Source organism: Tachyglossus aculeatus, chromosome 1 (assembly GCF_015852505.1).
Source record: "Tachyglossus aculeatus isolate mTacAcu1 chromosome 1, mTacAcu1.pri, whole genome shotgun sequence".
In the NCBI taxonomy this organism is placed as follows: Eukaryota; Metazoa; Chordata; class Mammalia; order Monotremata; family Tachyglossidae; genus Tachyglossus; species Tachyglossus aculeatus.
In genome coordinates, this window is record NC_052066.1 from 171,402,205 (window position 1) to 171,473,852 (window position 71,648).

General features: G+C 47.4%; 2 protein-coding genes across 2 annotated transcripts in view; both read left to right on the top strand.

The window, feature by feature from the left end:
- The first annotated feature begins 7,224 nt into the window (after positions 1-7,224).
- Positions 7,225-58,199, top strand: TMED10 (transmembrane p24 trafficking protein 10). The gene is made up of 5 exons (XM_038768945.1): positions 7,225-7,442; positions 32,008-32,119; positions 38,743-38,816; positions 53,804-53,930; positions 56,101-58,199. Exons 1-5 carry the CDS (start codon positions 7,236-7,238, stop codon positions 56,220-56,222), a joined length of 642 nt encoding a protein of 213 aa, XP_038624873.1. The 5' UTR covers positions 7,225-7,235; the 3' UTR covers positions 56,223-58,199.
- A 7,933-nt stretch (positions 58,200-66,132) lies between these two features.
- NEK9 (NIMA related kinase 9) overlaps positions 66,133-71,648 on the top strand; it is a gene marked incomplete at its 3' end in the record, with an annotated part of 10,258 nt that continues 4,742 nt past the window's right edge. Inside the window, exon 1 of the mRNA XM_038746062.1 lies at positions 66,133-66,384. Coding sequence (XP_038601990.1) covers positions 66,193-66,384 — 192 coding nt within the window. The remainder of the gene's footprint in view (positions 66,385-71,648) is intronic.

Sequence of the window (71,648 nt, forward strand, 5' to 3'; positions counted from 1 at the left end):
AAAGCTAATGGTGAGGAGCTTTTGTTTGATGTGGAGGTGGAGGGGCAACCACTGGAGAAGCAGCATGGCTTAGTGGATAAAGCACGGACCTGGAAGTGAGAAGGTCTTGGGTTCTAATCCCGGCTCCGCCACTTTTCTGCTGTGTGGACTCGGTCAATTCAGTTCACTTCTTTGAGCCTCAGTTACCTCATCTGGAAAATGGAGATTGAGACTATGAGCCCCACGTTGAACACGGACTGTGTCCAACCCCATTTGCTTGTATCAACCCCGGTGTTTAGAACAGTGCCTGGCACATAGGAAGCGCTTAACAAGTACCATCATCATTATTATCATTATTATTAGGTCCTGAACGTTTTGATAGAATAATGTTCTGGGCAGCAGAATGAAATATGGCCTGGAGTGGGGAGAAGCAGGAGGCTGGGAGGTCAGCAAGGAGGCTGATGCAGTAATCCAAGAGGGATAGGATGTGCCCATAAAGGAGATGGAGAATGAACGGCCAGAGTGATAAGAGGAGAACCAGGAGACGACAGAGTCAGCGAAGCCAAGGTTGGATAATGTTTTCAGGAGAAGGGGGCGGTCCGCTGTGTTGAAGGCAGCTGAGCGATTGAGGAGGATTAGGATGGAGTAGAGGCTGTTGGATTTGGTGAGGAAGAGATCCTACTAAAACCTTTGAGAGGGGGAGGTTTCTGTGGCGTGAAGGGAATGGAAGCCAGATTGGAGGGGGTCAAGGAGAGAACTGGAGGAGAGGAACTTGAGACAGTGGGTGTAGACATCCCCCTCAAGGAGTTTGGAGAGGAATGGTAGGAGCGAGGTGGGGCGATAGGTGGAAAGGAGCCCCCCTCCCAGCTCCACAGCACTTATGTACCTATCTGTAATTTCATCACGGGCCTGAGAGTCAGAAGGCCATGGGTTCTAATCCCAGCTCCACCACTTATCTGCTGTGTGACCTTGGGTAAGTCATTTCACTTCTCTGTGCCTCAGCTACTTCATCTGGAAAATGGGGATTGAGACTGCGAGCCCCACATGGGACAGGGACTGATGGTGCCCAGCCCGCTTTGCTCGTATCCACCCCAGCGCTTAGTATAGTGCCTGGCACGTAGTATGCACTTAACAAATACCACAGTTATTATTATTACCATTATTTACATTAATGTCTGTCTCTCCCGCTAGATTGAAAACTTGTCGAGGACAGGGAATGTGTCTCATATTGTTGTACTGTACTCTCCCTAGTATGTAATACAGTGCCCCGCACATGGTAAGCACTCAATAAATATAACTGACTAAAATAAGAAGGGGGAGAAGAGTCAGGTGACAGGTATACAGAGTCAAAAAAAATCACTACGACAAAAGACAAAAATGAAAGCTCTGAAGGGTGTTGTGGCTAGAGGAGCAGAATATCAGGCTCCTTGCGACTCAGGGTCCACGGTGGCATCCGCTGCCACAGGGATTGCTCTGGCAGTGGCCGCCACAGTCTTCCCGAGGTTTTGTGGAGGCCATGCCAGGCTGTGCCCGCTCTCCTCCATCCTGCCGGGGTGGTATAAGAAGGGTCATTCACTCATTCAGTCTTATTTATTGAGCACTTACTGTGTGCGAAGCACTGTACTAAGCACTCGGGAAAGTAGAATATCATAATAAATGGACATATTTCCTGCCCACAGTGAGTTTATAGTCTAGAGGTCGGATGGGGATTCCTCAGTTATGTGGAGAAGAGCCTCAAACAAAAACTCCTCACCATTGGCTTTAAAACACTCCATCACTTTGCCCGCTCCTAATTCACCTCACTATTCCCCTACTAAAACCCAGCCCACCTACTTGGTTCCTCTAATGCTAAACTTCTCACTGTACCTCAATCTCATCCATCTCACCTCCGACCTCTCGCCCTCATCCTGTCTCTGGCGTGGAATGCCCTCCCTCCTTGTATCAGACAATTGCTCTCCCCTGTTCAAAGCCTTATTAAAGACACATCTCCTCCAAGAAGCCTTCCCTAAGCTGTCCTCTCCTCTTCTCCCACTCCCTTCTGCATCACCCTGACTTGCCCTCATCCTTCATCCCCCTGTCCCAGCCCCATGACACTTATGTATATACCTGTAATTTATTGATTGATTGATTTGATTTATATTCATGTCTGTCTCCCCCTCCAAACTGCGAGTTCATTTTGGGCAAGGAATGTGTCTATTAATTGTTTTATTGTAATAATAATCACAATAATGATGGCATTTATTAAGCGCTTACTATGTGCAAAGCACCGTTCTAAGCGCTGGGGAGGTTACAAGGTGATCAGGTTGTCCCACGGGGGGCTCACAGTCTTAGTCCCCATTTTATAGATGAGGTAACTGAGTCACAGAGAAGTTACGTGACTTACCCAAAGTCACACAGCTGACAATTCTTCCTCCCTTCAAAGCCCTACTGAGAGCTCACCTCCTCCAGGAGGTCTTCCCAGACTGAGCCCCCTCCTTCCTCTCCCCCTCCTCCCCCTCCCCATCCCTCCCGCCTTACCTCCTTCCCCTCCCCACAGCACCTGTATATATGTATATATGTTTGTACGTATTTATCACTCTATTTATTTTACTTGTACATATTTATTCTATTTATTTTATTTTGTTAATATGTTTTGTTTTGTTGTCTGTCTCCCCCTTCTAGACTGTGAACCCACTGTTGGGTAGGGACCGTCTCTATATGCTGCCAACTTGTACTTCCCAACCGCTTAGTACAGTGCTCTGCACACAGTAAGTGCTCAGTAAATACAATTGAATGAATGAATGAATGAATTGGTGGAGCTGGAATTTGAACCCATGACCTGTGACTCCAAAGCCCATGCTCTTTCCACTGAGCCACGCTGTACTCTCCCAAGCACTTAATTCAGTGCTTTGCACACAGCGAGGACATAATAAATACAATTGAGTGGAATGAATGGAATGACTCCAAACTGCATGTGAATATCTGGAATTTTATTTTTTGGTGATACTGTGAAAGTCTTGTGAATATGTAAATACACCCACATAGCAAGATGCTGATGGTTCAGATGCTTATTTTCTGAACTGAGGTTAATGTGAACATTGAAAGCAAAGTTTGGATACCTGAGCCAAATCACGTGTCCGAGATAGCCAACCTAAATTTTGTATGATCAACTGTGCTTTCGATGATCTGAACTAATTTCATGATTACTTTGTTTACAAACGAGTGCACATGATGCAGCCAACTCTCACAAAGCTATCAATTATTCAAATTTTCAGGTGTCTAAAATTTTTCTAAAAATGCCTGCTTTCTCACAGCTCCGAACTCTCTCAGTGGTGGGTGGGAAGGGGAAGGATTTTAATCCACCACAAACTAGAATCCAGGCCCTGTTTTTGCCTCTGGTGTTCACTAGCTCAAGAAAAGCCCCAGTGCCTCACGGCATCAGCCTTCCCACTGACCTCCCTGTCTCCTTTCTCTCCCCTCTCCGGTCTGTACTTTACTCGGCCGCCCAGGCCATTTTTCTGAAAAACCTTTCGGTCTCTACCTCCCCTCTCCTCAGAAACCTCCAACGGTTGCCCATTCACCTCCACATCTAACAAAAACTCCTTCAAGTTACTCGGTCAGCTCACTCCCTCCTACCTCACCTCGTTGATCTCCTATTATAGCCCAGCCCACTCTCTCAAAGCTGACAATTGGCGGAGTGGGATTTGAACCCATGATCTCTGACTCCAAAGCCCGTGCTCTTTCCATTGAGCCACGCTGCTTCCCAAGTTAGTAAATTAAGCACTTACTACATGCAAAGCACTGTTCTAAGCGCTGGGGGGGATACAAGGTCATCAGGTCGTCCCACAGGGGGCTCACAGTCTTCATCCCCATTTTGCAGATGAGGTAACTGAGGCACAGAGACGTTAAGTGACTTGCCCAAAGTCACACAGCTGACAATTGGCGGAGCTGGGATTTGAACCCATGATCTCTGACTCCAAAGCCCGGGCTCTTTCCATTGAGCCACGCTGCTTCCCAAGTTCCCATAGTAAGTTAAGCGCTTACTACATGCAAAGCACTGTTCTAAGTGCTGGTGGGGGGGGATACAAGGTCATCAGGTTGTCCCACAGGGGGCTCACAGTCTTCATCCCCATTTTGCAGATGAGGTAACTGAGGCACAGAGACGTTAAGTGACTTGCCCAAAGTCACACAGCTGACAATTGGCGGAGCTGGGATTTGAACCCATGATCTCTGACTCCAAAGCCCGGGCTCTTTCCATTGAGCCACGCTGCTTCCCAAGTTCCCATAGTAAGTTAAGCGCTTACTACATGCAAAGCACTGTTCTAAGCGCTGGGGGGGGGGGGGGTAGAAGGTGATCAGGCTGTCCCATGGCGGGGCTCACAGTCTTCATCCCCATTTTGCAGATGAGGTAACTGAGGCACAGAGACGTTAAGTGACTTTCCCAAAGTCACACAGCTGACAATTGGCGGAGCTGGGATTTGAACCCATGATCTCTGACGCCAAAGCCCACGCTCTTTCCATTGAGCCACACTGCTTCCCAAGTTCCCATAGTAAATTAAGCGCTTACTACATGCAAAGCACTGTTCTAAGCGCTGGGGGGGGGGGGGGTAGAAGGTGATCAGGCTGTCCCATGGCGGGGCTCACAGTCTTCATCCCCATTTTGCAGATGAGGTAACTGAGGCACAGAGACGTTAAGTGACTTGTCCAAAGTCACACAGCTGACAATTGGCGGAGCTGGGATTTGAACCCATGATCTCTGACTCCAAAGCCCAGGCTCTTTCCATTGAGCCACACTGCTTCCCAAGTTCCCATAGTAAGTTAAGCGCTTACTACGTGCAAAGCACTGTTCTAAGCGCTGGGGGGGGGGAATACAAGGTGATCAGGTTGTCCCATGTGGGGATCACAGTCTTTATCCCCATTTAACAGATGAGGGAACTGAGGCCCAGGGAAGTGAGTTGCCCAAGGTCACACAGCTGAGACGTGGAGGAGCGGGATTTGAACCCATGACCTCTGACTTCCAAGCCTGGGCTCTATTCCAATCAATCAATCGTATTTAGTGAGCGCTTACTATGTGCAGAGCACTGTACTAAGTGCTTGGGAAGTCCAAGTTGGCAACATACAGAAACGGTCCCTACCCAACAGTGGGCTCACAGTCTAGAAGGGGGAGCGGACAACAAAACATATTAACAAAATAAAATCAATAAATTCCACGGAGCCGGTAAGCGCTCACTAGAGCTCACCTCCTCCAGGAGGCCTTCCCAGACTGAGCCCCTTACTTCCTCTCCCCTTCGTCCCCCTCTCCACCCCCCTCATCTTACCTCTTTCCCTTCCCCACAGCACCTGTATATATGTATATATGTCTGTACATATTTATTACTCTATTTATTTTACTTGTACATATCTAACCTATTTATTTTATTTTGTTAGTATGTTTGGTTTTGTTCTGTGTCTCCCCCTTTTAGACTGTGAGCCCACTGTTGGGTAGGGACTGTCTCTATATGTTGCCAATTTGTACTTCCCAAGCGCTTGGTACAGTGCTCTGCAAATAGTAAGCGCTCAATAAATACAATTGATGGTGATTTACTCTATTTATGTACTCTATTATTTATGTTTGTACTCATGTTTGTACTCTATTTATTTATTTATTTTACTTGTACATATCTAATCTATTTATTTTATTTTGTTCGTATGTTTGGTTTTGTTCTCCGTCTCCCCTTTTTAGACTGTGAGCCCACTGTTGGGTAGGGACTGTATATGTGGCCAACTTGTAGTTCCCAAGCTCTTAGTCCAGTGCTCTGCACACAGTAAGCGCTCAATAAATACGATTGATTGATTGATTGATTGAGCGCGTGTTGTGTACAGCGCTTGGGAAGTCCAAGTTGGCAACATACAGAGACGGTCCCTACCCAACAGTGGGCTCACAGTCTAGAAGGGGGAGACAGAGAACCAAACATATTAACAAAATCAATCAGTCAGTCGTGTTTATTGGGCGCTTACTGTGTGCAGGGCACTGTACCGAGCGCTTGGGAAGTACAAGTTTAAAAACCAATAAATTCCACGGAGCCGGTAAGCGCTCACTAAATACGACTGTGAGCCCACTGTTGGGTAGGGACCGTCTCTATACGTTGCCGACTTGTACTTCCCAAGCGCTTAGTACAGTGCTCTGCACACGGTAAGCGCTCAATAAATACGATTGATGATGACTGAAGGAACGAATGGAGCGCTTAGAACAGTGCTCTGCACATAGTAAGCGCTTAATAAATGCCATTATTATGGAGCTCAAGGAGACTGAGGGAATCAATCGATCATATTTACTGAGCGCTTACTATGTGCAGAGCACTGTACTAAGCGCTTGGGAAGTAGAAATTGGCAACATATACAGTCCCTACCCAACGGTGGGCTCACAGTCTAAAAGGGGGAGACAGAGGACAAAACCAAACATACTAACAAAATAAAATAAATAGGATAGATATGTACAAGTAAAGTAAATAAATAAACAGAGTAATAAATATGTACAAACACATATACAGGTGCTGTGGGGAAACATACTAACAAAATAAAATAAATAGAATAGATATGTACAAGTAAAATAAATAGAGTAGGGGGAGGCAGAGAACAAAACCAAACATACTAACAAAAGAAAATAAATAGAATAGATATGTACAAGTAAAATAGAGTAATAAATATGTACAAACATATATATATCTATACAGGTGCTGTGGGGAAGGGAAGGAGGTAAGATGGGGGGAGGGGGAGAGGAAGGAGGGGGCTCAGTCTGGGAAGGCCTCCTGGAGGAGGTGAGCTCTCAGCAGGGCTTTGAGGAAAATGGCGGCTCCGACCCCCCTCCCCCCTCCTCCTTCACCACAGGCCCGCGCGAGCCGAGAGGGCGGCCTCCCCGAAGGGCCCTGTGGCCTTTCCCCATTGGGCCCCGGTTGCCTAGGCAACGGCGACCCGCCCGCGCCCTCCCCCCCTCCCGCTTCCGGAAGTGGAGGCGTCGCCCCTTCCGGGCCCTGCCAGTCCCCATCATGGCCGCCGCCGCCTCCCCGCCGCTCGCCGCCTTCAGCCCCGTCGACGACGCCCGGCCCGGATGGCGAGGGAGGGGCGGGGGAGGCGCGAGGGCCCGCCACCGCCGCCCGGCTTCGCCTCCGCTCCTTCCTCCGGCGCCCCCGTGCCAGCTTCCAAGATGGCGCCGCCCGCTTCGGAGGGCGGGGGGGCGGGTGACGTAGTTCCGCTTCCGGCGCGGCGGAGGCCTCGGCGCTGAGGGAGGCGGCCGCATCATGGCGCGGTGGTGGGGCCTCCCGGCCCTGCTGGTGGTGGTGCTGCTGCTGTTCGGCCCCGGCTCGGCCGTCGCCATCTCCTTCCAGCTGCCCGTCAACTCCCGCAAGTGCCTCCGTGAGGAGATCCACAAGGACCTGCTGGTGACGGGCGAGTACGAGATCACCGACACGTCGGGGGGCAGCGGGGGCCTGCGGACCCACCTGAAGGTAATAATGACAATTATTATCATAATTATAATTATAGCATTTACTAAGCGCTTACTATGTGCAGAGCACTGTTCTGAGCGCTGGGGGGACACAGGGTGATCAGGTTGCCCCATGGGGGGGCCTCACGGTCAATCCCCATTTTGCAGATGAGGGAACTGAGGCCCAGAGAAGTTAAGTGACTTGCCCAAAGTCACACAGCTGACAACGGGCGGGGCTGCTACTCATAAGGATGACCTTTGTTAAGGCGCTTATTACGTGCCCAGCGCTGTTCTGAGCGCCGGAGGGGATACCGGGCCATCAGGTTGTCCCACAGTCTTCATCCTCCTTCCCCTCCCCACAGCCCCTGTATATATGTATGTACATATTTATTACTCTATTTCACTTGTACATATCTATTCTATTTATTTTATTTTGTGAATATGTTTCCCCACAGCCCCTGTATATATGTATGTACATATTTATTACTCTATTTCACTTGTACATACCTATTCTATTTATTTTATTTTGTTAGTATGTTTCCCCACAGCACCTGTATATATGTTTGTACATATTTATTACTCTATTTATTTCACTTGTACATATCTATTCTATTTATTTTATTTTGTGAATATGTTTCCCCACAGCCCCTGTATATATGTATGTACATATTTATTACTCTATTTCACTTGTACATACCTATTCTATTTATTTTATTTTGTTAGTATGTTTCCCCACAACACCTGTATATATGTTTGTACATATTTATTACTCTATTTCACTTGTACATATCTATTCTATTTATTTTATTTGGTGAATATGTTTCCCCACAGCACCTGTACATATGTATATCGTCATCATCATCAGTCGTATTTATTGAGCGCTTACTGTGTGCAGAGCACTGGACTAAGCGCTTGGGAAGTACAAGTTGGCAACATATAGAGACAGTCCCTACCCAACGGTGGGCTCACAGTCTAAAAGGGGGAGACAGAGGACAAAACCAAACATACTAACAAAATAAAATAAATAGGATAGATATGTACAAGTAAAACAAATAAATAAATAGAGTAATAAATATGTACAAACACATATACAGGTGCTGTGGGGAAACATACTAACAAAATAAAATAAATAGAATAGATATGTACAAGTAAAATAGAGTAATAAATATGTACAAACATATATCATCATCAATCGTATTTATTGAGCACTTACTGTGTGCTGAGCATTGTACTAAGCGCTTGGGAAGTACAAGTTGGCAACATATAGAGACAGTCCCTACCCAACAGTGGGCTCACAGTCTAAAAGGGGGAGACAGAGAACAAAACCAAACATACTAACAAAATAAAATAAATAGGATAGATATGTACAAGTAAAATAAATAGAGTAATAAATATGTACAAACATATATACATATATACAGGTGCTGTGGGGAAGGGAAGGAGGTAAGATGGGATGGAGAGGGGGATGAGGGGGAGAGGAAGGAGGGGGCTCAGTCTGGGAAGGCCTCCTAGGCCTCCTACTTGTACATATCTATTCTATTTATTTTATTTTGTTAGTATGTTTTCCCACAGCACCTGTACATATGTATATATGTTTGTGCATCTTTATTATTCTGTTTATTTTACTTGTACATATCATCAATCGTATTTATTGAGCACATACTCTGTGCAGAGCACTGTACTAAGCGCTTGGGAAGTACAAGTTGGCAACATATCTATTCAGTTTATTTTATTTTGTTAGTATGTTTCCCCACAGCACCTGTACATATGTATATATGTTTGTGCATCTTTATTACTCTGTTTATTTTACTTGTACATATCATCAATCGTATTTATTGAGCGCTTACCGTGTGCAGAGCACTGTACTAAGCACTTGGGAAGTACAAGTTGGCAACATGGTACAAGTTGGCAACTTATGTATTCAATTTATTTTATTTTGTTAGTATGTTTCCCCACAGCACCTGTATATATGTATATATGTTTGTACATATTTATTACTCTATTTATTTTACTTGTACATATCTATTCTGTTTATTTTATTTTGTTAGTATGTTCCCCACAGCACCTGTATATATGTACATACGTTTGTACATATTTATTACTCTATTTATTTTACTTGTACTTATCTATTCTATTTTTTTTTCTTAGTATGTTTCCCCACAGCACCTGTATATATGTATATATGTTTGTACATATTTATTACTCTATTTATTTATTTATTTATTTATTTATTTTACTTGTACATAGCTATTCTATTTTATTTTGTTAGTATGTTTGGTTGTGTTCTGTGTCTCCCCCTTTTAGACTGTGAGCCCACTGTTGGGTAGGGACTGTCTCTATATGTTGCCAACTTGTACTTCCCAAGCGCTTAGTACAATGCTCAGCACACAGTAGGTGCTCAATAAATACGATTGATGATGATATATGTTTGTACATATTTATTACTCTATTTTACTTGTACATATCTATTCAATTTATTTTATTTTGTTAGTATGTTTCCCCACAGCACCTGTATATATGTTTGTACATATTTATTACTCTATTTATTTATTTATTTTACTTGTACATGTCTATTCTATTTATTTTATTTTGTTAGTGTGTTTCCCCACAGCACCTGTATATATGTATATATGTTTGTACATATTTATTACTCTATTTTACTTGTACATATCTACTCTATTTTATTTTGTTAGTATATTTCCCCACAGCACCTGTATATATGTATATATGTTTGTACATATTTATTACTCTATTTATTTTACTTGTACATATCTATTCTATTTATTTTATTTTGTTAGTATGTTTGGTTGTGTTCTGTGTCTCCCCCTTTTAGACTGTGAGCCCACTGTTGGGTAGGGACTGTCTCTATATGTTGCCAACTTGTACTTCCCAAGCGCTTAGTACAAAGCTCTGCACACAGTAAGTACTCAATTAGTACGATTGATGATGATGATATATATTTGTACATATTTATTACTCTATTTTACTTGTACATATCTATTCTATTTATTTTACTTTGTTAGTATGTTTCCCCATAGCACCTGTATATATGTATGTATGTTTGTACATATTTGTTATTCTATTTATTTTACTTGTACATATCTATTCTATTTATTTTATTTTGTTAGTATGTTTCCCCACAGCACCTGTATATATGTATATATGTTTGTACATATTTATTACTCTATTTTACTTGTACATATCTATTCTATTTATTTTATTTTGTTAGTATGTTTCCCCACAGCACCTGTATATATGTATATATGTTTGTACATATTTATTACTCTGTTTATTTTACTTGTACTTATCTATTCTATTTATTTTATTTTGTTAGCATGTTTGGTTTTGTTCTCTGTCTCCCCCTTTTAGATTGTGAGCCCGCTGTTGGGTAGGGACCGTCTCTATGTGTTACCAACTTGTACTTCCCAAGCGCTTAGTCCAGTGCTCTGCACACAGTAAGCGCTCAATAAATACGATTGATTGATTGATTCATCCCCATTTTACAGATCAATCAATCAATCGTATTTATTGAGCGCTTACTGAGTGCAGAGCACTATACTAAGCGCTTGGGAAGTCCAAGTTGGCAACACATAGAGACGGTCCCTAACCAACAGTGGGCTCACAGTCTAGAAGGGGGAGACAGAGAACAAAATGAAACATATGAACAAAATAAAATAAATAGAATAAATATGTACAAGTAGTTTCATTCATTCAATCAATCGTATTTATTGAGCGCTTACTGTGTGCAGAGCACTGTACTAAGCTCTTGGGAAGTACAAGTTGGCAACATATAGAGACGGTCAATCAATCGTATTTATTGAGCGCTTACTGTGTGCAGAGCACTGTACTAAGCGCTTGGGAAGTACAAGATGGTAACATATAGAGACAGTCCCTACCCAACAGTGGGCTCACAATCTAGAAGGGGGAGTCAGAGAACAAAACAAAACACATTAACAAAATAAAATAAATAGAATAGATATGTACAAGTAAAATAAATAGAGTAATAAATACGTACAAACATATATACATATATACAGGTGCTGTGGAGAAGGGAAGGAGTGAAGTGACTTGCCCAGAGTCACACAGCTGACAAGTGGCGGAGCTGGGATTTGAACTCATGACTCACTCCCTTCAAAGCCCTACTGAGAGCTCACCTCCCCCAGGAGGCCTTCCCAGACTGAGCCCCCTCCTTCCTCCCCCTCCCCATCACTAAATACGGTTGAAGGAAGGAATGAATGGATGGATCTCAAGGAGACTGAGGGAAATGGTGGCTCCAACGCCCCTCACCACAGGCCGGGCCGGTGTGGGGGGGCTTACCATTCATTCATTCATTCATTCAATCGTGTTTATTGCGCGCTTACTGTGTGCAGAGCACTGTACTAAGCGTTTGGGAAGTCCAAGTTGGCAACATATAGAGACGGTCCCTACCCAACAGTGGGCTCACAGTCTAGAAGGGGGAGACAGACAACAAAACATATTAACAAAATAAAATAAATAGAATAGTAAATATGTACAAGTAAAATAAATAGAGTAATAAATCTGTACAAACATATATACAGGTGCTGTGGGGAGGGGAAGGAGGTAGGGAAGGGGAGGAGGGGGAGAGGAAGGAGGCGGCCCAGTCTGGGAACCACTACACTTTTGTGTACCCCAGTTCCCTCTTCGGGAAAATAGGGATGCAGACTGTGAGCCCCAAGTGGGACATCCTTGAGCGCTTAACAAATGCCATTATTATTATAATATATAATAATTATAATATTATTGTAACAATAAAAATGGCATTTGTTAAGCGCTTATTATGTGCGAAGCACTGTTTTAAGTGCTGGGAGGATACAAGGTGATCAGGTTGTCCCACGTGGGGCTCCCAGTCTTCACCTCCGTTTTACAGATGAGGGCACTGAGGCTCAGAGAAGTGAAGTGACTTGCCCAAGGTCACACAGCAGACAGGTGGCAGAGTGGGATTCGAACCCACCACCTCTGACTCCCAAACCCGGGCTCTTGCCGCCAGGCCAAGCAGCGTGGCGTGGTGGAAAGAGCCCGGGTTTGGGAGGCCGAGGTCGTGGGTTTGAACCCCGCCCCAGGGTGCCCCTGGGCAAGTCACTTCACTTCTCTGTACCCCAGTTCCCTATTTGGAAAAATGGGGATGAAGACTGTGAGCCCCCAAGTGGGACTCATAGTAAGCACTTAACAAATGCCGTTATCATGATTATTATATATAATATATCATATACGTAACATATACTAATTATGATATTATTGTTGTAATAATAATAGTGGCATTCATTTAAGCGCTTACTATGTGCCAAGCACTGTTCTAAGCACTGGGGAGGTTAAAAGGCAATCAGGTTGTCCCATGGGGGGCTTGCAGTCTTCATCCCCATTTTACAGATGAGGGAACTGAGGCCCAGAGAAGTTAAGTGACTTGCCCTAGGTCATACAGCTGACAGTTGATGGAGCTGGAATTTGAACCCATGACCTCTGACTCCAAAGCCCATGCTCTTTCCACTGAGCCATGCTTCTTCTATTATTCTCTGGGCCTCAGTGACCTCATTTGGAAAATGGGGATTAAAACTGTGAGCCCCAACGTGGGACAACCTTCTGTCTCCCCCATCAGTTAGAACAGTGCTTGGCACATAATCAGCGCTTAGCAAATGCCATTATTATTATTATTCTCTGGGCCGCAGTGACCTCATCTGCAAAATGGGGATGAAAACTGTGAGCCCCCACGTGGGACAACCTTGTATTTTCCCCAGCGCTTAGAACAGTTCTGGGCACACAGTAAGTGCTTAACAAATAGCATCAGTATTATAATTATTACTTAACTTCTCTGGGCCTCAATTCCCTCATCTGTATAATAGGGATGAAGACTGTGAGCCCCACATGGGACAACCTGATCCCCTTGTATCCCCCTCAGTGCTTTGAACAGTGCTTGGCACATAGTAAGTGCTTAACAAATGCTATTATTATTCTCTGGGCCTCAGTTCCCTCATCTGCAAAATGGGGATGAAGACTGCAAGCTCCATGTGAGACAACCTTGTATCTCCCCCAGTGCTTAGAATAGTGCTTGGCACATAGTAAGTGCTTAACAAATACCATTATTATTATTATTATTATTCTCTGGGCTTCAGTGACTTCATCTGGAAAATGGGGATGAAGACTGTGAGCCCCACGTGGGACAACCTTGTATCTCCCCCAGTGCTTAGAACAGTGTTTTGCACATAGTGCTTAACAAATACCATTATTATTATTATTATTACTTAAATTATCTGGGTCTCAGTTCTCTCATCTGGAAAATGGGGATGAAAACTGTGAGCCCCATGTGGGACAACCTGATGACCTTGTCTTTACCCCAGCACTTAGAACAGTGCTTAGCACATAGTAAGCGCTTAACAAAATCTGCCATTATTATTATTAATCCTGACGCCACCTCTTGTCAGCTGTGTGCCCTTGGGCAAGTCACTTCAAGTCTCTGGGCCTCAGTGAACTTATCTAGAAAATGGGGGTGAAGACTGTGAGCCCTACATGGGACAACCTGATGACCTTGTATCTACCCTAGTGCTCAGAACAGTGCTCGGCACAAGGTAAGCGCTTAACAAATATCATCATAGGCCGAAGAGGAGGAGGAGGGGCGACAGTCCGAGAACATAGGGGCATCCCAGGAATCCCTCCAGCCCCATCATCTGGACCTGACCGGGTCACCAAAAGATGATGGTGGTGGCCTTTGTTAAGAGCTTACTGTGTGCCAAGCACTGTTCTAAGTGTTGTCATCTAAAAGAGGCGCACAACAGGAAGATGGTCACCCTCCTGGACACCCAGCCACGTGGGTGAGGACGCAGCCTCTCACTGTGCTTTTCTCCCCACCCCCAGCCACTAATTCAATAAGGTTTTCTCATCCTTAAACCCCTCTTGGAGGTTGTGGGTTTATCCTTACCGTGAACCCGGAGTTCTTCTAGCCCACCTGGGCGAGGGCTTTTCAGAATCACTGGGTACCAGAGCAGCAGAGATGCGGCATGGCACAGTGGATAATAATAATAATAATAATTATGGCATTTATTAAGTGTTTACTATGTGCAAAGCACTGTTCTAAGCGCTGGGGAGGTTACAAGGTGATCAGGTTGTCCCCTGGGGGGGAGGTCACAGTCTTCATCCCCATTTGACAGATGAAGGAACTGAGGCCCAGAGAAGTTAAGTGACTTGCCCAAAGGCACACAGCTGACAATTGGCGGAGCTGGGATTTGAACCCATGACCTCTCTGACTCCGCAGCCCGTGCTCTTTTCAACTGAGCCCTGCTGCTTCTCTGGGAATCAGAATAATAATAATAAAAATGATGGCATTTGTTAAGCACTTTTGTCCCAAGCACTGTTCTAAGCATTCATTCATTCATTCAGTCGTATTTACTGAGCGCTTACTGTGTGCAGAGCACTGTACTAAGCGCTTGGGAAGTACAAGCTGGCACATATAGAGATGGTCCCTACTCAACAGTGGGCTCACAGTCTAAGCATTGAGGGGCTACAGGACTATTAGGTTGACCCACATGGGGCTCACAGTGTTAATCCCCATTTTCCAGATGAGGGAACTGAGGCCCAGGAAAGTGAAGTGACTTGCACAAAGTCACATACTGACAAGTGGCATAGCCGGGATTAGAACCCATGACCTCTGACTCCCAAGCCGGGCTCTTTGCACTGAGCCACACTGCTTCTCTACCCCGCACTGGGGTAGATACAAGGTAATCAGGTTGTCCCACGTGGGGCTCACAGTCTTAATCCCCATTTTACAGATGAGGGAACTGAGTCCCAGAGACGTCAAGCGACTTGCCCAAAGTCACGCAGCTGTTAAGAGGTCAGAAGACCATGGGTTCTAGTCTCCGTGCCTCAGTTACTTCATCTGTAAAATGGGGATTAAGACTGTGAGCTCCATGTGGGACAGGGTCTGTGTCCAGCCTGATCAACTCTTTACCTACCTCAGTGTTTAGTACAGCACGTGGCACATAGTAAGCTCTTAAATACTATTTAAAAAAAACGTGGTGGAGCCAGGATCAGAACCCAGGTCCTCTGACTCCCAAGCTCACACTCTTTCCTGTCTGCTGTGTGACCGGGGGTAAGTCACTTGGCTTGTCTGTACCTCAGTTCCCTCCTCCGTAAAATGGGGATCAAGACTGTGAGCCCCACGTGGGACAGGGACTGTGTCCAACCCAGTTTGCTTGTATCCACCCCAGCGCTTAATACAGTGCCTGGTGCATAGTAAGTGCTTAACAAATACCATAATTATGTATCATTAAGAGCATTCAAGGTTTGGGGGCTTTCTCAGAGTCACTTACTAGAAGCAGAGAGGCAGCGTGGCTCAGTGGAAAGAGCATGGGCTTGGGAGCCAGAGGTCATGGGCTCTAATCCCGTCTCCACCACATGTCTGCTGTGTGACCTTGGGCAAGTCATTTAACTTCTCTGAGCCTCAGTTACCTCATCTGGAAAAGGGGGATTAAGACTGTGAGCCCCACGTGGGACAGCCTGATCACCTTGTATCCCCCCAGCTCTTAGAACAGTGCTTTGCACATAGTAAGCGCTTAACAAACACCATCATTTTTATTATTATTACTAATAGTGGTTGGGGGGGAGTTGGGGGGGCTCTGGGCGGCAATGATAATGGTGCTTCTTGTCAGATGTTTGGGGCACGAAGATTTGCCAAAAAAAAAAAAATTAACCTGAGAAGAAGATTGTATTGTATTCGTGATGTGGATTGTTGTTGTGTGGCCTTTTCGGGGGATGGGGGATTGACAGAAGATTCAGTTGGCCAGTCAGTACTATTTATTTAGCACTCACTTTGGGGGATTACAAAAGAAATGCAGTAAATTCAGTCTCTTCCCAGTATTTAATGGATGTTGAAGTCTTAATTGGGGAAAAGAAATCCCCCAGCTATTGCCACAAAAATAATAAATATTGTCCTTCATTTTCTTTTGCCTGTAACTCATATGTTCTTTTAAGTTCAAAGTAATAATAATAATAATTTCAAAATACCCCAAGTCACTAATCCTTCCACAACCTGTCCTGTGTCAGGTTTGGAAGGCCCAGTCTATATTAATTTCTAGAAACATTTTATGAAGGACTGTCTTACCTGTAGTCAGCACTTTATGTACTTATCCTTTTGCCCTCCCATTTCCCCTGTTTAACTTATTTTAATGTCGGTCTCCCTGTCTAAACTCTAAGCTCCCTGTGGTCAGGAAACGTGTGTCTACCAATTTTCTCCCGAGTGTCTAGAAGAGCGCTTGGCACACAATAAGCTCACAAGAAATACCATTGATCGATTATTTGCTAGCCTAATTAGTGATACTGTAACAAGTCATTTTGCTGCCATGTAAAGTCAGAATGGCCTTGTTATTCATAGGCAGTATCATTCACGAACATCATCGTGGCCTATTGGAAAGAGCTTGGGCGTGGGAGTCCCCAGACTTGGGTTCTAATCCTGGCTCCTCCACTTGTCCGCTGTGTGACCTTGGGCAAGTTACTTAAATTCTCTGGGCCTCAGTTCCCTCATCTAAAAATGGGGATTCGGTAATCGCTCTCCCTTTCTTTTAGACTGTGAGCCGCATGTGAGACAAGGACTGTGTCCAGCCTTGTATACTTGTATACTCCAGCCCTTAGTACAATGCTTGGGATGTAGTATGTGCTTAACAAATGCCACAATTCTCCTTCTCGTCCTCTCCCCCCTGCTCCCCACTTTCCCCATTATGGAGTCAGAGTACCAACTCTGCCACTGCCTTTCAGGGAGACCCTGGTCATGTCACTTAACCTTGCTGGACCTCAATTTCTTCACCTGTAAAATGTCACATGTGGGATGGGGACTGAGTCTGATATTAATTGTAATATTTGCGAAGTGCTTATTATTTGCCAAACACTTAGCCAGATACAAGATAAATCAGTTTCACGTGGGACTCACAGTTTAAGTTGGAAGGAGTACAGGTATTTAATTCCCATTTTGCAGATGAAGGAATTGAAGCAAAGAAAGAGACGTAAGTGGCCTGCTCCAGATACACAGCAGGTTCCAGGATTAAAACCCAGGGCCCTTGGCTCCCAGATCTTTCTACTTTGTATCAATCCCAGCATTTACCACATAGAAAGTGCTTAATGAGTGCCATAATTAGGTATTCTGAGAAATAACTTTCCACGAACAAGGTAGGAGTTTTTGCATGGGTTTATTGAGAATTATACACTTGAGCAGTTTTTTTTTTTCATTTTACTGGTATTTGTTTTATTCACCCATATTAGGTTACTACATTAGGTAAACAGTATCAGTCTAAGGAACTGAGCAAAGTTTGGAAAACCAAGAAAAAAGTGTGGATATTCAAGTAAAATGGTCTTGTACCTGTCCAAGACGTTCAAACACAATTTTGTTTGACTTTCCAATTTTTTTATTTACCTGAACTAAATACAGTCCCATATATTGGGGCCTCTCAGCTCTGTAGTATATTTCCATTTTTTACTTGTGTTCCATAATCATTATAGTATTTATTAAGGGCTTACTATTTCCATTCATTCATTCAGTCGTATTTAGTGAGTACTTACTGTGTGCAGAGTACCGTACTAAGCGCTTAGGAAAGTACAATACAGCAGTTGTGCTAGGCACTGCGGAAGATACCAGATAAGCAGATCCCAGTTCATGGCCCACGTGGGACTCCTGATCAAAAATGATGGTATTTTGTCCCCATTTTTAAGATATGGAAACTGGGCCTCAGAGAAGTTAATTGACTTGTCCACGGTCTCAGAGTTGGCCCGGGATGGAGCAGAGATTAAAACGAGGGTCCCCTGACTCCCAAGTACCAGGCTGTTTCCACTAAGTCACTCATCCGCTCTGCTTTTAACACTGGTTTTCACAATCCTGGGAAGGGTAAAGCAGCAATCTCGATGGAAACCTTCTCTGAAATGAACTAAATACCCTCTACCTTCCCTTGTAATTAAAGATCTTCTGTACTAGTTATCAATTGGCGGGGGGAGGTGATGGATAATTTCAAAGGCCTTGGGATCTTTTGGGAAGGGGTAAGGAAAAGGGACCGTCTTCCAGGGTGACTCCAGATCTTGAAATGAGGTGGTGAGGAGGTGACGTTTTGAGATTTAATCAGACTCAGTAGTGGGTGGGAGTCCCAGGTGGAATTGGCCCTGTGGGAGTGAAGTTCATAACTTAGCCCCACTGTGCTTCCAACAGGCTGGACAACCATAAATACTCTGTATCCCACCTTTTGGGGTGAGAAGTGGAGCCAAGAGAATGGTTTCTCCGCCCACTCCCCGAACTGACTGCTGTAATGGTATTCACTTATTGCCCACTGAGTAACTGTGCAGTACAGTGTGCTAAGCATTTGGGAAAGTACAACCGAAGCACAAGGAGCTTACCGTGTAACCTGGGAGGCAGGCAGGCCACAACTCCCTGGCCTGGCCCAGATACTGACAGAATCCCCTCACCCTACCCTTCCTAGGTGGCCTGGTGGGCGGTTCAGGAGTGAACCTGGTGTTCAAATCAGTCACTCAGTTGTATTTATTGAGTGCTTACTGTGCAGAGGACTGTACTAAGCACTTGGGAGAGTACAGTATAACAGACACATTCCCTGCCCACAACGAGCTCACAGTCTAGAGGAGGAGACAGACATTAATATACATAAATTACAGATCTGTGCGTAAGTGCTGTGTTGCTGGGAGGGGGGATGAATACAGGGAGCAAGTCAGGGTGATGCAGAAGGGAGTGGGGGATGAGGAAAGTAGGGCTTAGTCAGGGAAGGCCTCTTGGAGGAGATGTACCTTCAATAATCCTTTGAATGAGGGGAGAGTCACTGTTGGATGTGAAGAGGGAGAGCATTCAGGACGTGGGCGAAGGGATAGCAGCAAGATAGATGAGATTGAGGTACAGTGAGTGAGTAGGTTGGCATTAGAGGATGGAAGTGCAGGCTGGGTTGTAGTAGGAGAGTAGTGAGAAGAGGAAAAAGGGGGCAAATTAAGTGCTTTAATGCTAGTGGTGAGGAGTTTCTGTTTAATGCAGAGGTGGATGGGCAACCACTGGAGTGTTTTGAGGAGCACAGTGACACACCCTGAATGTTTTTGTAGAAAAATGATCTGGGCAGCAGAGTGAAGTATGGGTTGGAGAGGGGAGAGACAGGAGGTGTGGAAGTCAGCAGGAAAGCTGATACAGTAATCAAATTGGGTTAGGATATGTGCTTAGATTAATGCGGTAGCAATTTGGATGGAGAATGGGGGATTTTAGCGATGTGTTGAAGGTGGGACTGACAGGTTGTAGTGATGGATTGAATATGTGGGTTGAATGAGAGAGAGGAGTCAAGGATAATGCCGAGGTTGTGAGACAGGAAGGATGGTGGTGCCGTCTACGGTGATGGGAAAGTCACGGGGAAGACTGACATGTGAAGTTTGAGGTGACGGTAGGACATCCAAGTAGAGATGGTCTTGAAGGCAGGAGGACATGCCAGACTGTAGAGAGGGAGACAGAGATCAGAGCTTGAGATGAAGATTTGGGTATCATCCTCATAGCGGTGGTAGTTGAAGCCATAGGAGCAAATGAGTTTTTCAGGGGACTGGGTATAGATGAACCTTCAGGGACACCCACAGTTAGAGCGTGGGAAGAAGAGGAGAAGCCCACGAAAGAGAGTGAGAATGAGCGGTCAGAGAGATAGGAGAACCTGGAGAGGACAGTGTCAGTGATGCCGACAGGTGCTTGACTCCACAACAGGTGGCCTGGCATGGGCTGCAGTAACTAGATAAGGTGCTTCTCTACCCCAACCCCCAGATACTTTGACCCTAAGGGATAGGGACTATGAGCTCATGACCTTATATCGACCCCAATGTTTATGAAATAGTAAGGGCCTTTTAGGTTGTCAAAAACGATATCTTTAAGTATTGTCAAAGGTGTGTGGAAAACCATTCCATGACCTAGAGCCACTCTGCTCCGAACAAAGGGTGTATGAGATAGAAAAGGAAGGAAAAAGACATTTTTATCATTGTTGTTGACCTTGATCTTCCCCTTACGTTTCCTCAGGCATTTTTTTAAAGTTTGGAAAGACCATTAGAAAATAAGAGAAAGAATTAGCCCGTCTGAGGAAATAAAGGGGCACTTTCAAGAAAAGCTGGCATCTCGATTACAGAGCTCGAAGTGGTCGTGAGCATTTCTGGAGTCATTGAGTTGATTTTTTTTTAATTTTAAAAAATTTAACTTTAGGAGCCCTATTTTTAAACTCTCCCCTTAAGAATCGTTTATGTTCAACGGGTGAACTTTTGAGGGGAGTGCTAGAAGGGAAAGGCCTCTTTAGAGTCTGAGGTCATCCCACTCTACCTTTGTGCTTGCTTCTGACTATCAAGTCCAGAAAGGTCGAGAGAGTCTAGAAAGTCCGGGACTCCAGCCTGTGCGCGGTCTTTATATTAAGGGCTGACGAAGATTCGTCACTGGGTATGGTCCCTATGTATAAGAGAGGAGAAAGAGGAAAGAGATGCATGCATGGCAGTGCTGAGAGTACAGCCCTCTGTGAATGTGCCAGCTGGCCCAGAGCCAGAATTTGGGGCTCTTTAACCAGGCCCGGGAGTGATGTCATTTGCCTTATCCTGTGCTCCCACCTCATTGTTCAGTATAACCATGTGGGAAATCAAGGAAATATCTGTTGGAAGAACAGGGCTTTGTTTGTTCCTGAAAGGGTCACATTGAAGGTTTTTACCGAAAATAATGCTGGAACCACAGGAAAAAAATTTGATCTGGTTCGCCTCCTCAGTTGCGTGGTCCGGGCAGCAACTGGTCCTCGCTCCGCAGTGAGCCGAAGTGACGTGTTGTCTGTCCTTAGGCAGCGTAGCAAATGCTGAGTGAAGGATCAGAGCACCGGTGGCCTGCCTCTGCCCATTATCCTGCCGTTTCTAGTTTCGGTGCCACCCGGCTTCCTCGATGGGTGATAAATGTACGAACTTTGATTGGGCTGTTCTTCTTTACCCAGCCAATAAAGCGACTGCATTTGAATTCAATTTCAGCTAGGGATGTAGACCATTCTGGTCCTTGCCCAGTTTTTCTTTCTCTTAACTTCAAATCTTAGTGTGATCTTTTAATTTCAGTCAGCTGGTGGTCTCTATGATCTGGACTTGTCCTACCACATATGGTCTGCTGAAAGGGCAGAGAATAGAGTGGAGACTGTATGGATAAGGGCAGCCAAGATGATGAGGACAGTGGAGAATCTTCCTTTAAGGAAAGACTTGAGAGTTGGTACTCTTTGCTCTGGACAGATGCAGGCTGGGAAGGGGCAAGATAGAACTCTTGGTTTTATAGAACGTGGAACGTGGAAATTGTTCACCATATCCCATGATTCTGGGATAAAGGGACAACCATTGAAGGTGGAAGGTGGCAGGTTTGAAATAAACAAAAGGAAATACAGAAGCAAGAAGCTGTGCAGGGAGAAAATGGTAGTTGACATAAAATAGTTTTAGATAAATTCAGGAACAAACGGTCAATATAGGTAAGGAGAGGATCAGTTAAAAATATAGTGGGGGGGAAGAGGAATGCAGGATATGAAGGAGGGCAACTGTCACATGGTTTCCTTCAGTCAGTCATTATCAATCAATAGTATTTATTGAGCGCTTAGTGTGAGCAGAGCGCTGAACCAAGCGCTCGGTAGAGCACAATACAACAGAGTTGGTAGAGACAATCCCTGCCCACCGGGAGCTAATAGTCTAGAGGGGAGAGCGACATTAAAATCTATTACAGATGTGTACATGAATGCAGTGGGTCTGAGGGTGGGGTGAGTATCAAGTGCTCGAAGGGAACAGATCCTTGTGCATAGGAGAGAAAAAGCTTAGTTGGGGAAGGCATCTTGGAGGAGGTGTGATTTTAATAAAGTTTTAAAGGTGGGGAGAGTGGTGGCCTGTCAGAAATGGAGGGAGAGGGAGTTCCAGGCCAGAGGGAGGATATGGGCAAGGGGTCAGCGGTGAGATGATGGCATGGAGATCCATTAAGTTGTCATTAAGGGAGTGAATGTGCTGGTGGGGCTGTAGCAGAAAATCGGGTAAGTTAGGAGGGGGTGAGCTGATTGAGCTCTCTAAAGCCGATCCCGTGGTCATGGCTAGAGAAACAGTTCCAGCTGGTTGGACAAATAATCTGCCCCAGCGATGGCATTTCTTTCATTCTTATTTCTTGGGTTATGTAGCCACCTGTGTAAGCTGATTTATTGAATCTGCATGACTTTAGCCCTGCTAGACGTGGCCTCTTGATAACTGCAAAAAAAGTTACTAGCGCACTTTCATTATATGGTGACCCTTGGGATACAGGAATGACTGGGTTTTTTTTCCCTTTGTATTATTTTCTCTGGAGTCAAATATTATGATTAGGAAGAGATGAGCTCCCGCATGAGTTGTGGATGTGAACAGTTCTGCCCTCCTGGCAAAAAGGAGGCCTTCCCACACTGAGCCCCTTCCTTCCTCTCCCCCTCGTCCCCCTCTCCATCCCCCCATCTTACCTCCTTCCCTTCCCCACAGCACCTGTATATATGTTTGTACATATTTTTTTACTCTATTTATTTATTTTATTTGTACATATCTATTTTATTTTGTTAGTATGTTTGGTTTTGTTCTCTGTCTCCCCCTTTTAGACTGTGAGCCCACTGTTGGGTAGGGACTGTCTCTATATGTTGCCAATTTGTACTTCCCAAGCGCTTAGTACAGTGCTGTGCACATAGTAAGCGCTCAATAAATACGATTGATGATGATGAAAAAGGCAGAGTAAAGCTTCGTAGTAATAATAATTATGACATTTATTAACCAATGACTATATGTTAAGCCATGGGGTAGATACAAGGTTATGAGGTTGGACACAGTTCCTGTCCCTCTTGAGGCTCACAGTCTTTCTCCCCGTTTCACATATAAGAAAACTGAAGCCCAAAGAGATTGTGACTTGGCCAGCGTCGGGGTTGGGACTTGAACCCAGTTCTCCTGACTCTCTCCGGTCCTTTGCTCTTTCCACTAAGCCACACTTCACCTCTCCTTAATCAATCAATCCATGGTATTTGAGTGTTTACTATGTGCAGAGCACTGTCCATAGGTTTTTCCAATAGGTCACGCTGCATGTTTGCTGTTTCTTCTTTTAATCATTCCCTGTCTCTTTCCTTTGTCCCCAGTGTCATGAGGATTGTCTAGGCCTTGTCATCTCTCCTCTAGACTGCATGTAACACAGACTTTGCTGGCCTATTGAGAATGTTGATATTGCTAAATTTTACCTTAAGCCTGTTGTGGATGCCTTGTTGAAGGTGCCCCCTCTCACTTTCCCTATGAGCAAAACAGGGGTGTAATAAGACTAATCTTATTCTGTCTATCTTATGCGGTTACATCCAGTGCGATGTAGACCTAGAAGCTGCAGTAAAAACACCTTCACAGTTGTGCGAGACATGCTTTCAAAGCGGCAAACTTTGAGCGTCTTCCCAAACTCAGAGATGGTCATTGTGGAACTACTCTCATTCATTCATTCATTCATTCAGTCGTATTTCGTGAGCGCTTACTGTGTACAGAGCACTGTACTAAACACTTGGGAAGTACAAGTTGGCAACACATAGAGACGGTCCCTACCCAACAGTAGGCTTACGGTCTAGAAGGGGGAGACAGAACAAAACAAAACATATTAACAAAATAAAATTAGTAGAATAAATATGTACAAGTAAAATAAATAGAGTAATAAATACGTACAAACATATATACAGGTGCTGTGGGGACGGGAAGGAGGTAAGGCGGGAGGATGGAAAGGGAGAGGAGGGGGAGAGGAAGGAGGGGGCTCAGTCTGGGAAGGCCTCCTGGAGGAGATGAGCTCTCAGTAGGGCCTTGAAGGGAGGAAGAGAGCTATCTTGGTGGATGTGGGGAGGGAGGGCATTCCAGGCCAGGGGGATGACGTGGGCCAGCACTCTCGTGCTGTTGAATGTGTTCTTTGGCTTGCCCAGAGTTGCAAAGAGCAACTGCTTTGCAGAATTAACACTATAACTACACCTGAAATTTCGTTGACAGTGTTAAGTTGAAAGCTGTCACTGAGTTGGGAGACCGTTGGTTCAAATCTTGGTTCTGTTCCCTGCCTGTTGGGTGACCTTGCTAGGCAAGTCAGTTTCCTCATGAGTAAAATGGAGGTGAAGTTCCTATTCTCTCTCCCCCTTAGACTGAGCTTCTAGTGGAACCGGAAAAGTGTTCAATCTGATTATCCTAGTGTCTGTCCCAGCTCCTACCACATAGAAAGGGTTAATTACCACAGTTCTTATTATTGTGCCACGAAGGTAAGTCACCATGAGTTTACTAAGAAGTTGGAAACACCATCATAAAGTCCAGTTTGGGTTTGGGGAGGGGGGCTAATAGTTCACCCTTGTGTCCTACTCTTCGATGCCTTTATAGTTTGTCACACCCCTTTCCTTCTCTCCCCCAAAGACAGCGATCAGTAGTTCCTTGTATATCATGATCAGAAAAGGGAAAGTATAATGCACTCTCAGATATTTATCAGTGTAGTGGATAGAGCATGGGCCTGCGAGTCAGAAGGTCACGGGTTCTAATTCCGACTCTGCCACTTGTCTGCTGTGTGGCCTCGGGCAAGTCACTTCTCCGTTCCTCGGTTAACCCCTCTGTAAAATGAAGATTAAGACTGTGAGCCCTTTGCGGGGCAGGGACTCTATCCAACATGATTTGCTTGTATCCACTGCGGTGCTTAGTACAGTTCCTGGCACATAGTGAGTGCTTAACAAATACCATAATGATTATTATTATCATGACTTTCCCAAGCACGTCATGTTTCCTGTAGTAATCTACTGCAGTCTCTGTCTCGTCTTGCTTATTTTTCAGTTTCATTGTCCTTTATATTCCAGCCATATTCCTGGAATCGGTTAATTGTGGAATGCTGGATATTTAATTACAGTAACAGTTTCCCTTCCTCCCACTCTTTCGAGGTGTTGCTCTTCCATCTCCCACTTGTTTTCCCCAGGAAGTTAACAGGAAAGAAGGCTCTGTAACTTTCTTTACGTTATCATTTGGGAAAAGTAACTTAGCTAAGGCAAGTCCTATTGCTTTAAAATAGTTGTATATAGATGGAGGGCTGATATCGTATTTCTTACTTGTGATTTAATATTTGATGCTGAGAGGGAAATGTAAAATAGCCACTGTAGAGCGTGGTTGTTGAAGGAAAGATTCAGTGTAATGTCAGAGTGATTCCCTCTGGTGATGCGAAAGAAAGAAAATATTACATTTCTCAATAGAAGTGCCTGAGAAACCAGATGACCTTCTAAGTTGATGTGTAGTCAGCATTTTAATTAAAGAAAATTAAAAGCAATCATTTTAGCCTGATGACTTTTGCCAACTCCGGTTAGTCATTTAGCTCGACCCAATTTCCTACTCTTTCTAATTTTAGCTTCCTGCTGGTTTTGTGGAATGGGGCTGCCAGGTGGGAATTTTTCAAGAGCCATAGCTTAGCTGCTAAACAGCCCCAAAAGGCCATGGGAAAGAGAGAAAGACCTGTTGTCCAGGGGTCAAGGGATCTCTGCTGGGGTGTCCTCCGATCAGTCAGCGGAACGCCAGTCGCAGGTTAGAGATGGTGTCTCCTTCATTTCTGGCGGCTGGAGTGGCCAGGTGAAGGACGCGTCGGGGCTCAAAGTGGAGCTGAGGTGTATTTTTTAAAAACTGGGACTCTGGATGGTTCTTTCCCCTGTGCACCCTGACGGCTGGATCCAGGGCCCCAGGAGCTGCCTAGCCTGTTTAATCGCTTCCCTCATTCTCAGCACAACAGCAGTACTTAGGAGAGGCAAGTGATGGTGTCATTGTTGGCCTCAAAAACTGTCCGTCTGTTTTGCCTGAGAGCTCAGTCCAGCAGCAGCGCGTAGACTGGAAGCAAACAGTGGCTCCAGAGAGAATCTTGCTTCCGTCTAAGGTGCGATGCTGACAGACGGGAAGGGTATCAATAGAACCAAATGTATCTAAAATGGGTGGAAACGCCAGAGCGTTGCCCAGATTAGAACTTGTGAATGAGGGTTTTTGGTGGAGCTTCCGTGAGGGGGTTGACGTTAGGTGTCTCTCCCCACTCCAGTCCATGCTTCGTTCCGCTGCCTGGATCTTTTTTCTCCCGAAACGTTCAGGCCATGTTTTCTTACTCCTCAGGAACCTCCAGTGGCTGCCCATCCTCCTGCGCGTCAAAAGGAAGCTCCTTGCCATTGCCTTTAAAGCACTCAATAATAATTATTATAATAATAATGATGGCGTTCGTTAAGCGCTTCCTATGTGCCAAGCACTGTTCTAAGAGCTGGGGGGATACAAGGTGATCAGGCTGTCCCACGTGGGACTCACAGTCTTAATCCCCTTTTCCAGATGAGGTAACTGAGGCTCAGAGAAGTTAAGTGGCTTGCCCAAGGTCACACAGCAGACATGTGGCGGAGACGGGATTAGAGCCCATGACCTCTGGCTCCCAAGCCCATGCTCTTTCCACTGAGCCACGCTGCTTCTCTGCTTCTAGTAAGTGACTCTGAGAAAGCCCCCAAACCTTGAATGCTCTTAATGATACATAATTATGGTGTTCGTTAAGCACTTACTATGTGCCAGGCACTGTATTAAGCGCTGGGGTGGATACAAGCAAACTGGGTTGGACACAGTCCCTGTCCCACGTGGGGCTCACAGTCTTGATCCCCATTTTATGGAGGAGGGAACTGAGGTACAGACAAGCCAAGTGACTTACCCCCGATCACACAGCAGACAGGAAAGAGTGTGAGCTTGGGAGTCAGGACCTGGGTTCTGATCCTGGCTCCACCATTTGTTTTTTAAATAGTATTTAAGAGCTTACTATGTGCCACGTGCTGTACTAAACACTGAGGTAGATAAGGTTGATCAGGCTGGACACAGTCCCTGTACCACATGGAGCTCACTATCTTAATCCCCATTTTACAGATGAAGTAACTGAGGCACGGAGACTAGAACTCATGGTCTTCTGACCACTTAACAGCTGTGTGACTTTGGGCAAGTCGCTTGACGTCTCTGGGACTCAGTTCCCTCATCTGTAAAATGGGGATTAAGACTGTGAGCCCCACGTGGGACAACCTGATTACCTTGTATCTACCCCAGTGCGAGGTAGAGAAGCAGTGTGGCTCAGTGGAAAGAGCCCAGGCTTGGGAGTCAGAGGTCATGGGTTCTAATCCCAGCTCCTCCACTTGTCAGTGTGTGACTTCGTGCAAGTCACTTCACTTTTCTGTGCCTCAGTTCCCTCATCTGGAAAACGGGGATTAAGACTGTGAGCCCATGTGGGACAACCTGATTATCTTGTAGACCCCTAGTGCTTAGAACAGTGCTTGGTACATAGTAAGCGCTTAACAAATGCTATTATTATTATTATCCCAGTGCTTAGAGCAGTGCTTAGCACATAGCGCTTAATACCATAATTATTGTTATTATTACTCTGATTCCTAGAGCAGCAGCGTGGCTCGGTGGAAAGAGCACGGGCTGTGGAGTCAGAGGTCATGGGTTCAAATCCTGGCTCTGCCAATTGTCAGCTGTGTGACTTTGGGCAAGTCACTTAACTTCTCTGTGCCCCAGTTCCCTCCTCAGTCAAATGGTGATGAAGACTGTGAGCCCCCCGGGGGACAACCTGATCACCTTGTATTCCCCCGCAGCATTTAGAACAGTGTGTTGCACATAGTAAGTGCTTAATAATTGGCATTATTATTATTATTATTATTATTATTATTATTATTATTATTATTATTATTATTATCCACTGCACCATACTGCTTCTCTGCTGCTCTGGTACCTAGTGGTCCTGAAATAGCAGTACAGAAAAGCCCTCGCCAAGGTGGGCTAGAAGAATTCCCAGTTCACAGTAAGGATAAGCCCACAACCTCCAAGAGGGGTTTAAGGACAAGAAAACCTTACTGAATTAGCGGGGGGGGGGGAGGGGGGGGGGGAGAGAAACACAGTGAGAGGCTGTGTCCTCACCCACGTGGCTGAGTGTCCAGGAGGGTGACCATCTTCCTGTTGTGTGCCTTTTAGATGCCAATGCTTAGAATGCCACCATCATCATCTTTTGGTGGCCCAGTCAGGGCCAGATGATGAAGCTGGAGGGATTCTTGGGATGCCCCTATGTTCTCGGACTGTCGCCCCTCCTCTTCGGCCTGGACCTATGATGATATTTGTTAAGCGCTTACCTTGTGCCAAGCACTGTTCTGAGCGCTAGGGTAGATACAAGGTCATCAGGTTGTCCCATGTAGGGCTCACAGTCTTCACCCCCATTTTCTAGATAAGTTCACTGAGGCCCAGAGACTTGAAGTGACTTGCCCAAGGGCACACAGCTGACAAGAGGTGGCGTCGGGATTAATAATAATAATGGCAGATTTTGTTAAGCGCTTACTATGTGCCAAGCACTGTTCTAAGCACTGGGGTAAAGACAAGGTCATCAGGTTATCCCATGTGGGGCTCGCGGTCTTCATCCCCATTTTCTAGATGAGAGAACTGGGGCCCAGAGAATTTAAGTAATGTTAATAATAATGATGATGATGTTGGTAGTTATTAAGCACTTACTATGTGCCCAGCACTGTTCTAAGCGCTGGGGGAGATACAAGGTTGTCCCACGTGGGGCTCACAGTCTTCATCCCCATTTTCCAAATGAGGTCACTGAGGCTCAGAGAATAATAGAATAATAGAAGCAGCGTGGCTCAGTGGAAAGAGCACAGGTTCTAATCCTGGCTCCACCAATTGTCAGCTGTGTGACTTTGGGTAAGTCACTTAACTTCTCTGTGCCTCAGTTACCTCATCTGTAAAATGGAGATTAAGACTGTGAGCTCCCCCATGGGACAACCTGATCACCTTGTAACCTCCCCAGTGTTTAGAGCAGTGCTTGGTACATAGTAAGCGCTTATAATAATAATAATAATGGCATTTGTTAAGCGCTTACTATGTGCACTGTTCTAAGCGCAGGGGGAGAGCCAAGGTTGTCCCACTTGGGGGCTCTCAAGTCTTCATCCCCATTATACAGATGAGGGAACTGAGGCCCAGAGAAGTTAAGTAATAATAATAATAATAATAATAATAATAATGGTATTTGTTAAACACTTGCTATGTGCCCAGCACCGTTCCAAGTGCCGGGGGAAATACAAGGTTGTCCCACGTGGTGCTCACAGTCTTCATCCCCATTTTCCAGATGAGGTCACGGAGGCTCAGAGAATAATAATAATAATGACATTTGTTAAGTGCTTACTATGTGCTCAGTCATCTTGCCCCCTCCTACCTCACCTGGCTACTCTCCTATTACAACCCAGCCCTCACACTTCACTCCTGTAATACCACCCTTCTTACTGTACCTCGATCTCATCCATCTTGCCGCTGACCTCTCGCCCACATCCCGCCTCTGGCCCTGAACACCCTCCCTTCTCATGTCCTATAGACATTTACTCTCCCCCCACCCAAAAACCAAGAGGGCTTTCCTGACTAAGCCCTCCTTTCCTCTTCTCCCACTCCCTTCTGTGTTGCACTAGCTTGCTCCCTTTATTCATTCCCCCTCAATCCCAACCAGCCCTTCAGCACTTGTGTACATGTCTGGAATTTATTTATATTAATGTCTGTCTCTTCCTCTAGACTGTTATCTCGTTGTGGGTAGGGAATGTGGTACTCTCCCAAGTGCTTTGTACAGTGCTCTGCACACAGTAAGTGCTCAGTAAATTGACTGAGTCCTAATTTTGAAAGCGGGGAGCCCTGCTTTCCATTCCCTTCTCCCCTTGGCTAGCCGTAGGGTCTCGTGGGAGAGAGAAAAAAGCTCTTCTTCCAGCCTAGAGGGTTCCCGCTTATATTGGAGGAAAAGGGAGCCTCTGGTTTCCCCCTGACACTCAAGCCAGGGTGTGAGGATGGCCCAAGGGGAGAGGGGCCTCCCAGCCAGCTTCCAAGGACGTGGGAATGTGAGCCCCTGGTGAACACGGGACTTGGGATGTTCCAAGAACTTAATAGAGTACATAGCACCCAGGGGGCCCTCGATCAGTAAATCCGCTCACTAGCTGTAGGAGTAATGGTGAGAGGGCCTCCTGTTCTTTCCCAGAGTCTCCGTCGGGCTGCCAGGCTAACGGGATCAGACCAGGATAGGGTGGGAACAGGGGCCTAAAGCGAGAACAGGGAGGAATTGGGGTCCCCGGGGCACCTGCCAGGCTGCCTGGCAAAGTCAGAGTGCCCAACAGGCCCTGAGGCCCGCCTTGGCCAGGGTGAGAGAAGCCACTCCCCGCCAGGAAGCTGTGGCCTGCCAGCACTGGGGTCCAACTGAGGCTGATGGCTTGGCTAGGCTAGCTCTAGCCGAAGACAACACTGAGTTGTTGGCACCCTTATCCACCCGCCAATTCTGCCCTCTTTTTCCCTGCTGTTGTCTTCTGCTGGTCTTCTCTGGGTTCCTCATATCTTCTTGTCTTGTGTTTACTTTGTAATCAGATCTCTGCCTTGCCATTCTGTCTATCTTTCACTCTGTCAGTATCCTCTGGAATTCTTTATGTTAATGTCTGTCTCCCCCACTAGACTGTAAGCTCACTTTGGGCAGGGAATGTTGTATTGTCCTCTCCCAAGCGCTTAGTACAGTACTCTGCCCACTGTAAGCGCTAAATAAATGCCACTGATTCTTCTTGGTCTCTTGGTTTTTTTTACATTGTTCTCTCTCTCTCTTCCCCTCCCTTCCTCCTTCTTCCCTCCCAACCTCTCTGCCTCTCCCTCTCCTCTGTCACTATGAGCAAGAGAGCGCCCAGCCATCAAGGGCCCTTCAACGCCCGCCCCCCCCATAGCAAATCTGTGCATATCTTACATACCTATTACATAAGCATTAACTCATGTAGCTTGTCCTCCTTTCCTTCCTGTTACGTGTAGTTTTTTTCAGTGTCTCTCTCCCCCACTAGACTGTACAATCCTTGAGGGCCAGAATCATGTCTGCTAATTATATTGTATTTCCCGAAAGCTTAGCACAGTACTATTACTATAATAGTAATAATATTAAACCCCTAATAATGTACAAAGCATTGTTCTGTGCACTGGGAAGTATGCAGATGACACATTGAGTCAATTCCTGGCCCCAAAGGGATTCCCAGTCTGAGTAAAGGGGAGAAGGTGTTGACAGAAATAAGAAAAAATGAAAACGTATGTAAAGACTAAGGTCATAATGAATAGGACAGGAGCAGTAAGTAGTGGGTTGTGGCTAGAGGAGCAGAGTTTTAGGCTCCTCCCAGCTCAATCCAGCCGACGTCACCACCCCACCCATAGCATTCCTGAATGTCTTCAAATTTGTGGGAGTTCCGTTGACGTGGGAGTGGACAGCGGATTTGCTGTGCGGTAGGCCCCAGGGCGGGGTGGTCCTGTGTAAGGAGTTCAGTTGGGGGTTCACTCTGCTCATCCCGGTGTCTCTGGTCAGGCTGTTTGACGGGAGAGGAGCACCGTATTTTGCTCTCCAGTCCATTCAGGCCCTTTTCAGGTGGTCGGAACAGAGCAAGTCATTCAAACGTGGCAGAAATGGACTTGCTCCCTTGGGCCCAGCTGTTCTTACCCTTCTCTGATGTCTTGATCCTCCCTAACAGGGTCATATCGGCCGTACCCACTCACCTGGTTTTCTTTTGCAGATTACAGACTCTGCTGGTCACATCCTGTACTCCAAGGAGGATGCAACCAAGGGGAAATTTGCCTTCACCACCGAGGACTATGACATGTTTGAGGCGTGCTTTGAGAGCAAGGGTACGTAGACAGAAGCAATCCTGTTGGAGCTTTTTGTTTCTGCCTTCCTTCTCTCACTGGTTTTCCCAGTGTCCTGTGGAAGTAGGCCTGAGTCTGCGCGTCCCCTGTCTCGGGTTGGCGGGAAGGAGAAGTGAAAGCCTTACGGCCCCACCCCCAGCTTCACGCACATTCAGTGAAAGTTGGCCAATCGGTTAGCTTCCTCCTAGACAGAGATGAGCATTTCTGGAGCGTCGTGTGACGCACTTCGACTGGGGTCGCATTAAGTATGCATGCAACATCAGTATGTACGCATCATTTTCTTTTACCAGCAGACCTTTGGGAGCCGGCTGTAGGATGCTTTTCCCCCTCTGGGGTAGAATTTAGGGTCCTGACCTCTCAGCGCGTGGGCTTCTTCGCAAGTCGAGTATCCCAGGGCCTGTTCTTCAGAGTTGTGGCTTCCCTTGTACTCTCCAGGACCCAGGTGCTCCTGGAAGCCCACCCGGTAGTTGCTGCGAACCCTGCAAAAAAATGAACTTCAGCAGTTAAAAATTAATATAACTGGAACCTCTTCCCTGAGACTCATTGACCCTTAAGGCTGTAAACCAGATAAGCTGTATTGCAACATTTTAGGGCAGGAAGTGAAAAAGCGGTTGACGCTATCGGGTAAATTAGAGCACGCAGAATGCAGAGTATGGAATTTGGTCTTGGACACCATAAGCTCTCTTTAGTCTGGGAACATGTCTACTGATTCTATTGCATCGTACTCCTCCAAGCGCTTAGTACCTTCTGCACACAGTAAGTGCTCAGTAAATCCCATTGATGATGATGACAGTCACTTTCAATTCTGTTCCATGAAGCCTAGGATCCATCAGAATGTCTCTTGTAGTTTGACACATTTCAGAAAAATAAATATTCACTCAGTCATATTTCTTGAGCGCTTACTATGTGCAGAGCAGTGTAGTAAGCGCTTGGAAAGTACAGTTCAGCAATAAAGAGAGAAAATCCCTGCCCACAACTGGCTTAAGTATCTTTCTGAACCACCTTTTTAAAGTATCTTGTGTGGTATTTTCAGTGCTGACCAATAGGCATAGTAGAAATAGTTTTTCAGCACAGTTTTATTTTTAGAAACCCATTCTTGGACAGTGGTTTTAGACTGATTTCATGGAATTAGCTGAAATTTTGAAAGCATTCCGTGGTTCTTGAAATGTTGTAAACCACCTGATTAGATAATGGATTGAATGCCAAAATTGCCTCAAAACTGTCATGAGATGTTGAAAGAAATAGTCTTTGGATTTTGTTACTGTGTGCAGAGCACTTTACTAAGTGCCGGAGAGTTCAGTAAAGTAAACCCGATCTCTGCCCTCAAGGCATTTGCAGTTGAATGAGGGGTACAGACATGCATGCAAGTATAAAGATATATACATTAAAGCTGTGGGGTGGGGTGAGTACCTAAATTCTTTGGGGGATATGGAGTTCAGTGCGTAAGTTTCATTGTGTAGGTTCATTCATTCCGTTGTATTTATTGAGCGCTTAGTGTGTGCAGAGCAGTAGGTGACACAGGAGGGAGGGGAAAATGAGGGGTTAGTTGGGGAAGACATCTTGGAGGAGGTGTTTATCCTTTGGTAACAGAGTATTGAACGTTGGTTATTGTCACCAAGTCACCAAGAACCAATTCAGCAGAATGTCTGCAGTTTAGCTGGACAGTTGACGGTGGACTGTAAGCTCCCTATGGGCAGGGATGGTAGCTACCAACTCTGTTATATTGTACAAGCCCTCTGTCCCTCCACCCCTCCTCTCCCCACATCTCTTGTCCCTAATGACCTGGCCTCATACTTTATTAAGAAACTTGAAACCATCAGGTGTGACCTTCCCAAAATTTCCCCTGCTCCTCTCCAGTTCCTCCCTCCTGCCCCTTCTCCGACTCCTTTATTTCCTCGGAGTATCTCAAGAAGATTTTCCGATCGTATTGCTTCGCACCCTATGAAAGCATTTGTCCCCTTCCTTCTTTCCCGTTGACTGCCGTCTTCAACCTTTCTCTTTCCAGTGGCTTCTTCCCCACTGCATGCAAGCCTGCTTGGGTTTCCCCTATCCTGAAAAAAACCTTCACTCGACCAAATGGCTCCATTCAGTTACTGCCCCATTTCCCTCCTACCATTCCTTTAGAGAAGCAGTGTGGCTTAGTGGAAAGAGCACGGGCTTGGGAGTCAGAGGTCGTGGGTTCTAATTCCGGCTCTGCCACTTGTCAGCTGTGTGACCTTGGGCAAGTCACTTCACTTCTGGGCCTCAGTGACCTCATCTGTAAAATGGGGATTAAGACTGTGAGCCCCACTTGGGACAGCCTAATCACCTTGTATCTATCCCAGCACTTAGAATATTGCTCGGCAAATAGTAAGTGCTTAACAAATGCTATTATTATTATTATCATTATTATTATTATTATTCCTCTTCAAACTCCTTGAGCGAGTGGTCTACACCCGCTGCCTCCGTTTCCTCTTCTCCGTTTCTGTCCCTGAGCCCCTCCAGTCTGGCTTCTGCCTGCTTCACTCCGTGGAAACTGCCCTCTCTAGCGTTACCAGTGACTTTCTTCTTGCCAAATCCGGTGGCCTCTACTCCATCCTAACCTTCCCTGACCCCTCCGCTGCTTTCAACACTGTTGACCACCCCCTTATCCTGGAAACATTATCCAACCTTAGGTTCCCTGACACTGTCCTCCTGGTTCTCTCCTCCTCTTTGGCTCCTCATTCTCAGTCTTTTGCAGGCTCCTCCTGTGCCCTCTACCTCCTAAAAGTGGGAGTCCCTCGAGGATCCATTCTGGACCCCCTTCTATTCTTCCTCTACACCCACTCCCTTGGACAATTCATTTGCTCCCATGCCTTCAACTACCATCTCTACACAGATGATTCAGTTAATGTCAGTCAGTGTCTTTTATTGAGTAGAGCACCGTGTGCAAAGCACTGTACTAAGCTCTTGGGAGAGTACAGTACAACAGAATTAGTGGGCACATTCCCTGCCCATAATGAGCTTACAGTCTAGAGGAGGAGACAGACAATAGTGTAAATAAATAATATATAATATATAATTTAAAGATATGTACATAGATTCCCAAATCTACTTCTCCTGCAGTCTCTTGTCGTCACGACATAGCTACTTGGATGTTCTGCCGACGCCTCACGAGCTTAACATGTCCAAAACAGGATTTGTCATCTTCCCACCCAAATCCTGTTCTCCCTGTGTCTTTCCCATCACTCTAGACAACACCATAACTTCCCTGCCTCAGAAACCCATAACCTTGGCATTGTCCTTGACTCATCTCTCTCCTTCAACCCACATATTCAGTCTGTCACCAAATCCTCTCAGTGCTGCCTTTACAACATGGCTAAAATCCCCGCTCTTCTCTCCGCCAATTCAAGCATTGATCCTGTCTCGTCTTGACTACCGTATCAGCTTCTTCCTTGACCTCCCTGCATTCCTGTCTCTCCCCATTACAGTCTGTACTTCACTCTGCTTCTCAGAACATTTTTCTAAAAAAAAGTTCAGTTCACATCTCCGTACACCACGAACCTCCAGTGGTTGCCCATCTGTGTCCCTATCACACAGAAACTCCTTACCTTAGCTTTAAGCACTGTCGACTCATCTCCTCCTATCTTACTTAGCTGCTATCTTACTACAACGCAGCCCTCATGCTTCATTCCTCCCACACCAACCTAGTTACTCTACCTCAATCCAGTCTAACTTGCCTATGTCCTTCCTCTGGCCTGGAATTCCCTCCCGCTCCAAATATGACGGACCACCACTCCCTCCCGTCAAAGCCTTATTAAAGTCACTTCTTAGAGGCCATCCCCGACTGAGCCCTCATTTCCCCTCTTCCCTCTCCCTTCTCTGTTGCCTACACTCCTGGATCTGTACCCTTTAAGCTCTTGATACTCACCTATCCTCAGCAGTTTTGTACATAACCATAAGGTTATATTTAAGTCTGTCTACCCCTCTAGAGTGTAAGCTCCTTCTGTCCAGGGAATGTTTCTGCCAACTCTTTTGCATTCCACTGTCCCAAGTGCTTAGTACAGTGCTCTGCACATACCAAGTGCTCAGTGAATACCATTGATTGATTGGTTGATTGGAATGGGGACGGGCGTGAAAGGAAGAGTAAATTGTATTCTGCCCCATAATGAATGTACAGCCATCATCATCATCAGCAAATGGCATTTACTGAGCACTTACTGTGTGCCGAGCACTGTACTAAGCACGTGGGACAGTGCTCTACAGCAGAGTTGGCAGACATTCCCTGACCAGGGGGAGCTGACACTCCAGAGGGGGAGACAGACATTAATGTAGATAAATAATTTATAATCTATAATTTATAGATATGTACATAAGTGCCGTGGGGTTGAGCGTGGGGCAGATACATGGAGCGTGTATGTCCCGCATCACGGTTTCTCTCTCAGGGGGATCCGTCACTGGGCCTCTCTGCTGGCTGGTCCCTATTCCCACCCGACATCACACTGACACCACTTGTACCCCACCTATTTGCCGTGCTTCAAGGAGCCTCTTAAAAGTGAGCGTCTGAGGGCCTGCTGAGGGTTGAGTTGTCTGGAGCCAGACAAGGCCAGGGGGCTGTGGTTTGTGTAACAGTGCCGAGCTGTGAGAAAGCGGGAGATCGTGGGACAAAACTGTTAGGAGAGGATATCCTGAGCAGTTAGACCAGGTGGGTGGGTAAGCAACTGCAGTTTCACAATCCCTCAAACCAAGAAGGGGAAAGTGAGAAATTGCATTTCACCTCCTATAGGCAGATGTGCTAGTAGCACCCTGCTCTTAGCTGGGTGCCAACAGGGTATAATTTTTCCACTGGGCAGTTCAGTGCATTCCTTAGGATCTCTTCCCCCCTCGCAGAATGTGTGTTTACCAGACACTTACTTTGTCAGAGAGGAATAGAAGTCTTTCAACTTCTTCCTTTCTTCTTTCTTCCTCCACTAACTCTGTTGTACTCTCCTGAGTCCTCTGCGCACATTAAGTGCTCAATAAATACTAGCGATGGATTCCCTTAGACTTCAGGCCCCTCTGTCTCCCTCTCACTTTGGGGTTGTTGGGCCCTGAAAGATTCCTTTTCCATTTGGGGGAAATAACAGATGCCACATCTTCCCATTGGGTGAATAAGGAAGTGAGTGGGTGGAGCCTAGATTTGTGAATTTTCGGGTTTTGAATCTCTCCTTTACTGCATATATAAAGGGTAGAATTCCATCCCTCTTTTTTGGGTCAAAAGAGGTTGACTTTCTTGTCTGATGTGCAGAGTGCTTTGTTGGTCCTACAGTTTGGGGAGATGCCCTCCTTCGATAACTCTGCGTAGCCCGGAAATGTGGGTCCTCTACAGCGGGGGCACTGAGTGTGGCACCTGCCTGGACCACACCGGGATCTTCTTTAAACCCACCAGTGTGGAAGCAAGCCTAATCCCAGTCGGGACTGGGCCAGGACTCTCTTCCAGCAGACAGACTAGGATGTGTGAGAAGTTGTCCAAAGGTCTGCCAAGTTGGCCCCAGCCAGCCCTACGGCAACCTAGCTTGGGCTACAGCACCCCGGGAACAACTTCTGGTTTGGCCCGCGCTCGCTCTAGGTTTTGCCCACCTTGGCCATCAGGGACCCCAGGGGCCAAGGGCCATTTGAACATTAACCATCTGGCCGGGTCCAGTGGCAGGCTGTACCGTTGCCAAGGATTCCGTCCCCGGGAGATTTGGTCTAACTTTTGAACTGCTTGGGAGGAGCTACATGGCTCTGTGTGTTTGTCTTCCAGATTTCAGATGAGAGAGATAGGCCCAAACTGCTTCTCTTTGAATCAATCAGTGGGATTTAATGTACCTTCGCCGGGTGCAGCACACTGCACATTCCCTGCCCACGATGAGCTCACGGCCATTCTTTGAAGAATGAAGTTTGTTGCCTCGAGGTGGCAAGTTGACCAAAATGCCTGGGTTAAGGATCGAATGTTGTTGGAGGATCCTGTTTCCTCAGTCAAAATCTCTGTTTTGATCTGATGGTTTTGAGCCTGTCGCCTTTAATGTCAATTAAGGGTTACTTTGCTGTGGGAGTTGGCCGGGACAATTCCCTGAGAAGTTTTAAGTGAGTGGTCTTGTCTAGCCCGAGTGTTTCACCAGGCTGCTTCTGGGGCACTAGGGAGTCATCCAAGCCCGCCTGCCTGGATTTAGGGTTCAGTCCTGAGACTAAGCAAAGTTTTGAACTATTGGGGTGTCTGTCTACCCCCCCCCCCCCCCCAGCAACTACTCTAGCTTGGTGATGCTTTCATTTGTTTGATTTCATATGCATAGGAGCTTGCGAGTGAGTGTGCGTGTGCGTGTGTTGGTTCTCCTCCCCTCCCACCCAGGTCCTCTGCAGCCCCAGCTGCGGTAGCTTGTGTCCTTCGCACGGTACTGTTTGCCAGCAGCCTGTTCCCATTGCCTTCCGGAGTCCCACACAGATCCAGGCTTTGTCTGGAACGCTTGTGATTTTAGGCCGAGCCAGGAATTCTCTGCAGCTGGATAGCGGGGAGGGCTCGTATCTGCTTCCCCCTATTGAGGGGGCTGGGGTAAAGAGTGGGTGGGTGGGTGATTTCCTGGAATGTTAAATATTCCACACAATGAATCCTTTCATTGCGTTTCCAGGAACAGGGCGGACACCTGACCAGCTCGTGATCCTAGACATGAAGCATGGAGTGGAAGCGAAGAATTACGAGGAGGTACGTCCTGCAGTGACACGGGGCGGAGGCAGCAGCAGCCTGTTATGCTACTGGGACCTCCTGACCCTGCCAGACTAATAGGCCGGGCTTTGCCCAGAAGGCTGTGCTTTTCTCCGCAGTCACGTGACAGCCAGCTGTTTGTAATCTAGCCCCTCACTAATCTAGAAAGTTAATCTCACAGATTTGAAGGGCAGCCGGACTGCAGTGTCAGCCAGGGGCCTGAGTTGACAGCCCCTTGGAAACCTTGCTGTGCCAAAGCCTTGAAATGCTCACCCTGAGCTCTCTCAGGGCAGGCATCAGACATAGACGGTTCTAATTTTAAAGGCTGGAACTTGTCTCTCTGAGTTACAGACCAAGGTTGGGAAAAGGAATTTGTTTTGAATTCCTAAGCCTTTCTGAATGCCGACGGTGCTGGTCTTGGGACACGAATTCCGCGGTATTTTGTCTTGAGACCAGTGTTGCCGTTGAAAAAACACAAGGTCAGAAGTGGCAGAGAGTCGGAAAGGAATTCCAAACACACAGATCAACAGCAGAAGGAGAGAACCGAGGAAAGTTGAGAGACCTCAGGGTGTTGATGGACAGTTAAGTAGGTACAGTCTTAGGTTACTGCTGGTTGGAAGGACGAAGGGGGCCCAGGGACCGAATTCTCTTTTATCGGAGCCAGTCGTGAGACTTTATGGAAAGCCTGATTTGGAAAACACAGGAGGGGCAAGAATAACCCCAAGAGTTGAATCGATAAGAAAAGTCATCCAGGGCTGCCCCGGAAAACTTGGCTTGATAAGCCGACAACGGGAAATGCAGGTGACTTCTGAAGCCTATAAGATCATCAAGGAGGTCAGGGAGGGGTGTTCAGGACTGAACCAGCTCAGAAAACACTACGAGAAAACCGGTTGATTGGTCCTGGTTGAAGTTTGAGAGCTGAGGCGGGTTGGGGGTGGCGGAGGGGCGGGAGGGAGTGGGGAGAGGGGATTTGAGCAGCAAAAAAGCTTCACTGATGCCAGAAACCACTCAGGTTTTCCCAAGCAATTCCCTACTCGTTCCAAGACTCACTTCCTGTTAGCCCCACAATTCACTCTTCCGTCTTGGCTGTGCTCAGCACAGCTCCACCGGGATTTTCCCAGTAATCTAGCAGTCCAGCCGTGGGGGAGGTCATCTCTCTTCCTAAGAGCGGTGGGATAAAGTGACTGTCTGGAAGCTGATGCCGAATAACCCAGCAAGGCCTTCCGAGGAACATCTCGAGGGAAGTAGTGGAAGTGTAAGCCCTTGTGATGTTGCCTTTGAATGGAGCGAGACGTCGGAAGGGGAGGGAAACTGAAATCGGGAAAATTGGAAGGGACTAGATAGTTCTCAGGCAGGGGGTAGTGGACAGCCTTCATCCCACGTGACGTTTACAGTCTAAAGGAGAGGTAGCAATGAGGGCAGTTCCTTGGGATCCTGCACACTGGACCCCAGAGGGTCAGTTAGATCAGGGCCAAGAGCAGAGTGAAGCTGCATTTGGTTAATAATGGGCAGCAGCGGTCGAGAACAGATGACCAAACCCCAAATGGAAGGTGATGTGACTAAATGCCCAGTGAGGTGGAGACATTGGAGTGTTTGTTCCCGTCTGGAGTCGGGTTAGTAGAGTGGAGTGGGATTGAAGCGTCACTTTATTTGTTGGTAAACCAAAAACATCCTTTAGCCTGACCCACAGAACTGTAGAGAAGGAATACAGAGATGTTTTTATGCAGTTTGTAGTTCCCTGCCCTGTCCTTCGAAATAAGACTCTTTTTGGGATCGGAGTGGGGTGTTTAACTTGTTAGCTCCCAATCAGACGCCACTTTTCTCCCATTACGGGGGGATAACCAGCCTGTATCTCTCATCCAGTAGTAAAGAACTGCATATGCCCTACCCTGATTTCAGTACTGTCCCCTGAGGATGTTTTCCCTAAAGAATTGGCAAAATGCAGCAGTGAAGTTGGGGGATGAGGGAAGGAGACCATGATTTGGCCCCCTTAAAATCTGAAGATTTCCCCCCATGAAAATGCTCCCTGACCAGCCTTCCCTTCACTCCTACCTCCTAGTTCCCATGCCCCTATGCAGAACCATCTTTGTCCTGTGAAGCCAGGGGCCTCGGTAGATGAGGCTTTTGCCAGACTGAACCAGGGCCCTTTCAGCATGGACTTCTGCAAAAAGCATGGACTTGTGGAAAAAGCATGGACTTGGGAGTCAACGGACTGGGATCTAATTCTGGCTCTGCCATTGTCTGCTGTGAGACCGTGGGCAAGTTACTTCATTTCTCTGGGCCTCAGTTACCTTATCCGTAAAATGGGAATTAAGACTGTGAGCCCTATTTGGACATGGACTACGTCCTACCGGATTATCTTGTAATCTCCCCCAGTGCTTAGTACAGTGCTTAACATACTTTAAACATCCCCCCCCAAAAAGCAACCCTTAATCAGGCCCTTCCAATCAACCAGTCAGTCAATCAGTGGTATTTATGGCCCTCTGGAATGAGGCCAGCCTGAAATTGGCCCAGAATTCCCAAAGTGGCCTCAGGCGGTAGAGTCTCCCCTGGGCCTGAGGATCTTTTGAATTGTCCAGGGCAGTGGGCTTGGGAGCCATTCAGTCAGTGGTTATTGAGCACTTAGTGTATGCAGTGCACTTCCCTGAGTTTTTGGGAGAGTACAATACAATAGAGATGGTATCTTCAAGGCACTGTCGCTATGGTGGGGAGGCAGACACTAAAATTACAGATGATGTTGAGGCAGAGTATAAGGGTCATGAGCCTGGGGGTGGGATGGAGTATCAGTCTTCTAGGGGTAAAGATCGCCGCACAAAACTGTCCCATGATTTGTGTGTTTGTATCAGGGTAGGAGGGGGACATTGCAGCCATTTACTTCACTTTCTTGGCAGTGCTAAAAAGGATGAGCAAGCTTCTGAATAATTCACATTCTTTCTCCCCCGCTTCACATTCAAAGTGGGATGAAGTGGGTGATGGATACAGTTTTTGATGGTGTTTGGTTTTTGTCCCAGTCTTGGCTCTGCTGCTCTAGGTGGACTTGATGCGGTACCTCCTGGAAATTCCAGCTGCCTGCGTTTCGGGTCCATCCGTCTCAGCGATTTTGGACGAGGGATCTTTGTCTCCCTTGACCCTCTATTTAACCTGCTGGGGAGTCCCTCGCTGAGAGGAAACCACAGCGTACAAGCTCTTCCTTTGCCTGCTTCCTGCTTTGGATGTCTGGCACGTCCTCAGCCGGGCTCTGCGCAGACAGTTTCAACATGGCTCTGTGGTTCTGCTTCTCAGCAGAGAAGCCCTCCCCATCCCCCTGCCTCCTCCTTACCTCACACTCAAATCCCATTAACAGTAGACTGTACTGGAACAACCCAGCAGCCTCACAGAAAAAGTAGTGGTTTAAAGGGGAATAATTGTGCTGCATCTCAAACATCATGCTTTTTCTCTGATACTTCTGGGAGAAAATTGTCGCATTTCCAGTTACCTGTGGGAGTATCTGTGTTTGAGTGAGTGTTTTATGGGTATATGATGGTCAAGGGATGTGGGATGTGAGGGCTTTTCAGAAAGCAGTATCTGCTAGGATTTCTGCAAGTTGGGTTCTCCTTCACCCCCTATACTAAAATTATTTATCCTCTTGAATCATTCTGGCATGAAGTAACATCCTCTTGATCTAGGACCTGTATCTATCAATCAGTTGAATTTACTGAGTGCTTATTGTTTGCAGTGCACTATACTTAGTGCTTGGGAGAGTACAGTAGAACAGAGTTGGTAGACACACTCCCTGCCTACAGTGAGCTTACAGTTTAGAGGAGGAGACAGACAATATAAAATTAGGGGTTTGTACCTAAGTGCTGTGGGGCTGAGGAAGGGGTGAACAAAGGGTCCGAATCTAAGTGCAAAGGCAGTGCAGAAGGGAGTGGAAGAAGAGGAAATGTGGGCTTAATCGGAGAAGGTCTCCTGGAGGAGATGTGCTTTTAAGAAGGCTTTGAAGATGGGGAGAAGTGATCGCCTGTTGGCTCTGAAGAGTGAGGATGTTCCAAGCTTGAGGAAGGACGTGGACAAGCGGTTGGCGACGAGATAGATGACGAGATCAAAGTACATTGAGTAGGTTGGCATTAGAGGAGCAAAGTGTGGGAGCCGGGTTATAGGAAATCAGAGAGGTAAGGTAGGAGGGGATACAGTGATTGAGTGCTTTAAAGCCAATGGTAAGGAGTTTCTGTTTGATGCAGAGGTGAATGGGCAACCACTGGAGGTTCTTGAGGACTGGGGAAACATGGACTGAGCGATTTTGTAGAACAATGATCTGGTTAGCAGAGCGAAGTGTGAACTGGAGTGGGGAGAGACGAGGCTGGGAGGTCAGTGAGGAGGCTGATGCAGTCAACAAGGCGGGATGGGCTTAAACACTTGGAGTAACATGGTAGCAGTTTGAATGGAGAGGAAAGGGCAGATTTTAGCGATGTTGTGGAGGTTGAACTGACAGATTTGGTGACGGATTGAATATGTGGGTAGAATGAGAGATGAGCTGAGGGTAATGCCAAGGAAATGGTATTGTGAGATGGGGGCTGGTGGTGGTGTCTTCAGCGATGGGAAAGTCAGCGGGAGGCCAAGTTTGAGAAGATAAGGGAGTTTTGTTTTCGAAGTTGGAAGTGTCTATGTTTCTACCTCTGCTCCCTGTGAGGAAATAGCCATGAGCTTCCTGAAAGCTACTATTTTTGAACATCGGTGAGTCAGAAGAAAAACGCCAGGGCTAAAACCTCTCACCTTTTAGAACCTCTGAAATTCACAGCTCCTTCAAGAGGCCTTCCCCAACCAGTCCCTCATTTCCTCTTCTCCCACACCCTTTTGCGTCACCGTTGCATTTGGATTTGATCCTTTTATTCATCCCTCCCTCAGCTCCACACTTAGTAAAGTGCCTGGCAAATAGTAAGTGCTTAACAAATGCCATTGTCATCATCGTCATTTTTATTATGTACGTATCTGTAATCTATTTATATTAATGTCTGTCTTCCCCTCTTAGACTGTAAGATCGCCATGGGTGGGGAATGTCTCTATCGATTCTCTTAAATTGTGCTCTCCCAAGTGCTTAGTACCAGGCTCTGCACCCAGTAAGAGCTCATTAAATCCCATCGATTGTCTGATTGTTTGTCAGCTTTTAGGATAGGGTAGGGTGTGATTTTCACCACAGGTGAAAGTACAAGTGTTTTATCCTAAGAGTTTCTTTTGGTGGTGGGGAGGGCTGGTATGAGGGAGAGAGAGCTCTCATTGCCATCATCGACAGTCAATTCTGAGACAATATCCTAACCCCTTGGAAAGTAGATCCCAGGCTGAAGTGACGAAGTCTCCCTCAAGTAGTCCTGGCTTGAGAGTGAGGTCTTTCTCCCAAGGCCTGTCCCTTGAGACTGTCCAGTGATTTTGCCAGAACTCCGGGGTGAACCGAAGGCCATCCCAATGCCACCTCTGCTCATGGGAAGCGGTGTCTTGGGAATAGCAATCAAAGTTCTGTTCTTGTCTGCTTTCATCAGTTAGGGTGACAAAGACTAGGCACTGTGAAATGAGAAATACCCATCCTCGTGCCCAGCATTCCTCCACCTTCATATAATAATAATGGCAGTTATTAAGTGCTTACTATGTGCAAAGCACTGTTCTAAGAGCTGGGGAGGTTACAAGGTGATGAGGTTGTCCCACGGTGGGGGGGCTTACAGTCTTAATCCCCATTTTACAGATGAGGTAACTGAGGCACAGAGAAGTTAAGTGATTTGCCCAAAGTCACACAGCTGACAAGCGGAGGTGGGATTTGAACCCATGACCTCTGACTCCAAAGCCTGTTCCCTTTCCACTGAGCCTAGCTGCTTCATATCCGGCAGACAGCTGCTCTACCTGTCTTCAGAGTCCTCCTGAGACATCGCATTGCGTCCTGGAGACCTTCCTGGATTAATCGCTCAGATGAACACATTATTTCCCCACCCCCAGTGGCTACTTTACCACTTCCATGTCACCTAAGCACTTGGGCGCTCAAGACCCCCTGTCTGTCATAGCACTTATATTCAAAAAGTTTATCCTATACTGCTTCTTCCTATCAATCAATCAATCAATCGTATTTATTGAGCGCTTACTATGTGCAGAGCACTGTACTAAGCACTTGGGAAGTACAAATTGGCATCACATAGAGACAGTCCCTACCCAACAGTGGGCTCACAGTCTAAAAGGGGGAGACAGAGAACAGAACCAAACATACCAACAAAATAAAATAAGTAGGATAGAAAAGTACAAGTAAAATAAATAAATAAATAGAGTAATAAATATGTACAACCATATATACATATATACAGGTGCTGTGGGGAAGGGAAGGAGGTAAGACGGGGGGATGGAGAGGGGGACGAGGGGAGAGGAAAGAAGGGGCTCAGTCTGGGAAGGCCTCCTGGAGGAGGTGAGCTCTCAGCAGGGCCTTGAAGGGAGGAAGAGAGCTAGCTTGGCGGATGGGCAGAGGGAGGGCATTCCAGGCCCGGGGGATGACGTGGGCCGGGGGTCGATGGCGGGACAGGCGAGAGCGAGGTACAGTGAGGAGATTAGTGGTGGAGGAGCGGAGGGTGCGGGCTGGGCAGTAGAAGGAGAGAAGGGAGGTGAGGTAGGAGGGGGCGAGGTGATGGAGAGCCTTGAAGCCCAGGGTGAGGAGTTTCTGCTTGATGCGCAGATTGATCGGTAGCCATTGGAGGTTTTTGAGGAGGGGAGTAATATGTCCAGAGCGTTTCTGGACAAAGATAATCCGGGCCGCAGCATGAAGTATGGATTGAAGTGGAGAGAGACACGAGGATGGGAGATCAGAGAGAAGGCTAGTGCAGTAGTCCAGACGGGATAGGATGAGAGCTTGAATTAGCAGGGTAGCGGTATGGATGGAGAGGAAAGGGCGGATCTTGGCAATGTTGCGGAGTTGTTGGCAATTGGCAACAATTGGCAATGTTGTTCCTACCTGTAGTTGATTTAAGTGATCTTTCCCACTTGATGGGAAGTTCTTTTAAGGGCAAGGACTTTGTATACTAACTCCATTGTACCTGTCCCAAGTGCTTAGTCCAGTGCTCTGCACATATTTAGTGCCTATTGTAGCCCAGTGGTTGATTTTTTTTTCCCCCTCTGCTGAGACTTAGGAGTTTGGTAAATGCTGGGAAGGCCAGGAGGTCCCGATGGCTATATAGGGAATGATAATTAATGTGGCTGAAGGAGCTCTATTGGAAAAACTCCTTCCTTCTTTGGTTCCTGCGCTGACTAGGAAGTGTGGTCCTGGGTCGAGTAGGGTGTGGAAGAGAGGCATAGTGGGGGGAAAAAATTTTAATGGTATCTGGTAAGCACTTATGTGCCAGGCACTGCAGTAAGTTCTGGGGTAGATAGAAGCTGAGCTGATGAGGTTGAACACAGTAGAGAAGCAGCGTGGCTCAGTGGAAAGAGCACGGGCTTTGGAGTCTGAGGTCATGGGTTCAAATCCTGCCTCCAGTTGTCAGCTGTGTGACTTTGGGCCAGTCACTTAACTTCTCTGTGCCTCAGTTACCTCATCTGTAAAATGGGGATTACGACTGTGAGCACCCCCTGGGACAACCTCCCCAGCACTTAGAACAGTTCTTTGCACATAGTAAGCACTTAATAAATGCCATCATCATTATTATTATTACTACCTGTTCCACGTAGGTCTCACATTCTTTATCCGCATTTTACAGATGAGGGAACTGAGGCACAGAGAAGTGACGTGAGAGGTGGCATGGCCTAGTGGAAGGAGCACAGGCCTGGAAATCAGAGGAACTTGGTTCTGTTGCCATCTCCGCCACCTACCTTCTGTGCACCCTGGGGCAAGTCACTTCACTTCCTCTACCTCAGTTCTGTTCTCCCTCCTACTTCGACTGTGAGCCCCATGCAGGACAGGGGCTGTGTCCAACCTAATGGACTTGTATCTACACCGGTGCTTAGAACAGTGTTTAACTCATAGTAAGGGCTTAACCAATACCATACACAGTAAAGAATAAATACGATTGACTAACTGACATACACAGACTTGCCCGAGGTCACACAGCAGACAAGTGGCGGAGCTGGGAACAGAACCTGGGTGCTGTGACTCCAAGGCACGAGCTCTTTCCACTAGGCCACACTGCTTCTCATTATCATCTCAAAATATTCTGTCCCTTTCAATAATCCTGGCCTGTTCCTTGAAAGCCTGTTTTCTCAGGTCTTCAGGCTGCCTGGAGGCAACTCTACTCTTGTAACACTAATCAACCTGGGATTCTTAAGGAGACCCGGGGAAGGGCCCAGTATAAACTTTCAAAGTATGGGAAAGGCACAGCCACCCTGGCAGAAGAAGCAGGAGTCCTGACGTGGCAAGAAGTCACGGGTAACCAGCAAGATACGAAGCTACGGGAGCCTGGGCCGGGGAGGAGGTGTTTCTCTTGTGACTTTCTTGAGCACAGATTTGCCAGAGTTCATGCCTTTTCCAAGAGGACTGCGTCAAGATGCCACCTCAGAGCCCAGCTTTACCAAGTTGGTGGTGATGGGAACAGTAGAGGCAACTTCTCTTCTCCCCTGCTGTGGTTGCTTCTGCTCACTGGTTACCTGTGGGGGCTGGCTGACAGAAGGGATTGGGTGCAGAGAAGGAGCCAGGGATTAAGGAAAGGGGTTGGTTCTGGTGGGACTTCATGACTAATAATGGTGGTATATGTTATGTGCTCACTGTGCGCTAAGCACTGGAGTAGGTATAGGATAATCAGGGTCGACTGTCCCTGCCTCACTTGGGGCTCCTGGGCTAAGTAGGAAGAGAACAGGTGTTGAGTCCCCCCACAGTTTACAGCTGAGGAAATGGAAGTCCAGAGAGCTCCTCACCATTGGCTTTAAAGCTCTCAATCACTTTGCCCCCTCCTATCCCACCTTGCTACTCGCCTACTACAATGCAGCCCACCCACTTCACTCCTCTGTTGTCAATCTTCTCACCGTACCTTAGTCTCATCTATCTCGCCGCCAACTTCGTGTCCACGTCCTGCCTCTGGCCTGGAACGCCTTCCCTCCTCAAATCCGATAGACAACTATTCTCCCCCGCTTCAAAACCTTAGTTAAGGCACATCTCCAAAAGGCTTTTCCTGACTAAGCCCTCCATTCCTCTTCTCTCTCTGGGTTGCCTACTTGATTTCCCCCATTAGATTACAAACTCCATGTGGGCAGGGAATGTATTTTTGCTTCTCAAACTTCCCATGGGCCTAGAAGGGGGCATTGCACTCAGGTGCTCAGCAAATATCATTACCATTGGACGGTAAGCTCCTTGTGGGCAGGGATAATTAACCACCCTAACATACTGCACTCTTCCAAATGCTTCGTTGAGTGTTCTGTACAAAGTAAGTGCTCAGTAAATACTATTGATTGCCTACTAGGTGTTTGGTGGTGGCGTTAGTAATTGAACTACAGTTTCCTGAGTGTGTGGCCCTACCTAGTGGACAGTCCTCATACTTTTTCCGTTTGTTTTTGTGTGTACGTCCATGCGACAGTACATTTGGCTATCAGTGTTTTGGCGGGGTAGGGGAGGGACCATTTCCACGTCCTCTGGGATGTGAAAAGCAGGGCAGTCACTAGATAGCACAGTGATTTTTGCCCTTACAATGCTACAGTTCAAGTGGATTTGCTTAATCTTCCTTGTAGTCGTGTCTCTTGACAGTAATAACAATAATAATAATAATGTATTAGGTGCTTACTTTTGTGAAACACTCTTCTAAGTGCTGGGGAGGATACGAACTGATCAGATTGGACACAGCCCCTGTCCCACATGGGGCTAACAGTCTAACTGGAAAGGAGAAGAGGTTTTTTGCCCCCGTTCTGTAGATGAGGAAACTAAGGCACGGGGAAGTAAAGCGACTTGCCCAAGGTCACACAGCAGGCAGTTGGCAGAGGTGACTGTGAGCCCACTGTTGGGTAGGGACTGTCTCTATATGTTGCCAACTTGTACTTCCCAAGTGCTTAGTACAGTGCTCTGCACACAGTAAGCGCTCAATAAATACGATTGATGATGATGCTGAGGTGAGATTAGAACCCAGGTCTTTCAAGCGTATGAAGGAGTGTGTCCTAGTTGATGGGCCCGGGGACCCAGCTTCTAACCCCCGCTCCGCCACTTGCCCACGGTGCAACCTCGGGTAAGTCACTTAAGCTTCTCTGTGCCTCAATTGCCGCATCTGTAAAATGGAGGTTAAAACTGAGAGCCCCATGTGGGACAGAGACTTTGTCCAACCTGACTAGCTTGTATCTACCCCAGCTCTTAGTACAGTGCCTGGCACATAGTAAGCACTTAACAAATGGCGTTAAAAAAAGTTCTTTTGGGGGAGGGTTGGTTCTCTTGTGGCTTTCTTGAGCACAGATTTGCCAGAGTTCATGCCTTTTCCAAGAGGACTGCGTCAAGATGCCGCCTCAGAGCCCAGCTTTACCAAGTTGGTGGTGATGGGAACAGTAGAGGCAACTGACTCCCAAGCCCGTGCCCTTTCTACTAGGCACCGCTGCCTCTCGCGATTGGAAATCAGGGCAGTGCATGTTGAGTGTTGAATGTGTGTTACCGATCCAGTAAAGGAAAGCTTTTGAATCAGCCCTCCTGCTCCTGACTTTTTCTACCCACACCCTCTTTTTAGGGCCACCCTCTTTTTAAACTTCCTAGGTTCGATTGCCCTCTGCTGGTATAATTCACTGAAAAGTTAGACGGAAACCTAATATAGGTCACAGCTAATCATATTCCTGGAGGCCGGTTTGGTTTGTGTCTAATGTTCACCCTCTTCTGTTCCTGCAGAAAAGAAATGTCTGTTCCGTGGAAAAGAAATGTGTGGTTCACCTGGCTTTTTATTTCAATCATCAGTCGTATTTATTGAACGCTTACTGTGTGCAGAGCACTGTACTAAGCGCTTGGGAAGTACATTTTGGCAACTTATAGAGACAGTCAAATGACAGGTTACAGTTTTACACTGTTTTCATTTGTGTCTCTGAAACGCCGAACTTGTTCCCAGCTTAAGCGCCTAGCGGTCGTTGCTAATTCCCTGAACACCACAGTCTCAGAATCATCAATTTGCAAAAGAACATTGTTCTGTCCTTCCCCTCTCCCCTGCCTCACGCCCCAGTGCTTGTCACGGCAAATTCCAAGGATCATTTGGACGCAGCACACCGAGAAGTCACTACTTACTACCATTTATTTTGTAGTCAGTCGTTTTTGAATCCTTGTGGATTTCCCCTTCTTCCTGATATTTCCACCCATGACAGAATAAAATGGACTTTTACGGTTCTTTCAGCAACTTTAACTTCAGGGGTGAAAAATACAAAAGACTGGCTGCTTCTATTTTAACTTGTAATTTTTGTCATGGCATATTTATTGATCAGTCTCTCGGGCTAGGTCCAAACACGGTGTGGCCAGCTACAGTGGAGAAGACATCATTCCTTTCTCCTCCCCTCGGTGGTGCAGAGGTTTCTAGTGGGGAGAATGGTCTTTGGGAATTGCTATTCATCTTTGGGATATGGATTTTTTTAATGGTATTTGTTAGAACACTTAGTATGTGCCAGACAGTGCACTAAGTACTAGGATAAGTACCAGCTAATCAGGTTGGACACAGTCCATGTCCCATATGATAAGCCCGTTGTGGAGTAGGGACCGTCTCTATATGTTACCAACTTGTACTTCCCAAGGGCTTAGTACAGTGCTCTGCACACAGTAAGCGCTCAATAAATATGAATGAATGAATGAGTATGGGGCTCACGTTTTACAGATGAGATAGCAGAGGCACAGAGAGTTTAAGTGATTTGCCCAATGTTGCACTGTGGATAAGTGGTGGAGCCGGGATTAGAACCCAAGTCCTTCTGACTCCCAGGCGTGTGCTCTCTATCCACCAGGCCACACTAGGTATCCAAGTAATTTATTTACCCAGAAGCGGCACTCAAACCACTGTTTAACTTGGAGTTTCAGAGTTATTCACCAACCTATCAACTTGAATTCTTTTTTAATCCTGGCATAGAATTTTCCATTTTCTGCACTTTTTTCTTCTCAGAGCAGTTTGATGTTTTTTGCCTTGATTTACAAAGCCAGATTTGGCCTCACATAATTGCGCCTCTTGCACTTTATTGCCCCGGGCCTGCAGCCTCCCCCAGCCCAACCTGTTGTCTCCTCTCAAAAAGCACCTTCTTGGCCTTTGTTCCTCTGAGTGGGAGGAAGGGCAGAAGCGTAGGTGCCAGCCCCTCATCATGCGAGTGGGAGGAAGGGGACGAGATTCAAAGCGCTACTAGGTACTAGGTCCGCATGCATCTTTTCAAGCCCCAACTAGAAACTGTGAGGTCTCATCAGACATGAAATGAGTGGGTCAGAGAGGCATGCCCAAAAAGATGTGGGGGCACCGCTCCCATCACCCCCCTTGGGGTGGGCACGTAAGAGATTGAAGGAAGGACTATACATCCATGCATTGGATGGCCAGCAAGGTAGGCAGTGGTTTTTTTTAATTAATATTATTATTATGATCAATAATAACAATAATGATAATGGTTGTATCTTTTAAGCGCTTACTATGTGTCAGGCACTGTATTAAGTGCTGGGGTGGATTCATGCAGATCGGGTTGGACACAGTCCCTGTCCCACACGAGGCTCACAGTCCTAACCTTCATTTTACAGATGAGATAACAGGCGCAGAAAAAGGACATTAAGTGCCTTGCCCAAGGTCACACAGCAGACAAGTGGCGGCATCAGGATTAGAACCCTGGTCCCTCTGGCTCCCAGGCCCGAGCTCTATCCACTAGGCTTCTCAATCAACCAATCGTATTTGCTCAGTACTTACTGTGCGCAGAGCACCGTACTGATTGCTTGGGAGAGGACTACATAACAGTATAACAAACACATTTAATCAGTATTTATTGAGAGCTTATTTTGTGTAGAGCACTATACTAAACATTTGGGAGAGTACTAAGTACTCTAAGTACTAAGTGCTTGGGAGAGAACAGTACAGTGGAATTTGTAGACAGGTTCCCTGCCCACAATGAGTTTATATTCTAGAGAGGGATCCAGACATTAATATAAATAAAGCAATTTATAAATATGGACGTAAGTGCTGTGGGGCTGAGGGAGGGCTGAATAAAGGGTACAAATCGAAGTGCAGAGTCAGTAGAAATGGTCCCCGCCTCCAAGGAGCTCCCTTTCTAGCAGGGGAGATGGTGGCTAAAATTAGTTACGGATGGGAAAAGGAACAGAATTTAAAGAGAGATATTTTAAGTGCTGTGAGGTAGAGGACTCATGTGCTTATATGATGGAGTAGCCGGGGGAAATAGAATGGGTAAAGGAGAGATTACTCAGGAGACCCTTCCTGGAGGAGATGTGAAGCATTATGATTTAGTGGATAGAGCACAGGGCTGGGAGTCAGAAGGACCCAGGTTCTAATCCCAGCTTCGCTACCTGTCTGCTGTGTGACCTTGGGCAAGTTAATTAACTTCTCTTTGCCTCGGTTTCTACATCTGTAAAATGGGGATTAAGACTCTGTGGAACAGGGACTGTGTCCAACCCGATTATCTTGTACCTACCCCGGCCCTTAATACAGAGCCTGGCCTATAGTAAGCGCTTAACAAATGCCATTATTGTTAGTATTGTGTGATTTTGGTGGAGCTTTGAAGCGGAGGCAAATAGTGGTCTGTCAGGTGTGAAGAGGAAGGACCTTCCAGGCAGTAAACAAGGAGTCAATCAATTGTATTTATTGAGCACTTACTGTGTGCAGAGCACTGCACTAAGCGCTTGGGAAGTACAAGTTAGCAACATATAGAGACAGTCCCTACCCAGCAGTGGGCTCACAGTCTAGAAGGGGGAGACAGAGAACAAAACCAAACATATTAACAAAATAAAATAAATACAATAGATATGTACAAGTAGAATAAATAAATAAATAGAGTGATAAATATGTACAAACATATATACATATATACAGGTCCCTGCAAGAGAGAGGAGAGAGGCACAGTGAGTAGATTGGCATTAGAGAAATGAAGTTAGCAGCCTGATCCAAGCACTTAGCCTAACTTTCCTCCTTGCTGATTTTCCCCCAGCTCCTGTCTCTCCTCACTTCAGTCTCTACATCATTCTGCTGCGTGGATCATTTTTCTTAAAAATTATCCAACCCACGTCTCCCCACTCCTCAAGAACCTCCAGTGGTTACCCATCCACTCCACTTCCACATCAAACAGAAACTCTTTGTCTGCACACTTTACTCCACTAGGGCCAGTTTGCCCACTGCACCCCGATCTCATCTATCTCAGCTGCCAACCTCTTTATGATGCTTCCTTCTGGCCTGGGATGCCTTCCTTCTCCACATAAGCCAGACCACCACTTTCCCCACCAAAATACCTAAGCGCTTAGTACAGTGCTCTGTGCACGGTAAGCACTCAATAAATACGATTGAATGAATGAATGATTCAGCCCTCTTTCCCCAACTCACTCGTCTTTGCACTTGATTCCCTGGGACATTTGATATTCGCTGCCCTCGACCCCACAGCAGTTATGTACATATATATAAATTTCCCCCCAGACTGTAAGCTCGTTGTGGGGCAGGGAACATATCTGCCAATCTTGTTGCACTGTACCCTCCCAAGTACTTAGTACAGTACTCTGCACACGGTAAGCACTCAACAAATCCCACTGACTGATTGATTAGGTTTTAGTGGGAGAGGAGCATGGATTAGTAGAGGGGGGGAACTGAATGTGGTTTCCAATCCCAGATATATGGGATTGGAAACTCCATGAGGGCAGGGATCATATATACTGATTCCGTCATTTTCTTCAGAAATGCTTAGTGCATTCATAGGTGCCCAGCAAATGCTATTGATTGGACGATGCTGGGAGAAAGGGCGTGGTGTGTTAATGGAAGAGCGTGGTGCAGGTTAAAAAGAGTGTTAGGAAGGTCAAAATAAGCACCCCGCAGGTGGGGTAGATGACTCCAACCTTGATAAGGTGTCAACAATTTCTCCCTCTTCATCTCTCCCAGGTTGCTAAAGTCGAGAAGTTGAAACCCCTCGAGGTGGAACTGCGGCGCCTGGAGGACCTCTCAGAATCTATTGTTAATGATTTTGCCTACATGAAGAAACGGGAGGAAGAGATGAGGGACACCAATGGTAAGTGGCAGCCGGCTTTCTTTTTCCCCCCAACAGGTCTGGGATTCCTAACTATAGTACTCTGCTTAGCTCAGCAGGGCAATTTCAAGAATTATCTACAAAAATCCTCAGAGGCCCTTAAAATTGGCAGGGACCGTCTCCCGTGTCCCAGTGCCACCTCCCACTGTTGACTTTGAACTTTCCTCCTCGTTGCATCCTGAACCCATCCCAGATGCCGATGTCACCCCAGATCAGGCCGGGTTCAGCCAGGATCACAAAGAGTCCTGGGCCGCACATCCAGGATAGCCGTCGAGTGTGTGTGTGGATGGTCTCTCCCAGGAGCTGCTGGGACTACTACTCCCAGCAGGTTGGATCAGTTAAATAGGTTGCACACATTTACACACGTGTGGCAGTGAGGGAATTAGAGGCTACCCATATTGAGCCAACGGAAGTTCAGGGAAATACACTCAGGCCGGGCCTAACCAGTGCGGGACACTGGACTAAGATCTGGAGTAGCAGTAGTAATGGTACTTCTTAAGCAATTACCGTGCGCTTACTGGGAAAGGATCCACAAGTGGGAATTACACATGGACCCTATCCCCCGGACGGGAGAACTTGCATAAAAGTAGTAAGGAGTGGGGCGGGTTCCCTACTATTTGGGTTCCCGTGGGGCATTGGCTTGACAGAAGCCTGGACTTCAGCTTCCCTCCACCTCTTTCATTCAAGTCTCCAGCTGTTCTCCGTATCCCAGTCCCGGCTCTGGGAGGACACAGGAAAGGAGACATCCCCCCCTTCTGCATTTGAGGAGAAGATTTGGGCTCTGTGAAAAGAGCAACAAACTGATCACATCCCTACGCTTGGTACTGTGATTGTTTGCCCGCTCCTCCCCCAGGATTGGCGCTGGTCACAGAGACCGATGTGGCAGTGAGAGCATTTTGGGTAGGGTCCCTGTGCCAAGGAGATTGCTGGGAGTGGACGAGGCAGTGTTGGGGTGGCGATACAAGCGTGGAAAACTGACACCTTCTCCCCCGGGAAGGTTTGAACCCTGGTAGACCCTATCTTCAAAGTTTGCCCTCCCATCAGCATTCCGCGCTGTCTCTGCTCCCCTTGACCAGGAACATAATGAAGAAATTTCCCCTCCAAAAAACCATGAAAACACACCAAAACGGGAAACTCAGAATTTATTTTAAGTAGTGGACGTTGGGCCGGTGCGTTTGGTCGGCGGTGACCTGGTTGGACCTACGCAGTGACACTTTCATTCGAGCAAGAAAGAGTAGGTGGTTTCAACTCAAAGCTTGTGCTCCTCTTCTCCTTGCCCAGTCCCAAGAGAAGCAACGGATAAGAGGGAGGTCGGTTCCGGCTGATGTCCAAGAGGCAAGGAGGCCACTCATTCATTCATTCAGTTGTATTTATTGAGTGCTTACCATGTGCACTTACTGTACTAGTGCTTAGAACAGTGCTTTGCGTATAGTAAGCACTTAACAAATGCCAAAATTATTATTATTATTTCTAAGCCCTCAGGAGAGAACACTATAGCAATAAACAGGCACATTCCCTGCCCACAATGAGCTTACACTCATGAGGGGGAGACAGACGTTAATATAAATAAATAAATTACAGGCAAGTGGATCTGCAGGAGGCCAGGGCAAGCCTGGAGGGAAGGCGAGGTGCCTTCCAATGGTGCCTGCTTCAGGTGCTTCTCCTAGCAGGCAGCTTGAGATTTATAACGGAGTAAGAAAAGTTCTACCACTGGTAGGTAGAGTGGATGAGAACCGGCCCCCCTGTGGGTTCTTTTTCAGTTGACTGATGACTTGCCAAATTAGTAATAGTAGAATTCACGTCTATTACATTTTGTCCCCTTGCAAAGCCGTTTACAATCACTGGACGTGCGTCGTTATACCTCACCTCAGTTGTAGGAGCGGTGATGATGTCGTCCCCATTGTCAGCTCGGTCGTGGGCAGGAAATGTCTGTTAATTGCCTTAGTGTACTCTCCCAAGCGATCAGTACAGTGCTTTGCACACCGTAAGGGCTCAATAAGTACGACTGAACGAATGGGGGAACCTGAGGCGGGGCTTTAAGCCAGGAAGGGACGGTCGTTAGAACTCTTCTCCCGCTTGCCGTGTCCGTAAACCAGGCTCCCGTCGGCCGTTCGGCGTGCCCTCTGTGCATCTAAGATGGTTTGTGTTTCAGAGTCAACGAACACCCGGGTCTTGTACTTCAGCATTTTCTCCATGTTCTGTCTCATCGGACTGGCCACTTGGCAGGTGTTTTACCTACGCCGCTTCTTCAAGGCCAAGAAGCTGATCGAGTAGTGAGGCAGTTCCCTCCCACCCCCGCCTCTGAGCCAGCAGGACACCGCTGGGGCGGGCCTAGCCCGAGTCGCCCGCAGATGGCATCACCCCAGCACGCCATCGGCTGACCCCGGAGCTTTCTCGCCAGAACCGGCCTGCGCTGGGGCTGAGCAGTGGGAAGATGGGGATGGGGAGAACCACCTAGAAGACTTCATGGGCCTATCGAGGGGACTCTTTTTAACTTTGTGGGTGGTGGGGGTTGGGATGGTTTTGCAAACTATGGGACTATCATTAGGGTCACCTGCGATAAGAAATAGGGGTTTCTCAGATGATGCCAGAGCCAGCGTTTGCACTGGGTTTCCTCAAATGATCTGTTTGAATCTTGTGACTTCTTCCCTCCTCCTCCTCCTCCTCCTCTTTATCCCCTCCCCCTTGCCCTCTTGGGCTTCCGTTCTTGGCCTGTTACCAAGATTTGAACGACCACGTTACCCTTGCTCCTTTCTAATTATTCATTTACGACCTCCCCGTCCTGCCCCTTAGAGGCTCCCTCGGTCCCCTGGCCATTAAGTCTCCCCTCAAGAGGAAGATGGGTGAAGGTAAACTTCTAAAGGATCATCTTGATAAAGCCAGGGCTATTAAAAGAATGGAACGTGCAGCGTCCTGTTATAGCTCTGATTTCTCCTGCGGGAAACGGGCTGATGAAAGAATTACGGTCTCCGATCCTGGCCCCCTTTAACAAGCAGTTGACTGTGGTCCCTGGCCTAGAGAAAATTAACCAGTCTTTTTTCCTACTTCGCCACTCTATATCAGTTCCTGTTCTCACACGTTGGATCCGGAGGTTGCCCAGGGGTGATGTAGAATCCAAGAGGTTATACGCGGTATTCTCAGAGCTGAGAGGACTCAGTGTGCAGATTCGCCACTCAAGCTCAGACAGGGAGCCGCGGGGGAAAGTGTTTTGGCTGCTCCTGGAATCTGTCGCCTGAAGTCAAGCGGCCCCGAATAACTCGTGCAGCATCTCCGCCCGCTGTTAGGACGGATGGGTCAGGTATGGGAGAAGTCCCCAGCCATTTGTTTCACTGACCCTGCGCAGAGTAGCTTGGTACAAAGGGAGAGCGAGCAGACGAGAGCCTGTTTTCCGTATTACAGGGAACGGTACGACCTGAGACTGAGTTACTCGCTGGCCTCTAGGCAGCAGAAGGAAAACCAGACTGTTTCTGGGCTTAATCCCTCGTTGGTTTCTGGAAGAACTGACAGCACTTCTTCGGAACCTTGGACTGGCCTCCCCTCCCCTCTCCTTAACTCTCCTGTGGCTTAGGGGCTTTTTCTGAGTGAACCCCCTGGCTAAGTTAGACCTAAATTAGGGTAGCGCTTGCAGTGAGCTGACACATCCATCAGTGACGTTGAATCCAAGGTGATAAAATCAAGGCGCAGTTCTCCTTCCGTTGGTCTTGTTTCTCATTAAATGAGATTTGCTGGGGAATTGGAATTATTTATTTAGAGTCCAAATCTTTATCCCTCCTCGGCCTCATCCTCCCATTGCCCCTACCATCCTCACCCACCTCTTTCACCCAAAGCTATACCTAGAATTTTACTCAGAGCCTCCCATGTTTCCGTTTTTAATTTTTATAGGTAATTTAAAATATGCCTGCATTTTCTTAGGGTGCGTGGTGCAGGCGGGTACTGGGACTCAATGTGGCTATAAAAGAAAGTTAATGCTGAAATGAGGCTGCTTAAAGAATTGTGAATTTCCGAGTTCTGCTTTTTCCCCCATCCCGTAATGCTGTAGACAAAGTGATCTCTCTAACCTGAGTTGATGATGGTTTGCAATACGTTTTGCTGTACCATGGTCATAAATACGACAACTTTTGTCTTGCAGCTGTTTTCATTCCTTGGCTATTATTTAGGGAAAAGTCATGTGGGATTTGTACAGATTACCTGTAAAGTATTGGATTGGGGATTTTTGTGTAAATTTTCTCAAATAAAATTTGGAGGAAACCATTTTCGTTGTCCAGTCGCATCATTACTACGTATTACATTTGAGCACTCTGTGCAAAGCTCTAAGGAAAGAAACATTGTCCCTGGCCCCCAGCGGACTCCGGGACAAAGAGTTGGAGAACTAGTGATACATACCCAAGAAAAGATAACGGGATTGGTAGAGCAGAAACAGTTATGAAAAATAGTAAGAAAAGCCGCAAGATGTTACCGCTGAAGTAAGTTTCCAGGTTTTTCGGCCCCCTCGGGAGGGTCAGGCCTAGTCCCAACAGTCTCAACCTTCTCAACAGACGTGCCCCGTGTCATCTGGCCACATTGATTTTTCAGAGTGGAATTTCACCCCAGTGATGGCAGGTGGGGGAGTGTGACCCTATTTCAGGAACCCTAGGACGCCGACGGAGGAGGAGAAGAAGCTTCAGAGTAGGCGGCTACGACGCCAGACTCAATGGAACTACAGCCTGGCAATGGTGACGTATGAGCTCGGCGGGCCTCTATCTGATTTCCCTTTCTTAAAGAAAAAAGGCTGCCTTCCAACTTACAACCAGATCCACCCCCTCCACGTGAGCCTCCAACCCCTTCCCTGTACAATTTATCAAAGCACCTGTTTCCTCCCTGACTGACATTTTTACCGATTCACCTTCCACTGGCTTGTTCCTCACTGCTTTCGAACATGCTCATGTCTCCCTCCTGTGATCCCATGGCTCCCTCCAGTTATAGCCCTATCCTACCATTTTTCTCCAAACTCACTGAGCAAGTTGCCTACACCCGCTGTCTCCACTTCCTCTCCTTCAGTTCTCCCTTGGATTCCCTCCAATCTGGCTTCCACACCCTTCACAGAAACTGCCCACTAAAAGGACACGAATCATCTCCTTGCCAAATCGAACGGCTTCTACTCCATCCTAATCCTCAGTGACCGCTCAGCTGCCTTTGACTGCCGACCACACCTTCTCCTGGAAACGTTATTCAACCAACTTCACGGACACTGTCCTGGTTTGTTTTTTTTTTTAATCTCGCCTCCCATTCTCAGTCTCTTTTGCAGACTCCCCCTTTGCTTCCCATCCCCCTAACTGGGAACCTCTCAAGGCTCAGTTCTGCATCCTCTTGTGTTCTCCATCTATACCCACTCCCTTGGAGAACTCATTTGCTTCCTTGGCTTCAACTACCACTTCTACGAGGATGATTTCCAAGTGTACGTCTCCAGCCCTGATTTATCTCCTTCTCTACAGTCTCACAATTCCTTCTGCCTCTAGGGCATCTCTACTTGGATGTCCTGCCGTCACCTAAAACATATCATGTCCAAAACAGACTCCTCTTCCCACCCAAACCCTGTCCTTCCCCTGAATTTCCTGTCACTGTAGACAGCACCAGTCCTTCCTGTTTAACAAGCCCGTAAGGGATTATCCTCGACCCTCATTCAACCCACAAATTCAATCTGTCGCCAAATCCTGTAGGTTCAACTTCCGCATTGCTAAAATCTGCCTTTTCCTCTCCCTCCAAACTGCTACCGACTACCTCTTGCCCACTTCCTGCCTCTGGGCTGGAACCCCCTCCCTCTTCATACCCAACGGACGATCACTCCTAACTACGAGACGTTATTTAAAGCACATCTCCAAGTGGCCTTTCCCAACTAAGCCCTCATTTCCCCTTAATAATAATAGTTGTATTTGTTAATCGCTTACCGTGTGCCAGGCACTGGGATAAATACAAAATAATCGGGTTGGACACAGTCCCCTTCCCACAGAGGGCTCACAGTCTAATCCCAGTTTTGTAGATGAGAGCCCGGTCCTGGGAGTCAGAAGGACCGGGGTTCTAATTCCGGTTCTACTGCACGTCGACTGTGTGACCTTGGGCCAGTTGCTTAACTTCTGGGTGCCTTAGTACCCCATCTCTAAAAAGGGGAATAAGACTCTGAGCCCCATAGGGTACATGGACTGTGCCCAATCTGATTACCTTGTGTTTACCCCCAGCACTTAACAAGTGCCATAAAAAAATAAAATCAAACAGGGTTCAAGGAGCCCTCAGGGGAACTTCCCTATACTGATCTTATACCCTCTAGGCTGTGGGCCCGTCTGAGCAGGGACTGTGTCTGTTTATTGTTGTATTTTACACTCCCCAGCACTTAGTACAATGCTCTGCACACAGTAAGTGCTCAATAAATATGATTGAATTAATGAATCTTAACCATTCATTAATATTGCATATTGCATGTGATATTGGTCTATCATATTCAAGTTTGGGCAGCTGAAATGATGTAGATCCGTGGTTTATCCCATGAAACGCATAATTGAAATGTAACATCCCCACTTTATTCCTTGTAGTGAAATGTTGGGTGAAATGTTCAAGAAGAGAGGATTTTTGCATGAGGAGGCAAACTGGATAAACCGCCGATCACTTAGCTGTACATCTTTTGGCTCCTGGTCTGAATTTTGATAAACCTTCAACTATTCCAGGTTACCGGGATTTGTGGACATTGGTGACTGGCTCTTTCCTATGTGACCATGGATGAGTCACTCTGACTTCTCTGTGCCTCAGTTTCCTCATCTGCAAAATAACTCAATACCTGTTTTCTCTCCTCCCTTAGACTGGGAACCCTCCTATCCACTTCCCACCTTCAAAACCCTCCTGCGATCCCATCTCCTCCAGGAGGCCTTCCCTGACTAAGACCTGCTTTCCCCTGTCTGCCCTCCCCTCAGCATTGACTGTGCACTAGGCTGTGTACCCCTTAAGCCTTTACTAAAAAACTGTGTTTAAATGCTATTTCTCCAGGGCTTACTATGTGCCAGGCACTGTACTAAAGTGCTGCATTAGATACAAGCTAATCAGGTTGTACACAGTCCAAATCCCACATGGGGCTCACAGGCTTAATTCCCATTTTACAGATGAGGTAACTGAAGCACAATTAAGTGACTTGCCCAAGGTCATGCGGCAGATAAGGGGAGGAGATAAGTGCATAAGTGGAGGAAAACCGAGCTCCGTCTCGCTCCCAGGTCCATGCTCTATCCACTAGACCACACTGCTTCTCCGATCAAGTCCTTCGATACCCCAGCCCCAAAGCATTTATGTACACAACCTTTATGTACACATCCTTTAAACTGCGAGCCCGTTGTTGGGTAGGGACCATCTCTATATGTTGCTGACTTGTACTTCCCAAGCGCTTAGTACAGTGCCCTCTCTGCACACAGTAAGAGCTCAATAAATATGATTGAATGAATGAATCCTTTACTATTTCCCCCTGCCGGGTAATTTATTTTTATATCTGCCACCCCCTATAAACTCTTTGTGGGCAGGGATCACAGCTACCAGCTCTGTGATCAATCAATGGGATTTATTTAGCGCTTACCCTGTGGCAGAGCACCATACTAAGTGTTAGGGAGAGTCCAGTAAAACAGAGTTAATGCATCTTTCAGAGTCTGTTCTGAATCCCGGTAAACTTTCAACTGTTCCCAAGTGCTCAGTACAGTGCTCTGCCCAAAGTACAGGCTCAATAAATCCCATTGATTGATCGATTAAGCGATCATGAGCTCATTGAGCCTACTGACTGTCACACTGTACTCCCCCAAGCCTTTGGTACCAGTGGTCGAGAAGCAGCGTGGTTCAGTGGAAAGAGCACGGGCTTTGGAGTCAGAGGTCATGGGTTCTAATCCCAGCTCTGCCAATTGTCAGCTGTGTGACTTTGGGCAAGTCACTTAACTTCTCTATGCCTCAGTTCCCTCATCTGTAAAATGGGGATTGACTGTGAGCCCCCCCATGGGACAACCTGATCACCTTGTAACCTCAACAGTGCTTTGCACATAGTAAGCGCTTAATAAATGCCATTGTTATTATTATTACAGTGCTCTGCACACAGTAAGCACTCAATAAACACGATCGACTGATTGGTTGATTTGATTTGTGGACCAGGGACACTTTTCCTCATCTCCCACTCTTGCTCCCTTTGCTCTCCCCGCCTTTTCCTCTCTTTGCAGCACTTATGTATAGATCTCTAATCTTATTTCTTTATATTGATGTCTGTTTATTTGTATTGATGTCTGTCTCCCCCCACTCTAGACTGTGGGCTCGTTGTGCGCAGGGATTGCCTCTATTGCTGTAGTGTACTTTCTCAAGTGCTTAGTACAGAAAGCGCTCAGTAAACACGATGGAAAGAATGAATACGCCAGGGCTTGGAATAGTAGCTGGTCCACGGTGATGACCAGGCCCTCGGCAGGGCAGGAGGGGGTAAGGAAAAGAAGGGGGGAAGGGAGGGGTAGAGGAAAAGGGGAGAAAGGGTTTGGGTCCAAAAGGGGGAGAAGGGGGAGGGGAGGAGGAATGAGGGAGGAAGGAGGGATGAGGGGAGGAGGAAGGAGGGATGAAGGAAGGGGGAGGAGGAAGGGAGAGAGGGGAGGAGGAGGAATGGGGGAGAGGGAAGGGGGCTGGAGGGGAGGAGGAATGAGAGGGAGGGAGGGGAGGAGGAGTTCATTCATTAAATCGTATTTATTGCGTGCTTACTGTGTGCAGAGCACTGTACTAAGCGCTTGGGAAGTGCAAATAGGCAACATATAGAGACGGTCCCTACCCATCAACGGGCTCTGAGTCTAGAAATGAGGGGGGAGGGATGAGGGGAGGAGGAGGGAGAAGGGAGGGAGGTGAGCAAGAGGGATGAGGGAGGGAAGAGGGCGGGATGAAGAAGGGGGCGAGAGGGGACGGAGGAGGAGGGATCAATCAATCAATCGAATTGAGCGCTTACTGTGTGCAGAGCACTGCACTAAGCGCTTGGGATGAGGGATGGAGAGAGGAAGGAGGAGGAGGGAGGAGGGATGGAGAGAGGGAGGTGGAGGGGGGATGAGGGAGGGAAGAGGGCGGGATGAGGAAGGGGCGGGAGGGGCGGAGGAGGAGGAGGGATTAGGGAGGGGAGGAAGAGGCGGGAAGAGGGCGGGATGAGGAAGGGGGCGGGCGGGTCGGAGGAGGAGAAGGGATGAGGGAGGAGAGAGGGAGGAGAAGCGTTCCCCTCCCCACAGCACTTGTATACATAGTTGTACAGATTTATTACTCTATTTTACTTGTATATATTTACTACTCTATTTTGTTAATGATGTGCATATGGCCTTTAATTCTATTTGTTCTGACGACTTTGACACCCGTCTACCTGTTTTGTTATGCTGTCTGTCTCCCCCTCCTAGCCTGTGAGCCCGTTGTTGGGTGGGGACCGTCTCTATATGTTGCCAACTTGGACTTCCCAAGCGTTTAGTACAGTGCCCTGCACACAGTAAGCGCTCAATAAACACGATCGTGGCTCAGTGGAAAGAACACGGGCTTTGGAGTCAGAGGGAGTGGGTTCAAATTCCGACTCCGCCCCTTGTCAGCTGTGTGACTTTGGGCAAGTCACTTCACTTCTCTGAGCCTCAGTGACCTCATCCGTAAAATGGGGATTAAGACTGTGAGCCCCACGTGGGGGCTCACAACCTGATCACCTTGTAACCTCCCCAGCGCTTAGAACAGGGCTTTGCACATAGTAAGCGCTTAATAAATGCCATCATTATTATTCGAGAGAAGGAAGGGAAGAGGAGGGAGGAGGAGGGAGGAGGGGATGGGGAGGAGGGAGGAGGGAGGGAGAGAAGGAGGGGAAGAGGAGGAGGGATGAGGAAGGAGGGATGAGGAAGGGGGGACGGGGCAGAGGACGGGGAGGGAGAGAGGAGGACGGGTGAGGGAGGGAAGAGGGTGGAATGAGGAAGGAGGGAGGGGAGGAGGAGGAGGGATAGGGAGGGAGAGGGAGGAGGAGGGAGGGAGTAGGGAGGAGGAGGGAGAGGAGCGGAGTCGGGATGAGGGAGAGAGGGAGGGGAGGAGGAGGGATGAAGGAGGAAAAGGGGTTGGGGAGGAGGGATTCATTCATTCAATCGTATTTATTGAGCGCTTACTGCGAGCAGAGCATTGTACTAAACGCTTGGGAAGTCCAAGTTGGCAACATATAGAGACGGTCCCTACCCAACAGCGGGCTCACAGTCTAGAAGGAGGAGACAGACAACAAAACAGGACATATTAACAAAATAAAATAAATAGAATATGTACAAGTAAAATAAATAAATAGCGTAATAATAAATTCATTCATTCAATCGTATTTATTGAGCGCTTACTGTGTGCAGAGCACTGTACTAAGCGCTTGGGAAGTACAAGTTGGCAACAAATAGAGACGGTCCCTACCCAACAGCGGGCTCACAGTCTAGAAGGGGAAGACAGACAACAAAACAAAACATATTAACAAAATAAACTAAATAGAATACGTACAAGTAAAATAAATAAATAGCGTAATAAGAAATAAATAGAGGGATGAGGGAGGGAGAGGAGGGGAGGAGGAGGGAGGAGGGAAGAGGGCGGGATGAGGGGGGACGGGGTGGAGGAGCAAGGTGAAGTAGGGGGTGGGGAGGAGGGATGGGGAGGAGGGAGAGGGAGGAAGAGGGATGAAGAAGGGGGGACGGGGCGGAGGAGGAGAGATGAGAGAGGGCGGGATGAGGAAGGGGGTGAGGGGAGGAGGAGGGAGAGAAGGAGGGGATAGGGATGAGGGGCGGAGGAAGAGGAGGAGGGAGGGAAGAGGGCGGGATGAGGAAGGGAGTGAGAGGATGAGGAAGGGAGTGAGGGGAGGAGGAGGGAGAGAAGGAGGGGATAGGGATGAGGGGCGGAGGAAGGAGGGAAGAGGGCGGGATGAGGAAGGGAGTGAGGGGAGGAGAGAGAGAAGGAGGGGATAGGGACGAGAAGCAGCGTGGCTCAGTGGAAAGAGCCTGGGCTTTGGAGTCAGAGGTCGTGGGTTCGAATCCCGGCTCCGCCACATGCCTGCTGTGTGACCTTGGGCAAGTCACTTATCTTCTCGGAGCCCCAGTGACCTCATCTGTAAAATGGGGATGATGGCTGTGAGCCCCACGCGGGACAACCTGATCACCTTGTATCCCCCCAGCGCTTAGAACAGTGCTTTGCACATAGTAAGCGCTTAACTAATGCCATTATGATGATGATGGTGATGAGGGGCGGAGGAGGAGGGAAGGGGTGAGGGGAGGAAGGAGGGAGTGAGGGGAGGAGGAGGGAGAGAAGGAGGGGATAAGGATGAGGGGCGGAGGAGGAGGGAAGAGGGCGGGATGAGGAAGGGAGTGAGGGGAGGAGGAGGGAGAGAAGGAGGGGATAGGGATGAGGGGCGGAGGAGGAGGGAGGGATGAGGAAGGGAGTGAGGGGAGGAGGGAGAGAAGGAGGGGATAGGGATGAGGGGAGGAGGGCGGGGGGAGGGGATCAGGAAGGTAGTGAGGGACGGAAGAGGAGGGAGGGGGAAGGGGATGAGGAAGGGAGGGAGGGGAGGAAGAGGGAGAGAAGAAGGGGATAGGGATGGGGGGCGGAGGAGGAGGGAAGAGGGCGGGATGAGTGAGGAGAGGACGAGGGAGAGAAGGAGCGGATAAGGATGAGGGGCGGAGGAGGAGGGAGGAAAGAGGGCGGGATGAGGAAGGGAGTGAGGGGAGGAGGAAGGAGAGAAAGAGCGGATAAGGATGAGGGGCGGAGGAGGAGGGAAGAGGAAGGGAGTGAGGGGAGGTGGAAGGAGAGAAGGAGGGGATAAGGATGATGGGCGGAGGAGGAGGGAAGAGGAAGGGAGTGAGGGGAGAAGGAGGGAGAGAAGGAGGGGATAAGGATGATGGGCGGAGGAGGAGGGAAGAGGAAGGGAGTGAGGGGAGAAAGAGGGAGAGAAGGAGGGGATAAGGATGAGGGGCGGAGGAGGAGGAGGAGGGAGGGAAGAGGGCGGGCTGAGGAAGGGGCGGTGTCGCCTTGTCCGTGGCGGAAGCGGGGTTGCTGGGCGCTTCCGGGGCCGTGTCAGGCGGCCATGGCGGCCCGAGGGGCTGCGGGGCTGGCGCGGCGGCCCGAGCCGAGCCCGGGCGGGCTGTGACGGCGGCAACGGCAGGCCCCGCCCGGCCCGGCCCGGCCCGGCCCGGCCCTCCTCTCCTGTCCTGTCCTGTCCTGTCCTGTCCTGTCCTCACCTCACACCGCCGCCGCCATGTCCGTGCTGGGCCAGTACGAGCGGCACTGCCACTCCATCAGCTCCGACTTCGGGAGCGGGAGCGCGGGCGGGAGCGGGGCGGACCCCCGGCCGGGGCCCGGCGCCGAGCTGGAGGAGCTGCACTACATCCCCATCCGGGTCCTCGGACGCGGAGCCTTCGGGGAGGCCACGCTCTACCGCAGGACCGAGGTACCTACCGCCCGCCGCCGACACCGGCCGCCGCCTCAGCCTCCCTCCTCCTCCTCCTCGGCCGATCCGGAAAGCCCCTACTCCGGGCCCAGCCCGCTTCTGACCGCTGCGGGGGAGGGGATACAAGGTCCTCGGGTGGTTCAGCCCCATTTCACACATGGCGAAACTGAGGCCCGGAGAGGTCACCTAATAATAATAATAAGGATAGTAATGGTGCTATTTGGTTTAAGGATCGAAGTGCCAGGCACTGTACCGAGCGCCGTGATAGATGCAAACCGATGGGGTTGGACCCAACCCCCTTTTTCCACATGACGGAACTGAGGCCCGGAGAGGTCCGCTAATGATAATAATAATAGTAATGAGGCCCGGAGAGGTTAGCTAATAATAATAATAGTGATGGTGGCTTTTGATTTGAGTGCCAGGCACTAATCCGAGCGCTGAGGTAGATGCAAACTAATGGGGTTGGACGCGATCCACGTTTTCCACATGACGGAACTGAGGCCCGGAGAGGTTAACTAATAATAATGATGATAATAATAATAATAGTGATGAGGCCCGGAGAGGTTAACTAATAATAGTAATAATAGTAGTAATGGTGGTATTTGATTTAAGGATTTAAGTGCCAGGCACTGTACCGAGCGCTGAGATATAGATGCAAACTAATGGGGTTGGCGCGATCCCCGTTTTCCACATGACAGAACTGAGGCCCGGAGAGGTTAACTAATAATAATAATAATAATAATAGTGATGAGGCCCGGAGAGGTTAACTAATAATAATAATAATAGTAATGGTGGTATTTGATTTAAGGATTTAAGTGCCAGGCACTGTACCGAGCGCTGAGGTAGATGCAGGCTAATGGGGTTGGGCGCAATCCCCGTTTTCCACGTGACGGAACTGAGGCCCGGAGAGGTTAACTAATAATAATAATAATAATAATAATAGTAATGAGGCCCGGAGAGGTTAACTAATAATAATAGTAATAGTAATGGTGGTATTTGATTTAAGGATTTAAGTGCCAGGCACTGTACCGAGTGCTGAGGTAGATGCAAACTAATGGGGTTGGACGCGATCCCCGTTTTCCACGTGACGGAACTGAGGCCCGGAGAGGTCCACTAATAATAATAATAATAATAGTAATGAGGCCCGGAGAGGTTAACTAATAATAATAATAATAGTAATGGTGGTATTTGATTTAAGGATTTAAGTGCCAGGCACTGTACCGAGCGCTGAGGTAGATGCAAACTAATGGGGTGGGACGCAATCCCCGTTTAACACATGACGGAACTGAGGCCCGGAGAGGTTAACTAATAATAATAATAATAATAATAGTAGTAATGGTGGTATTTGATTTAAGGATTTAAGTGCCAGGCACTGTACCGAGCGCTGAGATATAGATGCAAACTAATGGGGTTGGACGCAATCCCCGTTTTCCACATGACGGTACTGAGGCCCGGAGAGGTTAACCAATAATAATAGTGATGAGGCCCGGAGAGGTTAACTAATAATGATAGTGATGGTGGTATTTGATTTAAGGATTTAAGTGCCAGGCACTGTACCGAGCGCTGAGATATAGATGCAAACTAATGGGGTTGGACGCAGTCCCCATTTTCCACATGATGGAACTGAGGCCCGGAGAGGTTAACTAATAATAATAATAATAATAGTAATGAGGCCCGGAGAGGTTAACTAATAATAATAGTAATGGTGGTATTTGATTTAAGGATTTAAGTGCCAGGCACTGTACCGAGCGCTGAGATATAGATGCAAACTAATGGGGTTGGACGCAGTCCCCATTTTCCACGTGACGGAACTGAGGCCCGGAGAGGTCAACTAATAATAATAATAATAGTAATGAGGCCTGGAGAGGTTAACTAATAATAATAATAGTAATAATGGTATTTGGTTTAAGGATTTAAGTGCCAGGCACTGTACCAAGCGCTGAGATATAGATGCAGACTAATGGGGTTGGACGCAATCCCCGTTTTCCACATGACGGAACTGAGGCCCGGAGAGGTCCACTAATAATAATAATAATAATGGTATTTGATTTAAGGATTTAAGTGCCAGGCACTGTACCAAGTGCTGAGGTAGATACAAACTAATGTGGCGCTGAGGTAGATGCAAACTAATGTGGTTGGACGCAATCCCCGTTTTCCACATGACGGAACTGAGACCCGGAGAGGTTAACTAATAATAATAATAATAGTAATGGGGGTATGTGATTTAAGGATCTAAGTGCCAGGCACTGTACCAAGCGCTGAGGTAGATGCAAACTAATGGGGTTGGACGCAATCCCCGTTTTCCACATGACGGAACTGAGGCCCGGAGAGGTTAACCAATAATAATAATAGTAATGAGGCCCGGAGAGGTTACCTAATAATAATAGTAGTAATGGTGGCATTTGATTTCAGGATTGAAGTGCCAGGCACTGTACCAAGCGCTGAGGTAGATGCAAACCAATGTGGCGCTGAGATAGATACAAACTAATGTGGTTGGACGCAATCCCCATTTTGCACATGACGGAACTGAGGCCCGGAGAGGTCCACTAATAATAATAGTAATAATGGTATTTGGTTTAAGGATTTAAGTGCCAGGCACTGTACCAAGCGCTGAGGTAGATACAAACCAATGTGGCGCTGAGGTAGATGCAAACTAATGTGGTTGGACGCAATCCCCGTTTTCCACATGACGGAACTGAGGCCCGGAGAGGTTAACTAATAATAATAATAATAGTAATGGGGGTATTTGATTTAAGGATCTAAGTGCCAGGCACTGTACCAAGCGCTGAGATAGATGCAAACTAATGTGGTTGGACGCAATCCCCATTTTCCACATGACAGAACTGAGGCCCGGAGAGGTCCGCTAATAATAATAATAATAATAGTAATGGTGGTATTTGATTTAAGGATTTAAGTGCCGGGCACTGTACCAAGCGCTGAGATATAGATGCAAACTAATGGGGTTGGACGCAATCCATGTTCAACATGGGGCTCACGGTCCTAATCCCCATTTTGCAGAGGAGGTAACTGAGGCCCAGAGACTGTGAGCCCACTGTTGGGTAGGGACCGACTCTATATGTTGCCAACTTCCCAAGCGCTTAGTACAGTGCTCTGCACACAGTAAGCACTCAATAAATACGATTGATTGATTGAAGTGACTTGCCCAAGGTCACACAGCAGACGAGCAAAGGGGTCTGCAGCGGGTGAGCGAGGCAGGAGCCAGGAGGAGGTTGAGAGGCAGCGTGGCTCAGTGGAAAGAGCCCGGGCTTGGGAGTAGGAGGTCATGGGTTTGAATCCCGGCTCCGCCACTTGTCAGCTGTGTGACTTTGGGCAAGTCACTTCACTTCTCTGGGCCTCGGTTTCCTCATCTGTAAGATGGAGATGTCACTTCACTTCTCTGGGCCTCAGTTTCCTCATCTGTAAAATGGAGATTAAGACTGTGAGCCCCACGTGGGACAACCTTGATTACCTTGTATCCTCCCCAGCGCTTATGACAGTGCTTGGCACATAGTAAGCGCTTAACAAATACCACCATTATTTATTATTATTTATTTATTTGTTGAGCACTTACTATGTTCTAAACACTGGGGGAGATGCAACGTTGTCCCACTTGGGGCTCACAGTCTTCATCCCCATTTTCCACATGAGGGAACTGAGGCCCAGAGAGGTTAACTAGTAATAATAATGGTGATGGTATTTGTTAAACACTTACTATGTTCTAAGCGCTGGGGGAGATACAAAGTTGTCCCACTTGGGGCTCATAGTCTTCACCCCCATTTTCCACATGAGGGAACTGAGGCCCAGAGAGGTTAACTAGTAATAATAATGATGACGGTATTTGTTAAGTACTTACTATGTTCTAAGCGCTGGGGGGGATACAGTGTTGTCCCACTTGGGGCTCACGGTCTTCATCCCCATTTTCCAGATGAGGGAACTTAGGCACAGAGAAGTTAAGTAATGATAATAATGACGGTATTTGTTAGGCACGTACTCTGTGCAAAGCACTGTTCTAAGTGCTGGGGGAGGCGCAAGGCGATCAGGTTGTCCCACGTGGGGCTCACAGTCTTCATCCCCATTTTCCAGATGAGGGAACTGAGGCACAGAGAAGTTAAGTAATGATAATAATGACGGTATTTGTTAGGCGCATACTCTGTGCAAAGCACTGTTCTAAGTGCTGGGGGAGGCGCAAGGCGATCAGGTTGTCCCACGTGGGGCTCACAGTCTTCATCCCCATTTTCCAGATGAGGGAACTGAGAGGCCCAGAGAAGTTAAGTAATAATAATGACGATATTTGTTAGGCACTTACTGTGTGCAAAGCACTGTTCTAAGCGCTGGGGGAGGCACAAGGCAATCAGGTTTGTAGTAGGAGAGCTGCAAGTGAGGTAAGAGGGGGCAAGAGGATTTAGTCAGTCATTCTTTCCAAGGGTGTGGATTTTAATCCACAAATCCTGCATCATTTGAGGTTTTCTAAACCTCTTCTGATGATTAGAGATTTTTAAGTGTTGGCATGGAGCTGTGGAGCCTCTCCAATGTTAGGGAAACAACGTGGCCTAGTAGAAAGAACACAGGCCTGGGAGACAGAGGACCTGGGTTCTAGTCCCCACTCTGCCACTTGTCTGCTGTGTGATGTTGGGTAAGTCCCTTAACTTCTCTGGGCCTCAGTTTCCTCATCTGTGAGCTGTGAGCCCCATGTGGAACTTGGACCGTGTCCAACCCAATTAACTTGTGTTCATTCAGTCATACTTATTGAGCGCTTACTGTGTGCAGAACACTATACTAAGTGCTTGGGAGAGCACAGTACAACAATAGGCAGATACATTCCCTGCCCAGAATGAGCTTGCAATCTAGAGTGGGGGAGACGGACATCAGTACAAATAAATAAATTACAAATATGTATGTAAGTACCGTGGGGCTGGAATGGGGGAAGAGCAAAGGGAGCAAGTCAGGACGACGCTTAGAATGGAGTGGGGGAAGAGGAAGGGGGGGCTTGGCCTGGGAAGGCCTCTTGGAGGAGATGTCCCTTCACTAGGGCTTTGAAGTGGGGGAGAGTAGTTGTCTGTTGGATACGAGGAGGGAGAGCTTCCGGGCTAGAGGCAGGACATGGGTGAGGGGTCGGCAGTGAGGTGGACGAGATCGAGGCACAGTGAGACGGTTAGCATTAGAGGAGCGAAGCGTGCACGCTGGGTTGTAGAAGGAGAGTAGCCAGGTGAGGTAGGAGGGGGCGAGGTGATTGAGTGCTTTAAAGCCAACGTTGAGGAGTTTGT

Bases quoted from the DNA above. Each gene is read 5' to 3' on its own strand.
- TMED10 (XM_038768945.1), top strand. From the start codon at position 7,236: ATGGCGCGGTGGTGGGGCCTCCCGGCCCTGCTGGTGGTGGTGCTGCTG. The intron at 7,443-32,007 runs GTAATAATGACA...TTTCTTTTGCAG, and splicing joins GCCTGCGGACCCACCTGAAG to ATTACAGACTCTGCTGGTCA. The intron at 53,931-56,100 runs GTAAGTGGCAGC...TTTGTGTTTCAG, and splicing joins AGAGATGAGGGACACCAATG to AGTCAACGAACACCCGGGTC.